The sequence below is a fragment of the Tasmannia lanceolata genome, unplaced genomic scaffold (genome assembly GCF_043159265.1).
Source record: "Tasmannia lanceolata isolate RefF3 unplaced genomic scaffold, GAP_Taslan_0.1 ptg000012l, whole genome shotgun sequence".
NCBI lineage: Eukaryota > Viridiplantae > Streptophyta > Magnoliopsida > Canellales > Winteraceae > Tasmannia > Tasmannia lanceolata.
Genome location: NW_027518689.1, coordinates 10259715 through 10320662, shown reverse-complemented (window position 1 = coordinate 10320662; position 60948 = coordinate 10259715). Strand labels below are relative to the sequence as shown.

General features: G+C 41.0%; 1 long non-coding RNA gene across 1 annotated transcript; it reads left to right on the top strand.

The window, feature by feature from the left end:
* Positions 1-3460: 3460 nt before the first annotated feature.
* Positions 3461-37294, top strand: LOC143887611 (uncharacterized). The gene is made up of 5 exons (XR_013254303.1): positions 3461-3672; positions 21519-21613; positions 32606-32703; positions 32896-32970; positions 36776-37294. It is a non-coding gene; the product is annotated as an uncharacterized LOC143887611 (long non-coding RNA).
* Positions 37295-60948: the final 23654 nt, after the last annotated feature.

Below are 60948 nucleotides of genomic sequence, written 5' to 3'. Positions count from 1 at the left end.
GGAATTTTGGGTGGAATCTCGGGCGGATTATGATACCGCCCGAGGTAGGTGGTATTGTGATACCGGAGCACAATTTAAGCGCAAAATAATGAAGGAGAAAATTTCTCTCCCTTTTGAAGGAGAAATTATCTCTCTAGAATGTAGATAAACTAGAGAAAATTTCTCTCCCTTGATTTGAGGAAGAAAATATATCTCTCTACGAGCCGTTTTCACCAAAGAAGCCTCTTCTTTTTTGCTTTTTCCTTTTTATTTCTAAGCCTATCATATTTTTATTAATTTGAGGGTCACTATATATGCTCTTCGGTCTTATCAGAATGATCTAACCGTTGATCAAATATTCAATTAAAGGATTTTTTTGGTACTAACTATCAGAATGATCATAACTGTTGATCAAAAATTCAATTAAAGGGTTTTTTTAGTACTGTCATTCAATTTGCAATCCATGATTCACCATAAATATATTGGTCAACTAGATCAATGGCTATGATCATCTATATTCATCTCTCTCTCTCACACACCTTCCAAGTGCAAAAAAACTCAAATTGGTACTAAACTCTCGGAAGTCAAAGATGGAAATACTGATTCCTAATTCTATTGTGTACCCAAACAATAGAATAGGAATGACATTCCCTTTACCGAGGGATTTGGAATTGGAATGGAATTTGATGTCGAATCCGATTCTTGATTCCTATAATCCAAACGCACCCTCTATGTATTCCCCTCTATTTATGCCACTAAGCACAAATTCACATTTTCTGAGCTACCTCATTCTCCTTGTTAGCTGAGGTGGATTCTCTGTCAGGCGCAGTTGGCACATTCAAAATTCTGCTCCCATTTTCTTAAGGGTGTCAAGGATCCAGACGGTCCGATGGATCGTCTGAATCCGAACGTTAATGAATGGGATCTAAACATATGAATAGGATCCATGGGCATATTTCGGATCATCAAATCTGCGATCCGAAGAATTTTGGATTGTGTATGGGCACGCCACATATGCCCATTGGGTAGTCACGATCCGAAATGGTTTACAAAAATACCCTCCAACTTTTGTTAATGCTAACCGTTCTATGAAGGGTATTTTGGTCAAAACCTCTCTTATCACTTAATGAATCGGATGGAAATGCGATTTCACTCATTTCAGTCGTTTCATTTTATACTTTCACGAAGGAAAAGAGAGAGGGGTTTTGTTCTTTATGCATCATATTCTTTGATAATAGTTATACATTATACTTGTGTATGTAATTTTGATTAGTTTTATTGTTTATAAGCATTATTATATACATAGATTAAACATACATAAAATTTTAATTTAGTTGAAGAATATGCATAGAGACACACTAATAGTGGACTGCCATTCTATCTCTTTTTAAAAAAATTAATCATTTACTTAGCTTAGTGGGACATAATAGGACACTCCGATTGACGGTCCGAATTAAAATGGATTGTGATCATGACGTGGAAAGTAGGATCCGAAGAACAATCCAACTCCAACCCGACCGATAAAGAATTTGAATGGATCGTGACTGTGACATAGGTGGATCCGACCCGAAGTGGATCTGTTGACACCCCTGCATTTTCTACCCAAATGAAGAGGAAAATGGGATTCCAAATGAGAAAGACTAAGGCCATGTTTGGCAGATATGAAAGTTTTTTCCATGGAATAATGGTTTAACAGGTGGGGACTGGAGAGAGAGAGAGAGAGAGAGAGAGAGAGAGAGAGAGAGAGGAGCGGGTGAGAAGCGTTTGAAAATAGGGAAAAGAAAAACTCTATTCAAAATAGAGTAATCCGATTCTCGACACTTTTGCATAAAAGGCATTTTACTGCTGGCTGTTTGATGCGGAGCTAGATGAAGAAAGTGTCTTGGACAACCATTTAGAGGCCGAATACCTGCTCTGTTTGGTTGCCGGGTTTTTTTTGTTCCTGGGAGTTATGTGGGAGAAAAAAAATACCCTGGGAGATAGGTGGGAAAAAAAGTCCTAGAAGTATCTTGGTAAAATAAAAATCTCATGTTTGGTTGACTGGATTATGGTGGGAAAAAAAAAACCGTTGTTTGGTTGCTTGAACTGTTGGGTAGAAAAAATTTCTTCTCAAGCTTATTTTTGGCTCCTGAGTTTATTTTTGTTCCTCGGGTTATTTTGGGATGGGATGAAAAGGCAATCATTACAAAAGTGGGATTAAAAAATTCACCACACAAGCAATCAGTACAAGAGTGGGATTAAAAAAACCTAGTGCTAAAAGGCAACCAAACATGGGATGGGACCAAAATTTAACTAACTCTTCCTGGGACAAAAATTTAACCGGCAACCAAACGGAGCTAAGAGAACAGACTCACCTGAAGCAATTAAGGAGATCCGAGAGGATTAAGGCACAAAAACAGCAAAATGGAGTCGTCTCAACAATTAACACGGTTCCATATAAGGGTGGACATGGTTCGGTTCGGTTCGATTATGGGCTAAACCCAGAACCGAACCATATATAATCGGTTCCCTGAAATTGGAACCAGAACCGAACCATATATGTATGGAACCGAACCGAACCAGAACCATATATAATCGGTTCAGTTTAGTTCGGTTCGGTTCTGGGTTTACCCAACCTTCACCAATGGCCCTGTAACCCCTGTTTAGTGTTTATATATGAATAATGAATTACACTTGGTTATTCTGTTCAACATGGAACCGAACCCAACACTTGGTTATTCTATTCAACATGAATTACACTCGGTTCGGTTCCAATTACACTTGGTAATTGGAAGATCCTAACTGTCAATCAATAGAATCTCACTTGAAGCTTTAGATCGGATAGCAAGGATCATTTGGTTAGCAGTCCTAGGAAAATCATTTCCATAGAATGATCCTAAACCTCCGATCTATAGAGGTGATACAAGAGTTAGGTTCATTCTATGGAAATGATTTCCGGGGCACAATCAATTTATGTTGTGTCCCAACAAATGAACGGTTTGGATATTCCTATGAAGTGTGCTGTACATTACTTTTTTGAAAATACTAGATTTTAGGGCCACACCCCACACCCTATAAAATCTCGTGGAAATGATATTTCCATCCCCTGCATGAATTAAAACTTATAAGGGGGTGAATTAAAATGGGCGTGGGGTGATTTTATCAAATGAGGAGGTATGGAACTTAAGGACTTAAGGTGAGGGTCGGTTATCGGTTCGGTTTTCGGTTCCGGAATCTCAAACCCAGAACCGAACCGAATTTGCACCGGTTCCCGGATTTCGGAACCGGAACCGAACGATATAGAAATGGAACCGAACCGAACCATATATGCCGGTTCGGTTCGGTTCCTCGGTTCGAACCGGAAACATGTCCACCCCTAGTTCCAGAATAACTAATTTCTGCTCAGGAATGAAGTTTAAGAAAGTAGGACAGAATTGCATTAAAAGAATCACTAGAAAGGTTAGTTCCGTAATTTTCAGTTTCCACCACATAGAATAAGAATCGGGAAAATGGGCAGAAGCGACACTTTTTGAGAACATAAGATTTGAGTCTTTAGGAATTAGAAATTGGGGATCTGAGCTCCAGTTTTCTCCACACAAGGAAGACACAGAGACTAGGAAGATTAGATTATCATTTCTCTTCCAATTGTCTGGTGATTTTCTCTTGTCAACTCTTGCTACCAGCAAGAAGCATTTGCTCATTCACGGAATTTCAGTGAGTTTCCTTTTGTCCTACGATTGGAAAATTTGAAGCTGAATTTCCATCTGTGTTTGTTTTCTTTTATGAATGCAAAGGATTTTTTCCTATTGTGTAGATTGATCTAATTGCATTAGTGGAAGATCAGATGTTTTGCCATTTTCTTTTCTTGTTTCATCAGTAACCAGCTTCTACAGATTCCTCTGATAATAAATGTGCTGGAGTGAAACTTTTGTATGGAAAGTGGTTGTCTAAAAGCCTCAATCAATGCATACGTGTAATCCATACATGTAGTATTGGGGAAGTAGAGTGTGATCCAAAGACACTGTAGCTGTATTCCTTGTAAACTGGATGAGCATTCCGAAGCCTTGAAATACCTATGAATGCTTGGCTTAATTAAAAGAGAAAGTGTAGTTGGGAAATGCCATTGGGCAGCCACATGTCATATTCATTTTGGTGCTAGGTTGATGAATGTAGAATCAGACAAATTCAAAATTGGACCTCTTTCAGTGAATGGAGTTTGATAGAGTCCAGTTGGTTTTGGTGAAATCCAATCTGGTTTTCTGTCCAAAAAAGAGGAGTCTAGAGGAAGAAGAAGAAGAAAATCAGAGGCGGGAAAAGAAAAGAGCAGAGATATGGGAGAATATTTTCTTGTTACCCTTTTCTGATAGAGTGGTCTCTTTATAAGAGAACGTCATCATCAGTTTGTTACATCTATCTGATTAGTTACACACTTCATTAAGGAAGTAATTAACTCTATCCTAACTCTCATTATTGACAATCTAATTCTCCACATAATCCTTCATCCAATGCGGCTTGCTTTTGGCTCGTGCTGCTCTGTTATACCCCTGCTCTGAATCAGTTGAATTACGTGGCTGCTCTGTAAGTGTATCATTGCCTACCCCTTGAAAATCAACCTTGTCCTCAAGGTGTAAATGGGGAAAATCAGTTTGGAGTGACTTAATATCTTCCCACGAAGTATCCTCGGGTAGTAACCCTGTCCACTGAACTGGCACCTGTTGAACAGCCTTATTATCTCGTAAGATAGTTCGTGTGCTGAGAATTCCCAAAGGTGAAATGAGGGGCTGATTGGCGACACTTTGGGATGGTAAGTCACAAACAACATTTGGAGTAGGACCATAATACTGCTTGAGCAGGGAAATTTGAAAAACAGGGTGAATGCCATTACCATCTGGAAGTTTCAATTTGTATGCAACATTACTCACCTTGGACTCAATTTCGTATGGTCCGTAAAACCGTTTACTCAATTTCTGGGAAGATCTTGTAGCAACAGAAAGTTGTCTATATGGTTGAAGCTTTAAGAGGACCCAACTACCAACCTCCAATTGTTTATCAGTGCGTTTCTGATCAGCCAAAGACTTCATTCGTGATTGAGCGCGAATAAGATTAGTTTTGAGCCAAGTCAGAATAGTATCTCTTTGTGTCAGTTCTTCATCGGCGGCTTCTACTCGAGAGGATCCTTGCATATATGAAGGAATTGTCGGAGGCTGTCAGCCATAAACTGCTTCATATGGTGTCATTTTAATGGCACTGTGAAATGAAGTGTTATATGAATATTCGGCCCATAGCAAGGACGCCTGCCAATGTTTAGGATTGTCTTGAGAGAATGCATGCAGATATTGCTCAAGGCAGCGATTTAACACCACAGATTGACCATCCGTTTGTGGTTGATATGCAGATGACATGGTAAGAGTGGTGCCGCTTAATTTCCATATCTCTGACCAAAACTTTCTAGTGAAGATTGGGTCCCTGCCTGATACAATTGTTTTTGGTATGCCATGGAGCTTGACAGCGATGTCAGTGAAGAGCCTTGCTACTTTAACAGCAGTATAAGAGGAAGGAAGTGCTCCAAAATGGGCATATTTTGAAAGCCGATCAATGACCACCAAGATGACAGTGACTCCATTTGAAGGGGGTAAGCCATTGATGAAGTCCATCGCAATGTCTTCCCAAATTTGTTGTGGAACTGGCAGTGGTTGTAGCAATCCCATCGGCGGAGAGGTGGAGTACTTAGTCTATTGACAAATAAGGCATTGCCTGACGAATTGTTTGACATCATTTCTCATGGTGAGCCAAAAAAAACTTGCCGAGATTCGAATGATGGTTCTTAAAACACCCATGTGACCACCCTGAGGTGAATTATGAAATTCCTTCAGAAGCTGGAACTGTAGTGGTGAGTTTGAGCCGATGAACAATCTATGATTATGAAGGATGAAACCGTTTCGAAGTGAAAATGCCGAAGAAGCTTTTCCTTGTTCAATTTCAGCTTGTTTTGCTCGCAGTTCAGAATCAATATTGTTTTCCAACTGAAGTTGGCTGGTGATGTCAAAAATTGGGCTGGACAATGCCATTAATTGGGACAAACTTGAATGTGGCTTTGAATCTGGTAAACTTTCCTCGATTCTGGAGAGAGCATCTGCCGCGATATTGTCCTTTCCCGATTTGTACACGATTGCATAATTGTAACCCAGTAACTTACAAAGGTATTGTTGTTGTGCAGGAGTCTGAATTACCTGAGCCATCAGATTTTTTAAACTGCGATGGTCGGTATAAATGGTGAATTTTCGGCCCAACAGATATTGACGCCATTTTTTAACACTGCTTCAGTGATGGCAAATAATTCTTTGACATAGGCAGAGGCAAGGGACATCGTAGGTGACATCTTTTTGCTAAAGTAACAAATAGGATGTTTCTCCTGCATCAACACGGCTCCGATGGCGATACTTGAAGCGTCTGTTTCTAAAACAAATTCCTTGGAAAAATCTGGTAAGGCCAATACAGGGACCTGGGTCAACAATGATTTCAGAGAATCGAAAGCAGATTGGGCCTCTGGGTTCCAGGAAAAAGTATTCTTTTAAAGTAGATTAGTTAAGGGAGAAGTCACCGTAGCATAATGCTTCACAAACCTGCGATAATACCCTGTGAGCCCCAAGAACCCACGCAATTGTTTCAGAGTTACGGGTGGTGGCCACTCGAGCATAACTTGGACTTTATTTGGATCGGGTTGGACTCCATTGCCTGATACCAAATGGCCCAAATAGTCTATTTGGGCTTGACAGAACTGACATTTAGTCAATTTAGCAAAAAACTTATTTGTGGCCAGACAGTCCATAACAACGAGAGACTCTCCAGTCCCGATTAAAACTTTGAAAGGAGAGATTGGAATTATTGGCCAATTCAATGAGTTTACTACTCTTTCCCTTACAAAAGTATGAGTGGAGCCACTATCAATTAGCACATGGAGGGAACGATTAGAGCTTACCCCTGTAACGTGAATAGTACTCGGAGTTTGTTGTCCAACGAGGGCGTTAAAGCTAATTTCGGCAGATTTTTCCCATGGTGTGTCATCTTGAACCTCCGGTACTGGATCGTCGATGTTGATATCAGCCACATGATCGAATTCATCATCAATGGCAGCCATATGATATAATCTTTTACGACAATCATGTCCGGGACTATACTTCTCATCACAGAAGTAACAAATCCCTTTGTCTCGTTTGGACCGCATTTCCTCCTTTGTTAATTGTCGCGTGCGAACTGGAAGTTGACGCAATGGCGAGTTCGTAAGGGGTTTTAGTGGTGGAATTGCAGGTGTGGGTAATAAACCTAAACCACTACCCACTGGTTTAGTCCACGGTGGTTTCCATGATTTCTTCATGTCGTCATACTTTTGTTCATATATCCTTGCTAAGGACATAGCTTGGATAAGGGAACTTGGTTGTAAAACCATTAGTTCACGTTTGAGATTTGGTTTTAGACCCGAAATAAAGAAACTGGTAAGGAATGATTCGGGTAAGCCAGTAACCTTGGTGGAGAGCTCCTCGAATCGTAATTGATAGTCCTCGACGGAGGTGATCTGATGGATTTTCGCGAGTTTGCCTTTGTGATCCACATACAACGAAGGACCAAATCGCAATTGGATAGCATCAAGAAATCCTTTCCAGGAATTGAGGAGGTTATTAGATTTCGCCCATTGGAACCAAGAAAGGGCAGGGCCTTCAAGGTGGAAAGAACTGATAAGCAGTCGTTGATCCTCAGGGGTAGAATAATAGTTGAAAAACTGTTCTACCTTGACTGACCAACTGATTGGATCGGAACCATCAAACTGAGGAACATCCATAAGAATAAATTTGCTAAAATTTGGGGAAATTGGAACAATACCATCATCCGAATTACTGGCAGAGTGATCGTCTCCCGTAGGGCGAAGAGAGGCAGAAGACGGTGGTCGAACTTGTAATTGCTTGATCATGTTGACGAGTTCGTCATGCTGTTGAGTCTGAGTTAATCGTAACTCATTGAGCTGTTGTTGATGGAGCTTGAGCTGCTCATCGATCATTGCTTGTGCTCGAGTATTCTCCGCCATGATCGTGGAAGTGAATCAATGAAAGCACCAATGATAGAGTCCAGTTGGTTTTGGTGAAATCCAATCTGGTTTTCTGTCCAAAACAGAGGAGTCTAGAGGAAGAAGAAGAAGAAAATCAGAGGCGGGAAAAGAAAAGAGCAGAGATATGAGAGAATATTTTCTTGTTACCCTTTTCTGATAGAGTGGTCTCTTTATAAGAGAACGTCATCATCAGTTTGTTACATCTATCTGATTAGTTACACACTTCATTAAGGAAGTAATTAACTCTATCCTAACTCTCATTATTGACAATCTAATTCTCCACATAATCCTTCATCCAATGCGGCTTGCTTTTGGCTCGTGCTGCTCTGTTATACCCCTGCTCTGAATCAGTTGAATTACGTGGCTGCTCTGTAAGTGTATCAGAGTTAATGCTATACCCGAGTATATTTTGTTTAGAATCCATCGGGCCAGTTCAATGGTTGTTGATTTCTTGAATTAATTTTCAAGAGTACTCTGTTTGGAGCCTGATATAAGCTCAAGATATATTGTTGGTCTTCTTAGTGTACAGGGATAAGAAGATCTCCTTGAAATTGATAAAATAAAGGGCTTGGATATTTTAGTGATACAACAATTGAATGTCCTTTGAGTTCAGAATATTGATCAACTACAGACACCTTGAATTTTCAATTCTAAACTAGAGGACTCCATCAGCCTATTTCTATAACAGTTGACAAGGACGGCTATACAAATTGTGATTCTTAAATTCTCCAATAATTGGTTGTTGCTTCATCATACTACTGAGTTTTGTTGCTGATCTCTTCTTTACATTACCAACTACAGCTTGTAATCAGATTATTTTCCAATATTTCAACACAAATTACTTGAATCCCAATTTGCAGGAGCCTATTGTGAAGAGATTCACGACCACCACCAGACTAGGCTGCGTCAAACTTGGTATCAGAGCCAAGATCCAGGAGGTGCGAGTAAGCGAAGGATCCACTGGAGGAGGAGGGGGGGGGGGGGGGGGTTGTTGGTGAACGACCGTTGATCAGCCAGGTTGCTTCCCCGCATGAATTCTACCAGGCGATGAACCATCTCCTCAATCTTCTGATGTATCCAGGAAGCCTTGTGGTTTGGCCCCATGGCTCGACCGGGGCGCATATGTCTGTATGGGACTTGACGCAGTGTCAGATTGACTTCACCAATCTCTTCTGGAGCGGTGACGACGACAAGGTCAGCGAGAAGGAGATCTCTCCGGTGACGAGGATGACGATATGAGGATGCTGAACGATCCCTCCAACGACGGGGATGAGGATCTGAAGACATCGACCGGACTCTCTTACGACGAGGGTGATGGTCAGAAGAGATCGAGAGGTACTCCTATTCTGGAGGCCTTTCCTCTTGCCGTGCTGTTTCTCTCCCTCGTTGTGCGGACCAGTCGTCCAGTCATGCCTTGGCTGTTGATTGTTCAGTCAAAATCCTGAACTGATCAACCAGCGCTGTGATTTGTTGAGTGAGCATGTTAAATTGCTCTACTGTGGGAATGGCGGCTTAAGGTGGGCGGTCTTGCTAAACCATGGGTTGGCACTCCGGCGGTGGAGGAACAACTATTTTTTATGCTATATGTTGCCTGGATGACTGTTCAAGACTTCAAGGGGCTGATCTTGTCTCCTGAGTGGAGTTCGTGTGAGCGCTTTTTTGGGTAGCCATGCTCAGATTTCCAGAGACCTTTTGTATCGTGGTCCCACGGATGATGCTAATCTGTTCCAGCCCAAATTTGGAAACTGCTGAGATGGCTCTGAAGGTGATAAAGAGCTACTTGCGTACGAGCAAACAATCAGAAGACCACCCGGAGTTTGTTCCCCGAGAAGGTCCTCCGATGCTTAAGTCAATGACCGACAACAAATATGTAAGGAGGGAAGCAAGAGAGAACGAATTTTGGAGTATTCCACACTCAAAATTTCGTTTAGCCCTCTATCATTTATAGAAAATAGAGTTTTGGTTTCATAAATCCTTGTTTCTCTCTCCCAATTCCAATCAAATTGAGAAACCAGCTTGAATTGAGACTCCTCGAGTGAATGGGATTCTCCCAAACTTCCAAGGTTGTGTGGGGACACTCAAGATACATGGGAGAATGTGTATGGATGCCTCTCTCCAGCCCTTGTGGCCTTATCTCATAAGAGTTGGTGTTGGAAACAAATTACTTGCTTTGTAGATCCTGCAATTTAGCAATTCTTATCCAACAAGGAGTTTGAGTGCAACTCAAAGTCCTTGAGCAATTTCTCTTTTCCCCAGCTCTCCAACTGATTTAGGAGTGTCGTGGGCCCCACAAACCGTATCCAAATGTGTAGTCCTATCCCAATTCCGTTCTAATTCAGCAACTTTTGCAAAAACGGTTTCAGAATAATTATCCTCATTTGGATTACACATTATTATGCTTATTATTAATCAAATTAATAATACATAATAATATATAAGAATTAAATAATTAATTAACAATTTAATTAATTAATAACTCACATCCAATGTGAGTCATTTTGGCTCCAATTTGTCTTCAAAAAATTCTCTTATTTTTTCTTATTACTTACTTTACAAAGACATGTATATACACATATATCAACATATATATATATATATATATATATATATATATAAATATATAAATACATAATTAACATCCGCATTAATCTAACAGATGATATCCGTCCGTACAATTACATAAATGTGGAATCCTGATCCGTTTGGATATTATCGGGTCATTCGAGTTATGAGTGGGATCGTCGCAGGGATCCGACGGTCGATCCTGCAAAACCCTATGGTGGGCCCCACTGCGATCTCACTCTGTAGTTAAACTACACTCGCATTAGGTTAGTAGCCTTCATCGAGATGTGTGACCGTCAGATCATCTTACCCCTAATCACATCATGTATGTGCAAGTCCTTTCTTCGTAACTACATCTACTGAGTCGAGTCATACGGGAGGTGGACACTATTTACCCCCTTGGGGCCCACTCTTGGTATACCATTTTGGTCAAGCGTTGTTCGGCCTCTAAATGCATTTGTAAAATCCTTTGAAAACAATTCAATGTTTCATAAAACTTTCCGATAAATACTTTATCAAATCCGCCTGGCCAGGCTATTTAATAGGCCTACCACTCTGACAACATTGTAGATGCCAATCCCTAAATTTTAGGACGAAGAATCCTTTGTTGAGTATCACTATTGGCCTTGAAGGTTTGCTCTAGGATATAGCTCTATCTGAATGTGACTCTAAAATAGAATCACAATAAGATAGACTAAAACCCTAGAACGGGCCGACAAACCAATAAGATCCCTCAGGTCTAAGGACTTGTGAAGGGTCCTGTCTGGAGGAACAACTTTATACTTTCTTGTCCACAAGTTGTTCTTTATTTGATCCTGTGGACCCCGATCTGAGGAGGCGACGAGGAACGAGTCCCCCGTCGGTCCTTTAGATCTCCACATAAAGGAGAGCTCTACCAAGGAACTCTCGAAACAAAACACCCTATGACGATATGTGAGATATGATTGTGATATTATAAATAACAGCAAGTGCACGGATCGTGTGTAGATACGGGTCAAACTCAGGGAAGAGCTTATTGTGATTTCTACCCTTATACTACTTAGAAATAACCTTATGATATATTGTTGCCTCGAATGGACTAAGGATTTCCGTGGACTACAACCTCGGATCCAACAATATATTTAAGTTTATAAACTAAATAGGCATTGGTCGAAAACAATGAAAAAACGATTACCAACATAATCCTTATATTTAGGCAAAGTGAACCGATAAAGGATTTCTTTTAATTATCTAACCTAATTAGAAAATCAAAATCTAAAGCCTAAATTGATTAAAGTTTTGGTTGGAAAAACTACTCTAAAGTGAATTGAAATTCTATTAAAAAAGTAATTGAAAATCTAATTGAAACCTTAATTCAAATTAAAAGATTACTTAGGGTTAGAATCCACCATGGTTTTGGATTGGATTATTAAACAAACCAATTTTTGATTGTATTGAATCGCATAATTGATAGTTTTGTCTATGTGAGATAAGATCAAAGGATGTTATTTTTCATGAGTAATCTATCAACTATACTATCCAATTTTATTGAATATATAAGTATTTATAGTGTTTATCCGTAATTACTCATCCGAAAGGGAAAAGCCAATGGCATGAGGGATCCAACAATTACAAATCTTTATATATGTTATTTTTTTACTCCATGGAATTTAATCGAAAACCTTTCTCCTTCCCCATGGTTTCATCTAAACCCTAAGTAGGTTGGATTTAGTTACGCATAGCGAAGGGGAAAGAAGCAAAAATAGAGAAGATAGAGAAGAGAATTGCCATTAAAGAACTTAGAAAGGAAAGAAACAAAGAGAACTATTCTTTAATTGAACTTGAAAACAAAAATACATCAAATTGAAATTGAAATAAAAGACAAAAATGAAGAAAACTTATTTTTTTTCTCCTTCAATGGTTGAATCCTTGTCCTTCTTCAACCCTTGATCTCTCCTTGGATTGAATCTTGGATGGTTGGATCAAAGAGAGAAAGGGATTCCTCTCGTCGATTCGAGTCCAACGGATCCGACAACTCGCGAATCGGAGCTAAAACGAAGAAGTTATGGTCCGTTGAAGTTTTAAAAAATAAAAAAACTGCGAAGACGCGACGAGACGAGACAAGACTAAAAATTCAAGAAGATGGGAGAGAGTTCAAGAGAGATAGATATATAGGATTTTGGGTGAGAAGGGTTGCTAAATTAAGGGATTGAAAAAGATGTAAGGTGGAGATTAAAAAGCTAATCTTAGTAAGCAAATGAAAGGACAAGATTAAGGCTTGAATGGGCTTTCTATATCTCTTCTAAAAAACACATGGGTTACTTTCCTATTTTTCCTCTTTCCAAAGTTGCGTACAAAACTTTCCTATTTTTTCTCTTTCCAAAGTTGTGTACAAAACCTTCCAAGTATATCCTCAAGCAACTTTCTAAATGTTAGAAAGAAAATAATTGAAAGTTTCCAAGTTGAGGGATATGTGCATGAAACGACCAAGTTGTCCCTATCTTTCGAATAAATTGCAGAAATGCCACTATTATTTGCAAATGACAAATCTACCACTCCTTTGTAATACACATAAACAATTAATAATTTCCTTCTCCCCTCTTTATTTCTAAGGAACGATCCAAGCCATCCATTTGACGGTCCACTTGTAAATTAATTGCACCCACAAACCATTCCAATGAGATGATCCAAACCGTTGAATTTATGGCTCTCAATGTAAATTTCGGATTTACTAAAGGTCGCACCCTTTGAACCATCTTTATGGGCTAATCTAGACCATTCAATCGACGGTCAACAAATGTGAATTAATTGCACTTCCAAAGCGTTTCCAAGGGCCAATCCTAACCAACCAATTGATGAGCTATAAAATAATCTGAACCCTTCAAATGATGGGCCACAATGGTGGCAATCCCATGGTTGTTCTCACACTTGAATTTTTTCTTGGAATTTCATCTTTTTAGCTCCATTTTCTGTGAAAATCCATAAATAACCCTGAAACACCAAAAACAAAGAAAATACCTTAGTAGTACCACTCTAAACATAGAATATGCATGATTTTCCCACTTACAATTCACACATAAATGTGCTCATCAGATTCCCCCATACTTTTAGCTTTACTTGTCCTTCAGCAAACAAAAAGAAAATAAACAAAACAAAAAACTACCTAACTCACTTTCGTAGGAATCACGATTACATGTAGCACGTTCAACAAGCCTTTAAACCCCTAGGTTACCCTAGTGGACGAGTTTTGTCTTGTGAGTGTTTGTAGTGAATTTACACACAAAATTCTAAAAATAAATTTTTCTAAAAATAAAACTTTCTTTTACAAATCCTCAATATAGAATAAAGCCAAATATTTTCAATCCATTTGCTTTGATAATTTAACTCAAAATAGAACAACTAGGATACCCCCATACTTGAATTTTGTCATCTCATCCTAAATTGGGAAATTCGACTCATATCTTAATTAAAGAATCCTCTTTCTTATGTTTCACACTTTAGTCCCTATAGATTGGATTCTTGTTTCATCTATGCCATAAACTTGATAAAAAAGTACACTTATATGGTTCCACCATTCTTTCCACTTTTCCCTATACATACTAAGAATTGAAACTCAATTTTTATCCTCTACTGCCTTTGGCGTGAATGACATACAGGGCATGCACATAACACCTAGGTTACTAAGCAGTGTCAGACTAATCTTTCGAATTTTGCATATATCAAAGACATTGATGCATATGAGTTCAATCTTACTTTTGATCATGTGCAATGCTTTGAATTATTAAGCTTTCTAATTGACTCATGAAACGAGTTTTCAGCCAATTGCTCTCAAGCCAGTTGGCTTTAAGGAATTAGGTGTAAACACCCATCGAATTTACTTGCTCAAGTAAAAAAGGCTGCAAGTTAAAACTATGATCAAAAAGTACTTTTCAAAAGAAAAAATTCTATAATTTTCACCTTTCTTTTTTCACTTTACGATATAAAATCCAACTTTCTATTTTCCTTTCCTAATCAAATCTTTTATAAACAAGATTCCAAAAGAAAACAAATATATAAATAGAAAGTATTCTTTCTAATGTTTCAAATTTCAAAATTAAAATATAGACTAATTTCCTTTCTTAAAACAAGAAAATAAATTTCTTTCTAGAAATAGCTAGTTATTTCTATCTTAAGAAAATACCAAAAACAAAGAAAAGAGAAATATCATACTTTAAACTATAGAAAAGACTTACAAAAAGAAAAGTTTTCAAAAGACTAACTTGAATTATGCACTGTCCTCAATGCATTGAAAAAGAAAAAGAAAAATAAGGACAATGAAAAAGAGAGAGGGGCATACCTTACCTATTTAAGAAGAATTCTTCCAAATAAGATTTTGGTAACTCAACAAAGGACTTCAATCTTAGTAAATGAAACTTGTCATTCCAAGTAGAGTCCTTATTTTCTTTAAAAAAATTAATTAACTCTTCCTCTTGGGTCGAGTTTAAGTCCATTTTGATTTTCACAGGAGATGTGCAATTCTTTTCCAAATATGCTTTTCTTAAATTTGAATGCCAAGGCTTCAAATTTAACTGTGGGGCCTTTTTGGGTGGTGGCTTGGGAAGGGGCGGAGATAGGGATCCTCCAAATTTTATTTGTTGGATGCTAAAGTCATCAGAAAAGGAGTCCCCTATATCTCTTGCATCCTCCAAGCATTCTTCATCTAGACCTTTAAATCCTGCATCCAAAATATTTTCACAGTTAGTCTCAGAAGAAGAGTGCAACATATTAATTTCTTCTTGAAAATTAGGTTGCTTACCTAATCTAAAAACATTAAAGTCCATGGAAGCATTTCCAAAAGTTAATTTCATTAAGCCATTTCTGCAATTAATTAAGGTGTTGTTAGTAGCAAGGAAAGGCCTACCAAGAATGATAGGAATGTGATCCTTGATATTAGCAACGGGCTCAGTTTCTAGCACAATGAAATCTACAGGAAATAACAACTCTCATACTTTAACTAGGACATCTTCAACCATCCCTTTGGGTTTCTTGACTGATCTATCTGCCAACTGAAGAGTGACGGTGGTGGGTTTGAGGTCTCCTAATCCTAATTGTTTAAAAACAGAAAAAGGTAATAAATTCACGCTGGCCCCTAAATCTAGAAGAGCATGATTAATATGAGTATTTCTAATAGTGCATGCAATGGTAGGACATCCGGGTCCTTATACTTAGTCACCATCTGTTGAAACAAGATGGAACTAATGTTTGCAGCCAAGAATGCCTTCTTGGGTACATTAGACTGGCGCTTTTGAGTGCACAAGTCTTTTAAAACTTTGGCATAAGTCGGGACTTGGGAAATCGTATCTAACAATGGAATATTAAGGTGCACTTGTTTAAACATATTTAAAATTTTCTCAGTAATAGACTCCTTATTATTAGCAAGTCTCATTGGAAAAGGAGCCTTGGGCACATATTCTTTCTCAAGTGGAGAATCTATCTGCTCTTCACTTACCTTTTCGGGTTCCGCAGTTGAACCAGTGTGAGTGTAATCTTTACTTACCTCTTCGGTTGTCTCTTGATGATCCTTAGAGGGTTCGGATCTGACCTCTTCCTTGTGATAATCTCTACCACTCTTTAAAGCATATACGGTATTGCATTGGTTGGAGGGCTCTTGAGGCGGCGAAATTGGTTGAATGGCATTCAACAAATTTGGCGGTACCTGTTGATTCACATTCACATTCAAGTTCCTTGGATTAGGAACGGGTTGACTTGGCATCTTCCCCTTTTTCCTCTCATGCAAAGCCATGGCAAGTTGGGAGATTTGCTTCTCCATGTTATGTTGGCTTGTCATGAAGGTACTTGTGAGAGGTTTTATGCTCTTCTCCAAAGAAGCTATTTGGGTTAATTCCCCTTCTTTTTGAAAACCCGGTGGTTGTTGATTTGAAACAAATATTTAAAATTGAATTTTGAAAGGATGGGGTGTGGCTAGGGGTGGCCGAACATAAGTGGGAGGGAAGGTGGGCCTAGGTTGGCCGAATTGGCCTTAGTCTTGGAAATTGGTTGGCCCACCTTGGTAGCCCCCTTGGCTCCAAGAGAAATTGGGATGATTTCTTCATCCTGGATTGTAAGTACTACTATATGGATCATTGGAAAATATAGCACCCACATTTTCATTAGAATTACCAAACTTTGAAACATTTGGGCATTCATCCATGACATGGTCCGTGGCTTGGCACAAATTGCACATAGGGACTTTGTGTGATTTGATTTACTTGTGCGGGTCCCTTTATAACTATAGCTTCTAGTCTTTTGATTAAACTGTTTAATTGGGCCTTCTTAGCCACGGTATCCTCAATAAAGAATCCCTTAGTTGATGTGGCTCTTTCACTTTCTTGAGTGGATTCCCACTCATGTGTCTTTTCTGCCAATTCAAACAAGAACTTCCAAGCTTTGTCTTCATCCGTATAGGATGTGAATCCCGTAGGGCACATGGACTCTAAAAGTTGTTTAGTTTGAAAATCAATGCTATCATATATAATTTGGCACAAGTGCTACGTATCTAATCCGTGGTGAAGGCATTCTTGAAGTAGATATTTGAATCTCTTCATAAACTTTGAAAAAGACAATAAATCACAAGAATAAGAAATCGTAGTCCTACGATAGCAAAATAGAGAGAAAAGAAGAAAACTCCAAGAGTGGATCTCTTCTCTCTTAATTCATTAATTGATAATCAAAACAGAAGTGCCATTACATGTCTCATCCACTCTCTTTTATAGATTAAGAGGGATTCTAAAAATGGTATCTCATACAAGCAAAAAGAAACATTTAAAGCTGGCACCTTATTAAAGGCAACATAAATATAAAAAGTAAACTCAATCCTAAATGACCTTATTTAGCTATGCATGGAATGAACATATTCCTTATTTGGCCATACACAAAATAGAAATAAATCTATCCTAATTAGCATGCAGGAAAATAGAAAGAAATCTGTCCTAATTGATACGCAGGGGAATGGAAATAAATATGATTCCATTGGCAGGCATGGAAATGGAAAGTCTCAAGGTTGTTTGCCTTTGCGCCTAAGCTTGCTCCTTAGCACTTTGTGGTGGGCCCACATCTGGTCCATGTCATCGATGATGGCATGGGCCCTATCACATGGTCTGATCGATACTTGGCTTTGACAATCATGTCTTCGACGTATACCTCTACTTCCTTGTGAATCAAGTCATGAAAGAGGGTAGTTGCAGCCCTTTGATACGTTGCACCAGCATTTTTGAGACCGAATGGCATCACCCTGTAGCAATAGGTTCCCCACTACGTAGTGAACGCTGTCTTGGTCTTGTCTTCTGGAGCCATCTTTATTTGGTTGTACGCCGAGAAACCATCCATAAAGGAGAAAGGCATGACCTGCCGTGGTATTGACGAGAACGTCAATGTGGGGCAAGGGAAAGTCATCATTTGGACTAGCTTTATTTAGATCTCTGAAATCGACTCAGGAACGTACTCTTCCATCCTTCTTAGGTACTGGGACAATGTTTGCTAACCACTCGGGATATGTGACAACCTCTAGAAATCCTTCTTTCAACTGGTTTTCTACTTCGTCTTTGATTTTGAGGAGCCATTTAGGTCTCATTTTTCTGAGCTTTTATTTCTTCGGCTTAGCTTCCGGGTAGAGAGGGATATGATGTTGGACAATGTCCTCACTTAATCCTTGCATATCCTTGTATGACCAGGCAAAGACTTCTTTGAATTCTTTTAACAATTTGATTAATTCTGCACACTCTTCAGGGGATAAGGTTTTGCCAATCTTAATCTCCTGGGGGAGGGATTCAACGCTTATGTTAATAGTTTCAAACTCATCTTCTAATGGTTTTGCTCGACGTTGCTCCCTTCATTCGATTAGTTTTTTAATCTCGAGGGAAGTTTCGTCAGCATCCTCGTATGAGGAGGTTTGTTCGATATTATTTAAAGCATTAGTTTCAATATTATCAAGAGACAAAGGCGAGTACAGAGAAAGTTCTTTGATTGATTCAAAAGATACATCGGAAGAACTGACTGACGCGCCTTCTTCAGGCTCAATTACATTTGAAACATTTTCAGAAGATGAGTGAGAATCAGAAACAGAGTCTGACTCAGAGGATGAGAAATCTGTATCCGAAGGGATAACTGTAGTGAGGAGTGGGATGAAGGTGTCTGTCCAGTTGGAGAGCTCTGAACTGCCAGCATTAGTAATCATACTTTGAGGAGAGAACAGCTGAACAGATTCCCTAATCATGCAGACTGTCAGAGGGTCTCCTTGGAACATTGATCGCATCAGTACCGGTTCAAGGTAATCTGCCCAATCAAACCCCAAAGTCTCTGCATGCCTGTACTGTTTTCATCACCAAATGTCATCTTCTTCACCTGGCCAACCTGTAGCAAAGAAAATCTGAAACCCAGGAACTCGTTCGCCCGTGATGGGATGTGTAGACCACTCTGGGAAACCATAGTAAAGGAAATCTTCGCCTTCTCCGCAAAATTGACCATTCAGGGTTTGCTTGATTTCTGGCATAAGCATGACCTCACCAGTTTTTGTGTATGACCTTCTTCGGGCTAGACTGCGGTACATATCGTGTTCCTCCTGATATGTGTTGTGATAACCCAAACCAGTTGTGCCGATGTTGGAGGGAAACTGCAGATCATTGAACCGGACTACTCCTTGCTGATATCGTCCTAATCCCATTCCAGGAATGTATACATTAATTTGAGCATAGTGGACACAATTGGATTGATATCGTGAGGGAGTGAAACCAATTCTTTCTTGGCTTGTTCCCAGCTGATATGGGTGACGTCGAGGTGGAACCCATTGAGGTAAACACTACCTTCGGCTGACTTGCCATGGGGATCAGATAAGATAGCACCAACTTCTAAGTCTTCGTCACCTCGAACTGTGATAACTCTACTACCTTTCATGAATTTGAGCTTTTGATGCAGAGAAGGAGGGATGACTTGATGTCAAGTACTTGGAATTCGACATCGAAGGTTTCACCGGCCATAAAGATAGCAGTAGACAGAGTTCCAACTATATCTCGTCCGGAGTTATCATAAGCCATGATGCCTTGATTAGATGGGGTGAAGTCACTGGGACTGAAACCAATAGCTGTGGCCATGCTCAGTGGACAGATGTTCAAGGCCGAACCATTGTCCACGAGTACTGTAGGTACCTTCTTCTGATTACATAGCACAGTAACAAGGAGAGGCTTGGAATGGTTTTTTCCTTCGAGGGTCAGATCTTGGTCTGAAAATGAAAGAGCCGTAGAGGCTCTGACTGCTGCAACCAAATTGGTGAGCTGCTCGGGTGTAGTGTCTTTTGACACTTGAGAAGTCTGCAAGCTTTTGAGGAGGACCCCTCTGTGCTTAAGGGAAACCATTAATAGCCCCCATAATGAGATATCTACCTGGGTTTTACTGAGCTGCCTGATGATGTTCAGATCTTCCTGATCAACTTATGTGCCAACGACCTTTCATTTGACAATGTCGACCTGATCGTCCGTCCTGAGCTCTAGGGATTTGTAATTCTACCACCCCTGGTGAGATGTCCTACTTCTGAGGTCTCAAGATTACTGACTTCGAGATCTTCTAATGACAGCACGAAGGGAGTTTCATCTATTCTAGCTTCAACTAGATCTAGGACATAAGGTTCTTCATCGTAGTCTGCGCAAATGGCAAGAGGGCATGGTTCCTCTTCCCCAATTTCTCGTATGTAATTATTATTATCAGTTCCCCATGGATAGGGTTCGATAGTGCAAATTAGGGACGAGAAATCGATTTATGGAGATTTGGTGAAGATAGCAATGGTAGTGGGAGACAAAGGATTATGATTTGGAAGATGATTGGTGTTGACATTTGGCCCAAACGGGAGGATGAACTGTTTTTCGTCTAGAAGGTCTTAGAAGGCATGTTTCAGAGCGAGACATCTATCAGTTTGGTGTCCCTTACCTTGATGGTACTCGCAGTATTCTCTGTTGTTCCAGGTTCTGGGTAGAGGATTGGGGGGTAAACAGGGTGCAAGTAGAAATATTTTTTGGCTTGAAGAAGTAATTTCATGTTGGTGGTGGGGGTAGCTAGTCAGGGAGTGAATTCCCAAAGTTTCCTATTGACAATAGGAGGTCCTGAAGGAGCATTGCTTTGATGCCAGAGAAAGGGAACTTTAGAAATTTCTAGAGTCGTCTTGGCTTCATTGACTTCTTTGGATATAGGAGGCTTCTTAGGTTCAGTGGTTCTAGGCTCAGGGAAAATTTTGCCGATCCAACCACGAGCTAGAGAGTCCTCAATTTTGTTGCATGTATTAATGAACTGTTTGAGACTGGTGAAACTCTGAATGGCCATGGGACGCTGGAAAGACAATTTCAGATTCTGCTGCATCATATCGATCTGCTCTTCCTCAGTGGGCTTGTTGAGTATCTGAGCTGTCTTATGACGCCAACGTTTCACAAAATCAGAGAAGGATTCCATGGGTTCTTGACTGGTGGTCTGAAGATCCCTACGAGAGATTTCAGTGCCATCTTCGTAGGAGAACTGCTTAATGAACTCATTCATGATTCGTTCCCAACCCATAGTCGTTAGTTCAGGTAAACTTAGGAGTCTTTTTTCATTTTGTACGAGAATAGGAAGCGATTGAAACATGAACGCCTAAAAATGATGTAGTTGAATCTCTCATGTTTATCATTTTCATGTCTGAATTTTTTCTAATTACAATATTTCTTTATTCAATATGTGCTTATTATTTGTTTATCTAAGGGTCTTCATTTTACAGGAAGTGAAAGTAGAATTGAAGAAATAGTTATGAAATGTTTTTATAAATCCTTACACGGCCATGTTTGCATTGCAAGATAAACATTTCAGGGAGAATTTTTTGTTCATTTAATTTTTTCTCTCCTCATAATGTTTATGGCTTATCTAGATTGATAATCGTCATCCATTGAAGGTTCATCTGATTCAAATTGAACAAGGCTGAAGGCTTGGATATATTTGGATGGATATCATTCGTACTGAAAGGTTGGTTCATGTTGAAGGTTCAACTCTCCCTTATTTTGAAGATTGTCCTCTTTATTTTTCGTCATTCTATTTCCTTTCGATCAATAGTAGATATATCAAAATTTTTGTTCAGCTGGGTTTATTGGTTGTAGGTTCAATATATAACTTTTTTCTACATAATCTTGATAAATTGTAGTACTAATTGGATGGTAGAAAACTGTTTTTTTATATCTTTTTCTTTTTTGATCCTACCCAAATATATGACTCGTACAATTACCCCACCCATTTATTTGTTCTTTAATCAACTTCCCCAAAAAACCATTTCTACTTATAAATCTTCCATTTCCACCAAAAAGCAGTTTTAAAGCATATTTTTTCCTTGCCTCGTGCATCGCACGGGTCTGCAACTAGTTCCCATATATAAAGCAGAATCCTCTAAGCTGTGGTGGTGCCACGTGGCACCTTCCTAAACAACCAACTTCTGCGTGATGGGGTATAAAAAGTCACCCCAATCAGGTATCGACACGTGGCTCAGGAGATGGCCCATTAACGAGTTGACACCTGCCCCAGGGGCAGGTGAGGTAATCATTTGAGGGCAGGTGAGGTAATCATTTGAGGGCAGGTGAAGTTTGACCCACTCATGGGCTGACACCTGTCTAAGGGTAAAAGGGTAATCCAATACCCAAGACCCTCACTATAAATAGCCTTCACAAATGCCAAGGTAAGGGACCAAATCCCTAAAAAAGTTACAATCCCTAGTTTTGGCTTTACTCTGTGTTCATGACTGACTTGAGTGTCGACGAGCCCATCTGGAGCTACGACTCCGGGTTGGTCTACTGACCTCGTGCGCTTCTGTGCAGGACACAATCAATTAAATCAGTAACCTTAACCCCCCAAATTAGCTCTTCTGTCACTGCCTCATATGTTACCATTTTTGGGCCTAACAGATTGGCGCCATCCGTGGGACTCGAACTAAAAGCCGTTCTAAAATCCCATTATAAATGGCAGGTCGGAGGAGTGTGCAAGTCCCTGCTACACGGGCGACTAGACCTGCCTCACGTCGCACGGCTCGGAATTGGCGTATCGCTTCGGAGGTGGTTGTTCCCCCAGTGACAGCAGAGCACAACCCAACTCGCTCCGAACATCCGATCCCCATCTCAGCTCCTACACCTGAGTAAATCCAGACACTTTTCCAACAGATGACCACCCTTGTTGATCAGTACAAGAACCTGATCCAACAAGCGCCTCAGCAACACCTCCTAGAGGTTTCCCGACCTGCGCAAGAAAGGTTGAGCCCTCCTAGAGAAGAACCAATACCTCTCCACCGTGATCTGATCCATCACTTTGTTTCAAGACGAGTCCATCACTCCCTGATGAGGCATGCTCAAACAGAGCCTCACCACCGACGCCGATCTCGATCTCGTTCAGTGCATAGACACCGAGCTCGAGATAATCGTGCTGAGCAGGTGAGATCACGGCATCAGCGGAAGAGCTCAGAAAGTCATTCAGACTCGGCGGCAAGTCCCCCTGTGGAAAGGAGAAACAAACTGGTTGTCCGTGTAGGAAGAGAAGCCGATCCAATGCTACGAAGGTTCGAAGAAATAGACCATCGAATCGAGGAACTAGCCAAAGATCATAACCGGCCCATCACAAAATCATTCTCGAGTAGGCCTCACTTTACGGATAAAGTGCTGCGCACACCTGCTCCCAAAGGGTTCAAAATGCCATCAGTCCCGCAATATGATGGAACCACCGACACCGTAGATCACCTGGAGACGTTCAGAACCATGATGCTCCTCCATGGCGCTTCAGACGGGTTCCTTTGCAAGGCCTTTCCCACTACCTTGACGGGGGCCGCAAGATACTGGTATTCGCGGCTTAAGCCAAACTCTATTGATAATTTTGAAGATTTCGGAGATGACCTAGTCCGGCACTTCATGAGTAGTTGGAGGCCCAGAAAAACAGCAGCATCACTAATGGCCCTGAGAAAAGGAGACAACGAATCTCTTAAAGCGTTTGTGAGCCGGTTTAATATAGAAGCTCTTCAGGTACTAAACCTAGATCCCTTCGCTGCCACGAACGCGCTCCTCACGGGTGCCAAATCCAATGAATTTCGGCGGTCAGTAGCCCGCCGAAATCCGCACTCCCTGGCTAACCTCATGGCGGGAGCTGAAGAGTACATATCCGTGGAGGAGACCCTAGCTGCCCTGGATTCAAGCAGGAAGAGAACGTCAGAAGGAAAAAACCCTACCAAACAACGTAGGGATGATAAGCCTCCAATAAGAGAAAGAAGCCCTCAGAGAAAAGAGAATTACACACCTCTTAACACGTCCAGGATTCGTATCTTAGCCGCAATCCGGGAAGAAGACTTCGTTAGATGGCCGGCCAAGATGGTTTCGAAGGAGAACAAGAGGGACAAGTCCAAGTACTGCTGATTCCACAGGGATCACGGCCACGATACTGATGAATGCAGGCATCTGAAAGAAGAAATCAAATTACTGATTAACAGAGGATATCTCAAGAAGTATGTTAAAAATGATGGCAACAGAAGGGAGCGCAGGGAAAGAAGCCCCAGAACAAGAGTCCTCAGAGGTCCCAGCTGTCACCCATGCGGCATGAATCTCCTGCCCTGATGAGCCTGCATCCAGAAATGCATTGATCCCAGCCTAATAGGATCATAAACACGATCTTTGGAGGGCCAGCGGCAGGAGGGACTTCGTCGGCGGCTCGTAAAGCTTATGCTCGCGGAATCAATGCCGTCCATACTTGCAACAAGAAGATGAAAATGGAAAATGAAATCTCATTCTCAGACGCAGATCTCGATAACCTGATGCTCCCTCACGATGATGCTCTGGTCATAACTATGCTCGTTACCAACTGGGAGTTAAAGAAAATCTTGGTTGATAATGGAAGTTCTGCAGACATCCTCTATTATCACGCCTTCAAACAGATGATGATAGGGGATGACCGCTTGAGGCCTGCAAATTCAGACTTGTTTAGATTCTCAGGAGAGGTGGTTAAGGTCAAACGACAGATCGAGCTCCCAGTCCTTGTAGGGGAACCCCCTCGTCAAGCTTTAGTGATGGTCAACTTCCTGGTAGTGAGGGCCACGTCGGCCTATAACGCTATCTTAGGAAGGCCTAGACAAAACCTCATCCGTGCTGTTGCATCTGCGTACCATCAAAACATGAAGTTTATAACACCGAATGGCGTGGGCGAAGTCAAGGGAGACCAGCCAAAATCAAGACAGTGCTATGCCATGGCACTCAAAGGCAAAAATGCACCAGAAGCACTACCAATTGAGCTACTCGATTTGAGAGATGAAGCTCAAATCATCGTGAGCGAATCGGCCGAAGAACTTGTCTCTGTTCTGCTGAACAGAGACAACAAAGAAAAGTTGGTTCAAGTCGGCTCGTCCTTAGGCAACGACACTCTGAAGGAACTCATCCAGTTTCTAAGGGAGAATGCAGATGTCTTTGCATGGGCCCTTGCAGACATGCCCGGGATAGATCCTGAGGTCAGCACGCACAAACTCAGTGTCGATCCTACCTGCAAGCCGGCAAAACAAAAGAGAAGGCATTTCGCCCCAGAGAGGCGATAAGCAATAAGAGAAGAAGTGGAGAGGCTGTTGAGGGCTGACTTCATTCAGAAAATCCAATACCCTGACTGGCTAGCAAACGTTGTGATATTGAAGAAGGCCAACGAGAAGTGGAGAACCTACATATACTTCACCGATTTGAACAAGGCCTGTTCGAAGGATAGCTACCCACTCCCAAAGATCGACTGATTAATAGATGCCACCTCGGGTCATGAGCCGCTAAGCTTTATGGACGCCTTTTCAGGGTACAATCAGATCTGGATGTATGAATCAGACATACCAAAAACATCTTTTGTAATAGATTAGGGAACCTACTGTTACCGAGTAATGCCCTTCGGCCTGAAAAACGCCGGAGCAACATATCAGAGGCTCGTGAGTAAACTCTTCAGGAAGCAAATCGGATGAAACATGGAGGTCTATGTAGACGACATGTTAGTCAAAAGCAAGAAACTTTCGGATCACATATCCGACCTGAAGGAGATGTTCTAGGTTCTGAGGGAACACAACATGAAGCTCAACCCAACCACGTGCACCTTCGAAGTAGCCGCCGGGAAGTTCCTAGGCTTCATGGTGAGCCAAAGGGGAATATAAGCAAACCCAGAAAAAATCCGAGTAGTGCTGGAATTAGGACCACCCACCACCATCAAGGAAATACAGTGACTCAATGGAATGGTGGCCGTGTTTGGACGCTTCTTCTCGAAATCTGCGGAGGTGCCTGCCCTTCTTCAACGCAATCAAGGGGATCAAAACTGCCCCCTGGACGCCAGAATTCAGGAAGCGTTCGAAGAACTGAAGCGATACCTAGCATCCCCAGCGTTGTTAACCAAACCAGAACCTGGGGAAGAATTGATACTGTATCTGTCCGTGAGCTCAGTAGAATTAGCGGCACTTCTAGTTTGAGAAGAGCATAACCGGCAGAAGCCGATCTACTACGTCAGCATGGTACTACATGACGCCGAGGTCAAGTACCAGAAAGTAGAAAAATTAGCACGCCCTCGTGACGGCGGCCAGAAAGCTGAGGCCGTATTTTGAAGCACACATCGTCAAGGTCCTGACAGACCAACCGCTCAGGCAGATCCTTCACAAGTTGGACACCTCAGGATGGCTCATAAAATGGGCTATAGAACTCAGCGAGTTCGACATCCGGTACTTACCAAGACTGGCGATAAAAGCTCAAGTGCTGGTGAACTTCATTGTTGAATGTACCATACCCACGGAAAGTACCGCACCTGACACAGAAGCAGTTCAACCTCCGGGTGGAGAGGAGCTAACTACACCCGGGGGACAAATCCAAGCAGAGACGGTCCGATTTCCAGATGGAGAGATTACGACTGCACCCGAAGGATAGAACCAAGAAAGAATAAATCAACCCTTGGATGGGGAAGTCTGGACCTCACCCAGGGGGCAAAGTTGAGGGGAAACGGATCAACCCCTAGGCGTGGAACTTACTGGTGCACCAGGGGGAATCGGGCGAGGAGGTACGTGCCCAAACCAAGGCGAATCGAATAAAGCTGGAGAGCAGGATCCAACAGATGAGGAGCCGCTCTGGGAATTGTATGTGGACGGATCTTCGAATTCGCTAGGCAGCGGCGCGGGGCTGATCCTCACCGGACCCGAAAACTTTATTATGGATTACACAGTGAGGTTCGGACTCCGTGCATCTAACAACGAAGCAGAGTACGAAGCTGTCATAGCTGGGATGATCCTGGCAATCCAAACACGCGCCCAAAGATTGATAGCCTACAACGATTCCCAACTGGTCGTCAATCAGATACAAGGAACTTATGAAGCCTGCAATGACCGCATGAGCAAATACCTAGCGAAGGCGGGCCTAGCAGGCAGGTTCAAAAGCTTTGAAATTGTTCGGATCCTCAGGACGGAGAATGGAAAGGCAGATGTGCTCTCCTGACTAGCGGCCTCCGGATATATCGCTCTCGGGAGCATCTACATGGAATTTCTGAAAAAGCTCAGCATTGAGAACGAGATCATCGAGGTAATGCAGGTTGACCATGAACCCTGCTGGATGGATGAGATCATCAACTACTTACGTGATGGAAGGCTTCCCGAAATAAAGAAAGAGGCCTGCAAAGTAGTTCGTAGAGCAGCCAGGTTTTTCCTTGACGGTGAGAATTTGTACAAAAGGTCGTACACCCTCCCTTATCTGAAATGCCTCCGGTCGGACGATGCAGCATACGTCTTGCAGGAGACCCACGAGGGAATATGTGGGGAACACTTGAGAGGAAAGGCCCTGGCCATCAGGGTGCTGCTAAGAGGATTGTACTGGCTGACCTTGAGGCAAGACGGGCTGAATCTTGAGAAGAACTGCGAGAAGTGGCAGAAATTCTCCCGTTCCAGTCACCAACCGCCTATGCCGATGGCTCCGATTATCAGTCTGCTCCCTTTTGCAGTATGGGGAATGGATATCTTGGGACCTTTCCCACCACCCTCCGGAGGGCGTGAGTTCGTTGTAGTCTCCATAGACTACTTCACCAAATGGGTGGAGGCGGAACTCCTGGAAGTCAGTGGTCTACCGATTCGGGATCCCTCGTGTCTTGATAACAGACAACGGCAGGCAGTTCGACAACAAAACTTCCGAAAGTTCTGTTCGGATCTAAAAATCGAACAAAGGTTTACGTCTGTGGCACATCCTCAGACGAATGGGCAGACTGAGGTCACGAATAGAATCCTCCTCCAGCGGATCAAGAAGAGGTTGGATGAGAAAGCAGGACGATGGGCAGATGAACTCTACCACGTCCTGTGAGCGTATCGCACTACCCCGCGCACCGCAACAGGAGAATCCCCCTTTAATTTAACCTTCGAAATCGAGGCAGTAATTCCCATTGATATCGGTGTCCCGTCCCCCCGAGTGGCCGATTTCAATGACCAGTTCAATTGCGAAGGACTTCGTGCAAACTTAGATTTGTTAGAAGAAATTCGAGAAGAGTCCTGTATTAGGGCGGTCGCCTACAAACAGAAGGTTGCCAGCTGCCACGACGCCAAAATCCTCCCAAAAGAATACCGAGTGGGCGATCCGGTCTTAAGAAAGGCAGCCGTATCCCAACCAAGGAAAGTGGGTAAACTCTCCCCGACCTGGGGGGGCTATCGCATGAAAGAAATCATACGGCCAGGGAGCTACAAGCTGGAGACCCTGAACGAGCTGCAGCTCCCCCATGCATGGAATGCAAAAAACTTGAGGAGATTCTACCAATGAGAGAGATGTTGTACTCCTTCCCCCATGCTCGAGAGTTGGAAAAAATCCAGCCAAAATTTTACACCATGTTGGAAATCAATGAAATGTTTTGTCGCCTCAACGCAGCACGAAAGCCTTAGCAATCAGCTCGGGCATATCAAAACCGATTAGAAAGGTTAAAGTCCTAGCCCACAGGACCCAGCTTCGATGGGTGGATTAAAACCGAGCTGATTGGTTCAGAAAAAAAAAAAGCCAAAGCAAGCAGCTTCGGCATATCAAAACCGATCAGAAAGGTTCAAGTCCTAGCCCGCTGGACACAGCTTTGGTGGGCGGATTAAAACCAAGCTGATCGAGCGTATAAAAAATGACCAGGACGGTTAGGTCGTATTCCACCCAGCATAGCTTGGGTGGAAGGATTAAGACCGGACTGATTGGTTTCAATAACCGAAAAAACCAGGGAATTAAGTTCGGCCAAGTTGAAACTGATATGAACACAAGTGGAAGCAATGAACTCAAACACTTAGAAAATATTCATAAAGTTTCTATTCATAGAAGCCCAGAAGGGCAGATGTACAAAAAATAAGCCCCGAAGGGAAGATCCAAAAAGTTACAAAACTGCTCACAAAAAGGGAAAAGAGAAGATCAGGACTCCTCGCAGCTACCATCCTGGCGGCCGGTCGTTCTTGAGGTGTCTGCAACAGGAGGGGCGTTCTGCTCACCCACTTCTTCCACCTCCGGCTCGGGCAAGGTAATATCTTCCAGAACGACATTCGGATGAGCCGCCTTGACCCGCTCAAGGCAGTCTGCAAAGCCCAGTCTATAAGAGTCCTCAGAAAGGGTGACGAGCTCATTTTCTTTTTCCTGCACGGCCTCCTTCAGCTTCTTTTGGGATCACTCTCTTAGCCTGTTGTAAGAGTCGAGGGCCTTCTCCCCTTGAGCCGCTAACTCTGTGGTCAGCCTGTCAATCTCTTTATCCTTGTCCTGAAGGGACTCGTTCAGCTTCTTCGCCTCCTTCTCAAGTTTACCGACCTTAACTTGAGATTCGGTGATTGCCCTGGAGAAGCCCAGCTCTTCTCGCACAGATCGGTCCAGTAACATCCGATCTAAAAATGAAGTCAATTAGTAAACAGAAGCAATAGGCTGGATAATGGAAGAGCAGAAGCTAAACTAAGATTTCGAGAGCACACCTGATAAATCGAGGTGAACATGGCCTCCTCGGCTGTGCCCGGGGGCTCGTTCATAACCTTGAGCCTATCCTCTTGCAACCGGCCCTTGGTGATAATCTCCCGAGCTACCCGGCCATCCCCTAGACCGGAGTCATTCTTCTGAACAGCCCAATTCGGGCGGAAAACATTGTCCCCGGGTTGCAAGGGGGAGGGGGCAACAACTTGGACTACATCCTGTCCGGACCCTCCAGCCCGGCCACCGAGTTTCCCTCCTACGATCTTCACTGTAGGCCTACCCCCCTTGTCGGGCCGTACACCCCTTTGTCCTGAGCGGCTGGAGGGGTGGATGATTCTGGTGCCCTCCTCTTCTGGCCCTGGCCGAGGACGTTCTGTCTCACCTTCTCAAGCACGGACTGCTTTTGCATTTCTGAAAAATAAGCCAAGAAAAAACCAAGTGTCAGAAACCGGACAGGGAGATGAAAAGAAGAGTAAAGGGCGCAAAGATACGGCCAGCCTAGAGACACCTACTCGCTCAGGTCGCAATACTAATGCCGAGCCTGACCAGAATTTCCTCCCTAGAAAATTCAGAGCAATGAATCAAGCCATCGCGCTGTATCTCCTCACAGATCCGGGCGAACGTCACCTCATCCTCCGCCTCAAGGTTGGGCTTACAGTGTGTGTTAGGGGTGGACCATTTAAGGGGAACCAGCCAGACCCCAGATGGATCCGTGTCCTCGACATACAGAAACTTATTTTTCCACCCATGGATGGAGGTCGGGATGCCAGTGATCATCTTCACCTCAGTCCGTTGGCTGATATAGATCCAACCTCCATCCTGATGCCTTTTCAGATGCTCGCACATATGGAACAGCGGTATGGACAAGTTCCTCTGAAGGCGACCTTGCACCATGTACATGAAGCCGACCAGTGTTATCCATGAGTTCGGTACCACTTGAGCCGGGACCAGACAGTAATATCGGAGAACCTCAGCGAAAAAGGGATTTAGGGGAAACCTGAGCCCATCCTTAAGGGCCTCCTCGTACACGCAGACATTGGAGCCCATCCTCAATTGCCGCCCTCAGTCTAAACCGTCAAGGAATGCAGTATCTATCCCTAACCTCCCCTAATCGAGACTCATCGAGGAGGTTCTCCTCGTAAACAACTTGAATGTTGTACTGTGGATTGGCCTCCATCCGGGCCTCGGCTATGACCTCAGTCGCCCGCCTTGGAACAAAGGAGGTAGAGTGTGTGTAGCCGACCAGAGCATTTCACTTGGAGACTCGGTTCATCCGACCGTTCGTACCACCGCCAGTCGAACTGAAAAGCAATCCACCAATTCCACCCATCTAGTCCCCTAAGCACAACCTTTCATACTTCCCCAAGTCATTAAAATGACCTGAGGAATTGGGGGGCAAATGATGGGGTATAAAAAGTCACCCTAATCAGGTATCGACATGTGGCTCAGGAGATGGACCGCTAACGAGTTGACACCTGCCCCAGGGGCAGGTGAAGTTTGTTCCACTCATGGGCTGACACCTCTGTTAGGGTAAAAGGCTAATCCAATACCCAAGACCCTCACTATAAATAGCCTTCACAAATGCCAAGCTAAGGGACCAAATCCCTAAAAAAGTTACAATCCCAAGTTTTGGCTTTTCTCTCTGTTTATTACTGACTTGAGTGTCGAAGAGCCCATCCGGAGCTACGACTCCGGGTTGGTCTACTGACCTCATGCGCTTCTGTGCAGGACTCAATCAATTAAATCAGTAACCTTAACCCCCCAAATTAGCTCTTCTATCACTGCCTCATCTGTTACTAGTTTTGGGCCTAACACTGCGTATAGATCTTTTTAAGCTATTAAATCTCATGTAATATCTCTTTCCCTCTCCTAAATCTCTCTCAACAAATAAATCTCCAATAACAAATCTATTAAATCTCCTATTAAATCTTCAAGATAAATACACTTTCTTATTCCTAAAACCTCATTAAATCACCTTCCAAAACGTGTTTTGTATCCTTTAAAAATGTCTTTTAAAATCCTATATAACGTGGTGGTTCCAATGTTAATTCTACTTTCGTTTTTTCACGTTTCTTTTACTAATTTTTCTCCATAAATTACGATATAAAACTCAATAAATAAATCCTATCCGTTTTCCTACATTCTAAGTTACCAACGCTATTTCTACTTTCCTTTCCCATTGTTTCTTTAGTTATTTTTCTCCATAACATACGTTATAAGTCACCTAAATTCACGTGTAACTTTTCTACTCTTTAAAGAAAAAAAGACAATGCGCACTCTCTCTCTCTCTCTCTCCTCTATGCGTTAAAGGGCTTTAGTTTTTCTTCTCTTAGGGTTTCTTCTCACAAGTTATCTCATATGTCGATTCTTCTTCCGGTTTCTATTTTTCCGTTCTTCCAGGGTTTGTTTAAAATGGAAGTAAATGCGGCTTCTGATCTCCCAAACGCCCAAACCCTATTTTCGTTTCACATGTTTTTCTCCACCATTAAAAACGGCAGAAGGTTTGGAAGAGAATCACAATGTTTTCTCCTTCCCCGAAGTGTTTTCTCAGATCATTGTTTTTCCAACACAGTAATATATTTCTTACAAAGGTATCTTCTTTCTATCCGAATTATTTCTTTCCTGCACGATTTGCTTTGAAATTCTTTGATATGTTTTCATAAAAAATAATGCATGGATGACAATTCTTGGATGGTTTTTTGTTCTTTTTAGTGTTTGGTAGTTGTCTAAGATCTAAGCATGAATTGGGTTCTATTGTTTGTACTTGGTTTTTATGGGCTTTGTTTTCCTGTTTTTTTATTGGTTTTTTGTTTGCTTTATTATTATTATTTTTTTTTTTGGTTTTTCATTTTTAGGGTTTGGTGTTATATGAGATTTAAGGAAGGATTGGTTCTATTGTGAGTGATTGATTTTTATGGGCTTGATGTGAGCTTCATGAGCTCTATTATTTCTATTGGTAATGATTTATATTTCATATGTTACTTTGTTTTTCAATTTTTTGAATTTTCTCTCTCTTTTTGTTGTTTTCTTTTTTTCTTTTTAGGGTTTGGTAATTGTTTGAGATTTGGTAATTTTTTTGGGCGTGATCTTGACGCTTGGATTTCTTGATAACCTCCCCCCATCAGAAGGATAAGATCAAAGGTTTGTTTTCTTCTCTTAATTTTTTTATCTGCCTTCTCTTTGCTTTTCTTTGTGTATATTTTTTCAGTCGATTCCTAACTATTTCTTACCTTCATGGAATTTTCCATGTCATACAACAATTCGTAGTCGGCAGAAAGAGATTTGGATCTTTTTATTTATTTTTTTATTTGAGTTTTTTTGTCTCTTTCACAGATTCTATTTCCCCCCTTGTATGCATCCATTCCTTAAATTGCCTCCCCTGCCTTTGATACATAAATTATATCCCAGGTTTGTTCCATACTCAAAATTTGTTTCTTTTTATTTTGTGATAATAGTAATCCATTATCTTAATGCAAATTTCCATTTAAGCCCTTGGATTTATATTTGCAAATGAAAAATTGTTGATGATTTGAAATATTAGATGTGTTGGGAAAGTTGCCTTGTTTCCCAGTTGGCGACGGTGGGAAGGTAGAGATGAAATAGGAAAGTGCCTATTTAGTCTTATTTAGAAAACCTATGTATGTAAGGAGAGTTTCTCTTTGGGAAACGGTGGGTGAGAGAGAGTAAGAGAGAATGGAAGAGAAAGAAAGAGAGGAGAGAGAGAGAAGGGAAAGAAGTAGTGGGCTACCTCTTAGGTTATTCTCTTGGGGTTTTCTCTTGGTTTCTCTTATGGGTTTCTCTCGGGTTACTCTTGTACGATCATGGGTTGGGAAGCAAGGAAAGGGTTGCAGATTTTGGGTTTTGGTTTAAATCCATTGTAATTCTTGTCTATTGTTTTCTCATAGTGGAAGATCGTGTTTCTCGCCCGTGGAGTAGGCTTGACCGAACCACGTAAAATCTTGGTGTTCATCTTGTGACTTGTTTTTTTTTTTTATCTTTCCCGTTTAATTTGTGCACGATCGGATTGGATTGCATGACGGATTTTCTCAACAAGTTGTATCAAAGCTCAGGTGGAGCGATCGTCGAGGCCGGGTGGAGTGATCGTGGGTGTTGTGGTTGGATTGCGGTTAAAGCGATCTTTGGGAGTAGAAAGATTGTCCACGAAAGATTTTCGTTCGAGGTGGAGCGCTACACCGTGGAGTTCAGAGTAATCTGAGATGGCAGTAAAATCAAGTTCTACTCAGTTCAACATCGACAGATTTGACGGAAAGGGCAGTTTCACCCTATGGCAGATGAGGGTGAAGGACATCCTAGTTCAACAGGGCTTGGTTAAGGCGTTAAAGGGAAAAAGGATGGGAAGCCGGAGAAGATGACGGGTGCCGAGTGGGAAGACATAGAATCGAAAGCGGTCAGCATGATTCCACTATGTCTGGCAGATAACGTCATTTTAACGCTATGGAAGAAGAAGATGCGCCTAATTAGGGGAGAAATTGGAAAATCTTTATATGTCAAAAAGCTTTGCCAACTGGTTGTATCTGAAGCGGCAATTGTACGGGCTGAAGATGCAGGAAGACGGGGATCTTCTGGAACACATTACAGTGTTCAACGGGCTTGTGGATCAACTCCACAAGGTTGACGAAAAGTTGAAGGAAGAAGACAAGGCCCTTTTGCTTCTTACTTCGCTTCCTGATTCGTATGACAACCTAGTGACGACTTTGTTGTATGGTAAGGATACAATAAAGTTAGAGGAAGACAGGAAGTCATGACGTCGCTCTTGTCGAATGAGATGCAAAAGAAACCTGTTCTTGGTAGAGATGAAGAGCATGGGTTGGTTGTTCATGGCGGGAATCAAAGAGGAAGGTCATCTGACAGGGGATCTAGTAAAGGCAGGTCAAGATCCAGGGTTGGCGGAAAGGGCGTGCAATGTTACCATTGCAAGGACTATGGCCACATCAAGCGGGATTGTCTAAAGCGAGCTGACCGAGTGGACAATGGTACTACGAATGCTGTGGTGGCGGTAACGGGTGAACAAAGCGAAGTGTTTGGAGACGTTCTCACAGTCTCCTCAAGTAATCACACTTCCCGTGATGAGTGGATTCTATATTCAGGTTGCTCTGTTCATGTATGCTCCAGGAGGGAATATTTTGATACGTTCCAGGAGATAAGGGCGGGTGTAGTGTCATTGGGTGATAGGTCTACTTGTGACATCACGGGAGTTGGAACGGTGAAGATCAAAATGTTTGATGGAGTGGTTCGTACTTTGGGTGGTGTGATCCCAAAGATACGGAGGAATCTAATATCTCTTGGCCAGTTGGACTCTAAGGGCTGCAAGTAGATCCATGAAAATCACACGCGGCTGTATGGTTCTGATGAAAGGAGAGGAGTGTGGTGGATTATATCGTATGGTCGGGGATACGGTGACTAGTGTTCCTAAGATCTCGATGGCTAGTTAGAAACGGGGTAATTGTGTGCGTACACGTAGGGTCTCTTTTGCAGTTGGTGCAGAGACGGGTTTCCAGGTTGCAGATGATGGTGGGAAGGTGACAGTACCTGCGTTGGGGAGGATGGATTGAGATCCCTCTCCAAGGTTGACTGGGTGAGTCAATGGGTTGGCAGCTACACATGTGCATTGGCCGTGCTGATCGAATCGGAACGAGTCAGAACCAGTTGATTCGAGGGTGTGTAGCTGGTACTTCGGAAGGCCAATGGTGGTTTGCTGTGAAAGTGGACCGGTGGCAACGTCAACGGAAAATCTTCAGGTTGCTGGGAAATAAGCCAAGGTGGAGATTGTTGGGAAAATTACCTTGTTTCCCAGCTTGCTACGGTGGGAAGGTAGAGACGAAATAGGAAAGTGCCTATTTAGTCTTGTTTAGAAAACCTATCTATGTAAGGAGAGTTTCTCTTTGGGAAACGGTGGGTGAGAGAGAGAAAGAGAGAAGGGAAAAGAAAGAAAGAGAGGAGAGAGAGAAGGGAAAGAAGTAGTGGGCTACCTCTTAGGTTATTCTCTTGGGGCTTTTTCTTGGTTTCTCTTATGGGTTTCTCTCGGGTTACTCTTGTACGATCTTGGGTTGGGAAGCAAGGAAAGGGTTGCGAATTTTGGGTTTTGGTTTAAATCCATTGTAATCCTTGTATATTGTTTTCTCATAGTGGAAGATCATGTTTCTCGCCCGTGGAGTAGGCTTGGCCGAACCACGTAAAATCTTGGTGTTCATCTTGTGGCTTGTTTGTTTATTTTATCTTTCCTGTTTAATTTGTGCACGATCGGATTGATTGCCCGGCGGATTTTCTCAACAAGATGCATGTAACTCTGTCTCATTGTTTCCAATCTATTTTCCTAAAACCACTTGCCTGATTGGGAGGTTGGTTTAGTAATATTTCACATTTTTACCTGGTGACTTGATAGTGAGAACCACTTACCCCAGTTGTTCGTCCAAAAGCTTCAATGAAGGGACCTTAACTATGTATGCTAGCCAATTCAAAAATGGAACACTTTGCTCCTTTACCGGTGCATTCAACATTTGATAGTAAATGATCGCTTTCAGTTTCACATATTTCTCTGAAAATCTGAAAAAGACGTCTAACAATGATGAATGTAAGAAATTTTGCAATCCCCCATCAACAGCAGTGAGAAAAACAATCTCTAATGCAAGTGATAATGCATACTGAAGAATGACATTTTTTTTAAGCAATGTTTTTTTTAATGTTAATGATCCATTTATTTGCTATAGATTGGTTTTAGTTTCACAATTAGCGTGTGATCAAAGAAGAGAAGGTAATTATCTGTTGGAATAGAGGCATTGCCTCTTTGATTAAATGGTTACATGCATGCCCAGAAGTCATGGCAGACCAATCAGCCATATTTATCTTAGCTAAATATACTCTCTCTCGAAGAAGCCTAAGAGAGTATACTCCTTTGACATTGAAACCAAGTCTATAGATGATTCTCATACCCACCATTCCAAGATAGCTACGATTGCTACTTTTTTGTCATCTTCTTGGACTTTTGGATGCTTTTATCTTGAATTCTTTATTGAAATTTCATTTGGTTCTCAATTTAATACATTGGCGGTGTTCTATATGAACAAAGTGAACAAATTGAACACATAAGTGAAATTGTATATCAAATGTAAAAAAAAAAATACTATTTTTTAAGTGTCTGTATTATTGGCACAAATGTATTCCTTTACTGTAACTATTCATGTTATTCTTGCAGTACATTTTCTGTACACGATGGCATTTCAAGTGTTGGTACAGGGGAGAACACAAATGTCCGTGGTTTGCCCAAAGAAATCTTATCCAAGTGTTGTGGTATACTGTTATTTCACTGTTCAAGCTGTTCCATACTATTCGGAGACTGCTAATTGATCACTGTTCAAGCTGTTCCATACTATTTGGAGACTGCTAATTGCGCATTATATTCGCTGGCAAACCAGATTACTAATATTAAATGTAAGTTTGGAGCATTATATTACAAACGCAACATGACTACTAGGCGCAAAGAAGTGGGTGAATTTAGCCTCAATCAGTGAACAGTGCTCACACAGAAACCTGGGGGATTTTATCCATTTAGGAGTAATATCATTTCACTATATTTATTATTTTGGTAAATATTAGTGTGGGATTTGATAATAATCTTATGAATTCCATTGTTTTTTGGTTAAAATTGGTATTGTATTACAACTAAAAATTGTTTTTTGTTCAACATAAATGCCCTCTCGCTTGTTTGGATGGATTTCTTATGGCCTCTTCTGTTAAAATTTTATATAACTTACTTACTAATATTTCTTCGTTCTTTTCTTTACTATATTTTAAATATTTATAAATCTTCATTTTTTGGGCCGCACCGTGCATCGCACGGGTCCGCAACTAGTTAGTATTAAAGTAGAACCCTAAGAATGTGCTGCTTATGTCATCCCACGTGCACTTATTATGTATATTTTATGCAGCCCATCTTTCTACAACCGTTGGCAATTACAGTGGGCCTTCTCTTGCTATGGCCGAAATCTCTGTGAAGCAAAAATTCGGATTTAAAATATTCAGTGGGTCCGCTTGGATTAATCCAAATACACGGAAATAAAATTTGACCTTCACAAATTTGGGTAGCCGGCATTCCTAAAATAAATTTTAATTTTCCAAAATATGGCGGATCCCACCTGTTGGGCTAGACACACACACACATGGGAGGATAATCCAAATTGTCCACTTAATGAGTCCACATAAGTCGCATCCCAAAATATCATTTCTATTGGCTGATCTAAACCGTTTGCTTGACAAGCCACAACGTAATTCCTCTATGCTTAATCCAAGCTGTCCATTTAATGGGCTAAAATGCATTTTGGTTGTACCTCTACTGCCGTTTCTAAGGGCATGGTGGACCTCTAAACTCCTTCCCATTAAATGGATGATTCGGATCACTCTATAGTGTGAGCTGCCATGTAAATTGGCCGAGCCCCTTGAATCTTTTTCATGGGCTGATCTCAATCGTCCAAAAAGTGAGTCATGACTCAACTAATTGTGCCAAAAAATTATTCCCAAGTGATGATCCCAACCATTCAACTTTTGGTTCTCGGCCTAGATGAGTTAAAATTTCAAAATCTATGTATAGGAAGATTCGAGCCACCCAATTGAATGATTGCAATGTAAATGATGGGAAATTCTTTATTTTTATATCTTTTTAGCTCCATTCTCCGTAGGACTTCGGGAATAACCCTGAAATACCAAAAACAGAGAAACTACCTTAATAGTACCTCTCTAAATATAAAAAATGCATGATTTATACACGTACAATTCACAAATAAATGTGCTCATCAAAGGGGTTTCTCGATATAGGATTGGGAGAGAGGGAGCCCCAAAAGGGGTTTGGAGAAAGGAGAGGGAGAGGGATGAAAGGACTTGCTGCAAGGGTTTTTGGATAAGCATGGAGAGAGAGAGAGAGAAAGAGAGAGAGAGAGAGAGAGAGAGAGAGAGAGAGAGAGAGAGAGAGGCGTGTCGAATCTTTGGGAAGAAATCTTGGCAACAGATGGATGGAGTGGATGGAACTACGTGAGATGGGACACGTGGAACAGGAACGGTACATAGCCTAAGGTCATTAAAAACTATAGAGATACGAATTATTTAGGGACTGAATGTTAAAAGTGTATGAGAGAGAGTGCAAGAGAAAAATCGGCAGCTAAAAAAAAGAATTCTCTTTTTCCTCTTGCTATAGTGTAGTAGATTGTAGAAGAGTGTGATAGCAAATTTATTGCAACTTTTCCATGGGAAGTGATATATTCATCCCCCTTTCTTCCCCAGCCCACCTCACATTTGTTTCGTGTATTTATGACTACTTTATACGCTAGAAGAGGGTGGCTTGGTGATTTGCTAGGCAACATGGTAGCCATTTACCGGCTCAGTTTTGCAAGAGAGAACCGATTGTGAGTCGAAAACTGGATTATTGGACTCAAAATTAAGGCCCTATTTGTTTTGGATTTTGAGAATTGATTTTCAATCTAAAACTGATTATTTGACTCAAATTAGCTTTGGACCCAAAACCGATTCTCTAAATCCAAAACAAACAAAGCCTAAACCTTTTTTGAGTCCAATAATTAGTTGGACTCAAAATCAGTTTACAAAATCCAAAACAAATAGTGCCTAAATCTTGGAAACAAAAGAAATTCCTAAACAATTTCTTCACGAGAAATGTTTTTCCTGTAATCCAAACAGGGCAGAGCCATCTTTATTTTTTTTGAAAGTTGACATTTTATTGAATAGTGGTTGGCACAAGTTGTCCCCGCCATTATACAAAAGTGGAACAAAGTCCATTTACATTCCTTACAGGAAATTACAGAGATGTAAAGACCGTGATTTCCTCCTTTAGCACTCCTGCTTTGGCTAAAACAACCGCCTCTTCGTTCGCCGATCTTCTCCGGTGCTCAATTCTAGGCAAGGATTTAAATTTCGGTTTCGGTACCTATTTCGGACCCCACCGAAATCCGAAATTTCGGCGAAATCCGAAGCTTCGAAATTTGGGACTGAAATTCTGAAATTTCAGCCTAAATTTTGTAACATTTATTTATTTTAAAAAAAAATGCCATTTTCTTGAAATTTCGGTTAATTACAGAAATTTAGGACCACAATTCTGAAATTTCGGCCAAAATTTGGTATTTCGCGAAATATCAAATTTCGGTTTCGGTCCCCACCGAAATCCGAAATTTTTGTCCAAAATTTTGGATTTCGGTCTGAAATTTAAAACCATGATTCTAGGTTGCAGCACCCCTATGAGGTCAAGGATTTCTGCTATGACATTCTGGAGGCACCAATGCCCTGTTGAAGTACCCGAAGCCCAGCCCACTGCATTTGTGGAGTCCCCTTCCACTATTAGAGATCGCAAATTGTGTTCATAAGCCCATCGTAGTCTAAAGAGTAAGGCTTTGATTTCGGCCTCGTTAGCATCACAAATTGTAAGAACCGGTAAAATATATATATATATAAATATAAAAATGGCCTCATAGGTGGGTAATCATCGGCCATTACTCATTTTCCCCAAGTTAATCGGGCATGAGGACATCTGGCATAATGGGGCGTACACGATTCGAACCCAAGTCTAAGCTAAGATTGAACGGCTTCCTACCACTAAGCCACCGCCCCAGATGTCAACAAAAACGGAATAGATATATATATATATGTTAAAAATTTCCAATAGTCACTATTCACAATTACTATTCACAATAGTCACTATGCGAGATTACTATGCAGAAATACTATGCAAGTTCACTATTGAGATACACTATTTAAAAGTATTATTCACAGTAGGACCCACCGAGTACTATTCATAAGCGGGTCCCACATCAGCGGGCCCCATACAAGCAGGCCCCACATAAGCGGATCCAACACCAGTGGGTCCCACATCAGCGGGTCCCACACGAGCGGGCCCCACGACCAGCGGGTCCTACCACCAGCGGGACCCATCCCTAGTGGAAACGAAAATATCATCGCACCGACGAAAATAATAATAAAAAAATGCAAAAATACTATTGACCGACAAAATTAATAATAAAAAAATATTATTAACTATGCAAAATACTGTTAACCGACGAAAATAATAATTTAAAATAGTAAATAGTTTTTACTATGCAAAAGTACTATGCAAAAATACTATTGACCGACAGAAATAATAATTTAAAATAGTAAATAGTCTTTACTATGCAAAAAGTACTATGCAAAAAAAATGTCTATAAATAGAGGAGGAGGAGGAGAAGAAAAGGAGAAGAGAAGAGAAGAGAAGAGAAGAGAGAGAGAGAGAGGAAGAGAAGAGAAGAAAGAGAAAGAGGAAGAGAGAGAGAGAAGAAGGAAAAAGAAAATCCACTACCAAGTAAGTCTTTTATAATAGTCTCTCTTTCATGGTTGGTTCTACCACCTAAATTATTTAATGATCTCTTTCAATGGTTGGTTCTACCACCTAAATTATTTAATGATCTCTTTCATGGTTGGTTCTACCACCTACCTATATTTTATTTGAAGTAATGGTTGGTTTTACCACCTATATGGATAAAGTAATGGTTGGTTCTACCACCTATATACTTAACGGTGAAATACTAGCATAGTAACCGTAAAGTAAACTTTATCAACTTATGGTGAAATGAATAGTGACATGATGGGGCCCACATAAATAGTGACATGATGGGGCCCACATAAATAGTGACATGATGGGGCCCACATGAATAGTAGCATGTGGGGCCCACATGAATAGTGAACACAGGGAACCTTATTTTAGGACATAAATGGACACAGAAAGGACAAGTGTTGTCTGTGTGATATTAAAAGGACCTAGACTAAAATAAGTTGACCTATTTCACTTATTTGCCTACAGGAGCCATCTCGTCCTACTGCGACTATAAGAAAAGGCAGGTGACAGCTAGACCTTGTCTTGTAATGGTGTTCAATATAATTGTCTATGCAATGTAGCTCTGCTTATAAATTGCCTGATAAATACCTGCTTAGTGAATTTATACTCGCTTGCCTGGAATCAAATGAATTGAAATGAATGCTGGAATCAAATGAATTGAAATGAATGCAGGAAGAAAGGCAAAGGTAAGTAATTGCATACATGTTGCATACATGGGGGAGAGTGAAGGGGAACATAAGGGTGTGGTGGAATCATCCTGGGACCTAAGGTCCAAAGGCCAACGCGAGAAGCGTGTACTGCCTTTCGTTGGCAAACCAACCAAAAAGGGAAAGTATCCCCGAGGGATAGTATCCCCGGCTCGGCAAATGCGAGACCGTAATCCAAGTCCATAACGTCACTACCTTCAGACAGGGGTAGTGGTTAGCCGTGCGGCAAGGACACCGGCAGAAAAAAATAAAAGAAAATGAAAAAGTCAGAAAAGAACTGACAGAAAAATAAATGGGGGAAAAGCCGGATGTACCTGGGGAATGTGCTGTCTCATTTTATAAAATTGTTGCATACATGCATACATAGCATACATTGAAATTATTGTCACTCCTTTGATTTATATTGCCATGGGCATTGTAATCTTTATTCTAGACATTATTGAAATGTGGATTTTATTGTATGCACTGTTATTATTGTCTCTTTTACTTTGCTCGGTCTTTGGATGACCCTGCTTTGACGTTGATTCCTCCACCACAGGGGTTGAGGCATTAGATGGCGGAGCATTTGCAAATGAAGGAACCATGGGATAAGGGACTGTGTGATCAGAGAGTTCGTTCCTGGAGTCCTTGCATTTTGACGTCTTACGTCATGTATCATTTTTAAGTTGTAATAAGATTCTATCGGGATCGTCGTTGATGCTTGTATAAAAAAAAAAAATATTTCCATGATTTTTACTTTCTTTTGCTCGTAGCGACACGACGGAAATCGGGTCGTTACAGTTGTGGTATCAGAGCCCGGGTTTAGGGAAACCCTGGTGCTTGTGGGTTGTGTCGTTAAGTAGGGTTAGATAGCTAATAGGTGACATATGATGTGTCACATTTCAAGGGTAAACTGGAAAAATAAAATAAAATTGATAGTGGTCCACCATCAAAGAACTTGTGCCCCCACTGTGGAAGGATTCACGTTGGGCAATGCTGGAGAAGAAGGGATTGCCCTAAGGCACCAGCCTTCATCCAAAACCGCCCACCTCCGCCACAATATCAACCGGTGCAAACAATCAGCAGAACCAGGGAAGAAGAAATCAGTACCGCCCTCTGACCCAAGATAAGAACGCACAGTCAGGAACTGAAAAGCGTTTCTTCGCCCTAATCAACGAGGTACAGGATGGGGCCTAATCAACGATGACAACGAGGTACAGGATGGGGCAACAGAAGGTCAGAAAACTTATTTATAAATTATGGATTATGGGAAACAAGGGAATTCATAGGAGTAAAATGTCTGCCTAGAATAGAAGATTAGTAGTATTTAAGAGGCAGTGCAGATTATGATGGATTTCACAAGACGTTAATTTCTAATCAAAATTAAGATTTACAAAGTAAAGGAGATGATCTTAAATTATCATGTGTCGAGATTCTGATTATCAAGATATCTAGGTTATGGGCGTAGGAATTTCGGGGACGAAATTTTTTTTAAGGGGGGTAGAATGTAAGAACCGGTAAAATATATATATATATAAATATAAAAATGGCCTCATAGGTGGGTAATCATCGGCCATTACTCATTTTCCCCAAGTTAATCGGGCATGAGGACATCTGGCATAATGGGGCGTACACGATTCGAACCCAAGTCTAAGCTAAGATTGAACGGCTTCCTACCACTAAGCCACCGCCCCAGATGTCAACAAAAACGGAATAGATATATATATATGTTAAAAATTTCCAATAGTCACTATTCACAATTACTATTCACAATAGTCACTATGCGAGATTACTATGCAGAAATACTATGCAAGTTCACTATTGAGATACACTATTTAAAAGTATTATTCACAGTAGGACCCACCGAGTACTATTCATAAGCGGGTCCCACATCAGCGGGCCCCATACAAGCAGGCCCCACATAAGCGGATCCAACACCAGTGGGTCCCACATCAGTGGGTCCCACACGAGCGGGCCCCACGACCAGCGGGTCCTACCACCAGCGGGACCCATCCCTAGTGGAAACGAAAATATCATCGCACCGACGAAAATAATAATAAAAAAATGCAAAAATACTATTGACCGACAAAATTAATAATAAAAAAATATTATTAACTATGCAAAATACTGTTAACCGACGAAAATAATAATTTAAAATAGTAAATAGTTTTTACTATGCAAAAGTACTATGCAAAAATACTATTGACCGACAGAAATAATAATTTAAAATAGTAAATAGTCTTTACTATGCAAAAAGTACTATGCAAAAAAAATGTCTATAAATAGAGGAGGAGGAGGAGAAGAAAAGGAGAAGAGAAGAGAAGAGAAGAGAAGAGAGAGAGAGAGAGGAAGAGAAGAGAAGAAAGAGAAAGAGGAAGAGAGAGAGAGAAGAAGGAAAAAGAAAATCCACTACCAAGTAAGTCTTTTATAATAGTCTCTCTTTCATGGTTGGTTCTACCACCTAAATTATTTAATGATCTCTTTCAATGGTTGGTTCTACCACCTAAATTATTTAATGATCTCTTTCATGGTTGGTTCTACCACCTACCTATATTTTATTTGAAGTAATGGTTGGTTTTACCACCTATATGGATAAAGTAATGGTTGGTTCTACCACCTATATACTTAACGGTGAAATACTAGCATAGTAACCGTAAAGTAAACTTTATCAACTTATGGTGAAATGAATAGTGACATGATGGGGCCCACATAAATAGTGACATGATGGGGCCCACATAAATAGTGACATGATGGGGCCCACATGAATAGTAGCATGTGGGGCCCACATGAATAGTGAACACAGGGAACCTTATTTTAGGACATAAATGGACACAGAAAGGACAAGTGTTGTCTGTGTGATATTAAAAGGACCTAGACTAAAATAAGTTGACCTATTTCACTTATTTGCCTACAGGAGCCATCTCGTCCTACTGCGACTATAAGAAAAGGCAGGTGACAGCTAGACCTTGTCTTGTAATGGTGTTCAATATAATTGTCTATGCAATGTAGCTCTGCTTATAAATTGCCTGATAAATACCTGCTTAGTGAATTTATACTCGCTTGCCTGGAATCAAATGAATTGAAATGAATGCTGGAATCAAATGAATTGAAATGAATGCAGGAAGAAAGGCAAAGGTAAGTAATTGCATACATGTTGCATACATGGGGGAGAGTGAAGGGGAACATAAGGGTGTGGTGGAATCATCCTGGGACCTAAGGTCCAAAGGCCAACGCGAGAAGCGTGTACTGCCTTTCGTTGGCAAACCAACCAAAAAGGGAAAGTATCCCCGAGGGATAGTATCCCCGGCTCGGCAAATGCGAGACCGTAATCCAAGTCCATAACGTCACTACCTTCAGACAGGGGTAGTGGTTAGCCGTGCGGCAAGGACACCGGCAGAAAAAAATAAAAGAAAATGAAAAAGTCAGAAAAGAACTGACAGAAAAATAAATGGGGGAAAAGCCGGATGTACCTGGGGAATGTGCTGTCTCATTTTATAAAATTGTTGCATACATGCATACATAGCATACATTGAAATTATTGTCACTCCTTTGATTTATATTGCCATGGGCATTGTAATCTTTATTCTAGACATTATTGAAATGTGGATTTTATTGTATGCACTGTTATTATTGTCTCTTTTACTTTGCTCGGTCTTTGGATGACCCTGCTTTGACGTTGATTCCTCCACCACAGGGGTTGAGGCATTAGATGGCGGAGCATTTGCAAATGAAGGAACCATGGGATAAGGGACTGTGTGATCAGAGAGTTCGTTCCTGGAGTCCTTGCATTTTGACGTCTTACGTCATGTATCATTTTTAAGTTGTAATAAGATTCTATCGGGATCGTCGTTGATGCTTGTATAAAAAAAAAAAATATTTCCATGATTTTTACTTTCTTTTGCTCGTAGCGACACGACGGAAATCGGGTCGTTACACAAATTCCTACTAGACCCGAGAAGGACATGATGATCAATTTTTGGTCATCCCTAATTAGGCCTCCAATCCCTGCCCTACCAGGGTTTCCTACCGAGCTTCCATCAAAATTGAACTTACGCCACCCAATTGGCGGGGCCAACCATTTGGGTTTGGGTTTGATTCGGATTGCGCTATCCTAGATGATTGCCCACCAATTCCTGATCAGATCCCCCACTCCGTACGGTAATTTCTTTTTATCCTTAGCCCATGTAATCAATTCGACTTTAATATCAGTCGCCACATGCCCCAAAGTTCTACTTTGATCTCGAAAGATACTCCTATTCCATTCCTTCCAGATATTCAATACAATGGCGTAGGGGAAGATGTCCTAGAGAAGTTTTCCTATTTCTCCAAAAGGACCTCCCCTCGAATAAATGAGAAGCGAGCTAATGGATTCTGGACAAACCCAGCATATTCCAAATGCTCCAATTGCTCGTATCCAAAGTTGATAGGAGAAAGGACAATGCAACATCAGGTGGTCTAGTGTTTCCTCATTTTGGTAACATAGAACACAGATGCTTGCAAGGCAGAAATGTCTTTTTTTTCAGTCGGTCACTAGTGTTTATCTTTCTATGTACCAGAGTCCATCCAAAGGCAACCACTCTTGGTGGAGCCAAAGACCGCCAGATACGCCTCTTATCCAACTTTTGTCCCAAGCTCAGTTCTGTGGAGAATGATCTGACTGTAAATACACCATTTGATTCCGGAGGCCATAGGATCTCGTCCTCTGCAGTTCTGGAGCAATACACCGAGTGTAACTGTAGTAGAAGCCGCTCGAGATCCTGAATCTCCTCATCTTTAAGGTCCCTTCTTAAACGTATGTCCCAAAAACCTCTCCCAAAGTCTCCCTCTCGCTTGAGATAATCCACCACCGAAGCTTCTTGGTTAACTGCAATCCGATATAATCTTGGATAATCAACCGAGAGTAGCATTTTGTCACACCGAGATCCTTCCAGAATCTGGCCTCTTTCCCTTGTCCCACTTTGTATCTAATTCTCTGAAGGAAATCATCCCTGACCAAGCAAATCGACTTCGAAGAGCCCAATCCCTTTCCAACAGCCAAATTGTTAAATGTCCAATCTTCATTTTTCATACCATATTTAGTGTCAACCACAGTACGCCAAAGAGCCTTCTTTTCTTTACCATATCGCCATAGCCATTTCCCTAACAATGATTTGTTGCGTAGTCGTAACTTTCCTATCCCCAGTCCTCCATCTCTTTTCGATTTGGTTACTATGTCCGAATTCATCAGATGACTTAATTTTTTAGACTCCCCATTGCCATCCCAAAGGAAATCTCTTTGTAATTTTTCTATGCGCAGTGCTACCTTCACTGGGATTTTAAAGAGTGACATGAAGTATATTGGCATGTTGGCTAGAGCTGCTTTTATTAATGTTATTCTGCTCCCTAGAGAGATGTATCTTTTCTTCCAGGTAGCGAGTTTTCGTTCCACCATTTCAATTACCGGATCCCACTGCGACGCCGATGGTATACCAAAACCCAGTGGCAATCCTAAGTATGATACCAGGAAGACCCTTGCAATACATCTGTTAGTCCAAGGGTTCAACAAGTACTCCTGGTTATATGTTTTGATGATTAAAAAATAATTTGTCATATAATGATTTTGTGTACTACTGATCTTCAATGTCTAAGTGAATATATTCCAAGCTCTAGTACTCTCAAGATTGCACATCAATGGACAATTCAATCAAGCACAAAGTGAACTCAAAGGCACGAAGAAGGCAACAACAACACAAAGGCATATCAAAGCAACAACAAGACAAGACAAGGACATTCAAAGGCAAGATCAAATACAAGCCCAAAAGGATGGAAATCAACTCAAAGGCCAAAGCTATGCTCAAGCATCAATGGAGTTGATAGAAGACAAGTCAAAGCATCATTAAAGTGCCATCAAGATTGAAGATCAAGCTCTATTTAGATTGTATTAGGGCAATCATGTAATATCTAGGTCAAAGGCACAAAAGAGAGCTTAAAACAAACCTAAAACGAACCTAATTGGACAAGTGAATGATCATGGTGGTGTCCTCACATATTTGGACCCATATGACATTCCATTCAATAAGTTAAAAGTGAATTCCGAAGGCCCAAATCATTCAGCAACATAAAAGTTAAAAATCTGCTAAAAATGGCCTTCACGGAATTTCGAGGAAATTCTCAGAATTCCGTGCTCGAAATTCCGAGAATTTTCTCCGAATTCCGTGAAATGTTCTGTTTGAAAAAAAACAAGTGGCAACGGCCACTATGGAATTCCGTGCGACAATTCCGTAATGACTGTCGGTCTTCCCTGTTTGAGGTTAGAATAACCCAATCTAGCCGACACATTACTAATCGCTCCTGATTGTTTGACCAAGTATAGCACAACCCTTCTAATGGAAGATCAATTAACTCCATTTCTTGTATAAAATTCGAAAATCTCCTCATACTTGTGGTTATCCTGGTTTGGGAATTCTTTTCCGAGGGGAATCGAATTGTATTGAAGTCTCCTCCTATGATCCATTCACTCTGGTATGTGTTACGAATCAAGCGTAATTCCTTCCACAGATCCTGCCTCTCTCTAGCTCTTACTAGGCCATATACCGCCGTAAATATCTACTTCTCATCTCAATTTGCCGAGGTGAAGAGAACTGTGACCGAGTACCTCCCAACCTTGGTTCCTTCATTAGCAAATTTCCCTTCCTTCCATATTACAATAATTCCCCCAGCCGTCCCCACTGACGACAAAGCGACCCATTCCCGATGGTTTCTACTCCACAATTTGTTAATAAGTTGATCTGTGACTCCCATTATTTTTTATTCAGTGATGACCACCAGATCTAGGTTACGCTGGAAAACAAAGTCTTTGATTAATCGTATCTTTTTATCGTCCCCCAATCCTCTTATGTTCCAAAATCCCATCATCATTGGGAGCAAAGATTAAACTCCCAACAAGTGAAGGTTTTTGATTAAGAGAAAACCACTACCTTTGAAGGAGGGTTCTGAGAACCAACCTCTCCAAAGGACTAGGGCGAGGGTTTGTCAGTAAAAAATTGAGGATGAGAAACCCTTTTCCCATGATTCTTAGTACCCAGCTGTCCGCTTTTGTAATTTTGATATTCAGAAGTAAAGGACTTACCTTTTCGCTTCCATTCACGCCTGATATTCTTTCTTTCTTTCGGGACCCCTTTTTTGAAAATAGGCCCACCCGTACTGCTTTTAAGAATACCTAGGGCCCGCTTGACTTTAGCTTCCAATCCAGGAGAAATTGTAGTCACTTTATTATTCTGGTTTTTACGCCAATTTTTCCTCTCTCCAACTGTCATTTGATCTGCATTCTTAATTGGATTGGAATTTTGAATTTGAAATTTGAAATTAGAAAGCTCCACGCCATGATCCGTACGAGGCCCCATGTCCCTGACATTATGTCAATTTCTACTTTCACACATTCCAACACAGTGTCCGTCACTGACAGCTGCAGAGGCAAAATTGACCGTTGGACCTTCCTTTGGGCACTCCTGAGTCTCCCCCCGGCAGGAATCTGTCATCGTCGCCGAGAGAGCCCCTGGCTCCCCTTGAAACCCTCCCAATGGCAATGGAAATGGATTATGAACCTCCAATCCAACCATAAAGTCAGAGTTTTGAACTTGGAGACGTAAAAATGGGATTGATAACCTCCATTTTGGGGTGAGGATTCTCGCCGATGCATAACTCATGCATTGTCCGTCATTTTGCTCCATTATTATTTCCAGCACCGATCCGACGCATCTTCCTAGGGCTTCAATGGTGGAAGTTGCCCAGACATGAAGGGGGATGCCATAGAATTTAACCTAGAACTCCTCTGCTCCTTCTTGATAATCCGGGTCCCATTTTTTAAGAGAGAGAAGGTGATCACCACAAGCTTCATCTCCCATTTTAAGAACCTTCAAAGCTAGATCCTCACAGTCAAACATAAAATGGAATTCATTTTTAGCCAAGATACTGGGTCTAGGTAGAGACGGAATGCCCCAATGCTTCCTAGCCCAGATCCAAAGCTGCACGACACTCCATTCCTTCTCCATTGTTCGTCCTATCAAACAGGCATTCAAGAGATGTCGCATGTCGTCTATTTCCTTCCCCGAAATATACAGAAGAGGTAGTCCGTTCTCCAAGATAGTTGAAATTTCGCCCGAGTCCGGCCACCCATCTCCTTCGAGATCCCGACTGTCGTTGGTTATTGGTACCATCAATGTAGGTTTCTTCTTCGGATGGGAATTCGTACACCATTGACATTTTCCCCTCCTACTGAAATTAAGATACCCACAGTTCTCACAGCTCCAATCCTTCCGACCGATCCACCCCAATTCATCTTTTTTTTTAATTTTTTATATACAACTGGCAGAGCCATCTTTATTCTACCATCTTTTCAATGACGGTACTTGTTATAATTACAACAAAAATTCCCTCTTATTTGACAAATGACAAACATAACCCTTCTTTGATGCGTTCGGTAATATCAGCGAGCTGTCTGGTACAATAATAACACTGAGGTGCCTTTATTTCGTTTAACAAAAAGATGAGACATTTTTTGTTGAGAAACAAAAAGGCCTTATTTGGATGGTAAGAAAAACATTTCTGACAGAAAATTTTCTCAGAAAACTTTTTCTTCCTACGGTCCAGACAGAAATGATATGATTACGGTTGATTTAGAGATACTATCATAAACTGAAGGTCCACACAAGTAAAAATTGAATAAGATTGGTTCAGGTTATTTTAAAGTACGAAGGTATACAAATATTTTTCCTTTCCAAAAATTTTCAGAAAATTTCTGCAGTCCAAACAGCGTCTAGAGGAATGCTAGCCGCAGACGCACCCCCAAAGACACTTCCATTTCCATGTCTGTAATGTACCCACTCTTAGATTTTTGGGTTCAATTCATTCAAAACCACTCAGGGGTGTGTTTGGCAAGGCTTCTCACTCTCGCCCAATTATTAAACGGGCAGAAATGGATTAAACAGAATCTTAGGAACAAACAACTCAGTCAAACGGGTCTTCTTGCTTTTCTCATTCCCAGCACCTAAAAAAAGTCTCCACTAGTCTGCATGTGCTGAGTTTATCTCAAGATTTTCTAGTTGCAAGCCAGCTATATGTGCCAGCAAGTGGGTGTTATCAGGACCATAGAGGGCCAAAACAAGAATGCACAGAGATATCCAACACCGTGACTAGACAATTCCAGCATTAAAATAGAGGCTTCTGAAACACTTCCCCAAAAGAAATTTAGAATTGATATCTTGCACCCAACTGAAGCGATGTTCATTATAAATGTTATTAAACGTCCTATTCCTTTCATTTCGCATTTGTAAGACACCAACAAAGACTAAACACCATCATCTTGATCAACAATTTTTACTACAGGGACTATTGGGACAACTCTCCCAACAAAATGAATTTATAATACATATTGCTTCAACACATGAGAAATGGCCCCTCAATATATTAAATTGAATTGCATTACTTACAAATAAGTACTAGACAAACTGCAAGAACGTGTGTATAATTGACTGAACACACTGATTAACTAGACCTTTGTGCAAATCTCTTAAAAAAGTTGCACAGAATCCATGTCGGATTTATCGTATTCTGGGTCGGAGCAATGAACCTATTTGAAGTGGCTCATTTCGTACCAGAGAGACCAACTGAGGGGCATCTGACTAAAACACTCAACGAATGAAAAAAAATAATCAATCCAAATACAGAATGAAGGAACAAAGCAAAGTGTCTAGGTAGGTTGAACTCTAGACTGCTAATTTTGTGTGGAACTGAATGATATAATACAAATATTGACAAGGAAGGAGAATGAGATCATATGCACAGAACTGTGAAGCTGAAACAAAGAGGTGTGGAAAATGGTCTAGGTAGGCCTAGGAAGGGAGTTTTGGTTCATGCCATGGATGATATAGGGAGATCATTCAGTACGTTGTAACAAGAAAACAAAGCCTGAATTTTCACGAATCAGAGGTGGAGGATCAACATCAGATGTTTCTATTTGTTGCATCGATTTGGAGATGTCATCCACAGGAAATGGTATGCTGCAGGGGAGAAAGAACACGCGTTATGAAAGTTCATGTCACAAATATCTCCGATATTTTCAAAATATCACATTTTATTGCGATATTTTGATAAAATGACAGAATCCCGAAATAATCCCGGGATTTTAAAAATATAATGATATTTCTTTTTTCTCATAAAATATCACGATTTATCCCAATATTTTTACGATATTTTTATTTTAGACTTTTTTTTCTTAAATTTTATATGTTTATATTCTTTAAATAATTTTATTTTTATCGTTTTTTCCTGAGAACGATATTTGTGACATAGATGTGGACGATCCATGGAACTGAACAATATGGAATACTTGTAATAGTTCACGTGGGCATGTCACAAACTTTACCTGGAATCATCATCTAACAAGAACGAACTGCTGACAGCATTGTTCGAGTCCTCGGTCATCAGAACTCTCATATTCGAAATAACCTAACAGAAATAAGAGCTCAATGATTTATCTAATGGTATCAAGAGCTCTGGCAAATATAATCGTGCAAATGCCATTGCACATTCAATTACAAAAACCTCATGAAATGAGGATTGGGAAGTGGGGAAATGCTAGCCTAGATTAGTAACAAATTGGAGATTAATAACCGAAACAGTATCAATCTTGAAAAATCAACGATCTAACATTAACAATCAAATGATTTGAACTTACTTCTGAAGACACACTGTGTGTGCCATATTTGTCATCCCAGTACATTGTACTGATCCTGTATAATTGCTGTATGCTGAGCACCTGCAAGCATTGGCAAAGAGTAAAGTAAGTCAAATATGGAAGAAATGGAAACCGAAACAAATTATGAGATGGGAGTTGAAGTTAAAATGAAAGATCCACTCACCGGGCAAAGATCATTTGTTATTTCATTCAAAGTCTTCTTTGGCTTTTGATGGATGACCTGAATGTCAGGAAAAACAGGGCAAGCAATTATATATTTATATCTATATCGCGGGGGGGGGTGTGGTGCACCAAGCACCCGCCATCATATATCAATATCTATAATGATATTGATAAATAATGATATATATAGACACAGACATACAAACGTGCATACATGAACACATATAATTAAATAGAGTACGTAGACCAAAGAAATGGAAAATACCAGGAATCCTACTGCCTGTCTGATATGCTTGAGTTCGTCCCAAGCTGAGCCCGCATACTGTATTAATCGAATTTTAATTTTAAGGCAACCCTTCAAAAAATCCGAGGAAGATACTGACAAAAATGCTGCTTACCTCTTCAGTTGCTTCATAGCACCAGTATTCTAACTCTGCCAGCCCTGCCTTTACACACTCCCCATTGGGGAATGAGCAACACTCCCGCCGCAAAAGAAGGCTGCAGAAATGAAACTAATGCCAATATGAAAATTTTCCATTGGGTAAGAGATAGTAATAACTAATAACAATGGATTTAAATTTCGGTTTCAGTTTCAGTTTCGGCCTTGGCCGAAACCGAAATTTCGGCTGAAATCTGGTACAAGAAAAAATCAATATTTTATTATTTACCAAATTTCAGCTGAAAATGGGAAAAATACTAATTTTTTTTTATAAAAACAATGAATTTCTTGATCGGAAATTTCGGTTGGCCAAAATTTGGGAAATCCGAAACTTTGGTTTCAGTCCCAACCAAAATCCAAAATTTCGGATTTCGGACGAAATTTAAAACCATGGTAATAACATATGAGAGTAAAACATATATTTTACCTATTGAATAATTGCACGTTGATAAAAGAAAATATCTGGGTGAACACCTTGCGAACTAAGAACGGAGGAACCTGCATAGTCAGCATTTAGAATGATGATATTCTAAGAAGACAGCAAAGTCTGGCCAAAGTTACCAGTACTGTGACTCACATAGTTGGCTCTCAATGTTTTCAAATAATTGTTCAGACTTTTCACAATACTTTGCCAGTGAGCAATTAAAGCCTTTTGAGCCACAGCATTTGTTTGTGCCCGCGATCCTCTTACCAAACTTGCCCGGGATGTCCTAGGAGCCTGCAGCATAATTAAAAGTAGATTAAATGCCAGAAGACTTTCATATCCAAGGTTTTAAATTTTGATTTCGGTTTTGGCCTTGGTCGAAACTGAAATTTCGGCCGAAATTCAGGACAAGAAAAATGAATTAAATATTTATTTCAAAATTTCGGCCGACATTTCGGAAAATTATTAAAATTTTGACTAAAAAATTCATTTCTCTCGAAATTTCTGAAATATGCCAAAATTTCGGCCCAAATTTTGGGATATTTCTGAAATTTCGGTTTTGGTCCCAACCGAAATTTTGGTATTTTGGCCGAAATTTAAAACCATGCTCACATCTAATCTAGCAAATATGTGAAGCACACAATGATGAAATACCAGCAAAAAAGTCAATAGATGTTATGAAATAAGAAACTTATCACTGACCCGGTCCTAATTACATAACAAAATGCATGTACGGGTTGCAACTTGATAATTACCTGGATACCCAAGCAGTGGAGAGATCTCTTTCTTGAGATTATCTCTTATCATACCATATATCTTCTCAAGAAAAGCTGTAAGTTGCTGTTTAAACAGCAAAGCTGGATATTTGGCTTTGACTTGCCGTAAGTCATCCAGTCCACCAATCAAACGACCATTTAGAAATGAAAGCCCAACACTTTGGGGTGATGCTCGGATTCCCTAAGTATAGGAAAGGGGAAAAAAATTAACAGAAGTTACATATAAGGAACTTAAGCATTGTGCATGAAAATCTTTCCATGAAAGGACAAATGGTTGCAACCTGAGACATCCTCCCAAACAAAGAAGCCGATGATGATCTCCGCCTTTGTGGGGTCATGCTAGCTGCCCCACTCGCTTTCAGTGTGCGTTGCAAGAGCAACAATAAAGTGGATGAGTTGGATAACCAGTAAGACAATAGATCATTGTTATCCTGGGCCTTTTGCAAATAAAAAGAGCAAGTATCATTAAAATTTGAAGATACTATAACAGTACAAACATAACGTAGTGTCTGACCAATTTATTTAAGGAAATGATATCAGCACAACCATATTTTGATATTTTCACAAACCATCTTGTCTTTTAGTATTTAAAGAGCTGTCAAAAGGTTATTAAAGTATTTTCACAAACCATCCAGGGTCTCCTCAGCATTATGGCATAGGACGCACCAAGTAGCCATCCGAAAACATCTCCTTTTGAGACGATCACATGTATTTACACATCGATAAGAAACCGTTCAAGCGAAACCCGTGATACGAGGGGGAATACCGGGCATCCATAAACGTGATCGACCAGAGGTAGGTCTACTTCCAGCGTCCAGCTTTAGAAAAAAAGATTTCACAGTAAAACCACCTTCCGAGTCCGGGGTCCATATCATGCGATCATTTACGTGAGGGGATAAGTAGCACGATGATAATAGAGCAAGAAGAGAGGATAGGCTATCGATTTCCTCATCCTTCAGATTCCGACGAAGTCGTATATCCCAAAATATTTCGGCCGGATCTCTCCCCCTGATCAAGTATTCGGATATGCAGGCATTTGTATTAACAGCAAGGCGATATAAATTGGGGAATGAGGAGTATAATCGTGCCTCCCCAACCCATAAGTCAGACAGAAACGTATTTCATCTCCACGACCAGCACAAAATCTGACTAGAGGTGTAAACAATTCCCGGACAGAGCATATAGATCGCCACACACGCGATCCCTTGCCGACAGGCAGATTTCTACATTCCCAGTCACCCCATTCTCTCCCATATTTGTCTCCGATTATATTGTGCCAGAGCGCCTGTTTCTCCACCCCAGATCTCCATAGCCACTTCCCGAGTAATGCCTTGTTCCGTAGCCGGATTTTCAATGCCTAGTCCGCCCCATTTCTTTGATTGACATACTTTGCTCCATTTTAATAGGTGGCTGAGTCCCCCCCCCCCCCCCCCCACATACCATCCCACAAAAAATTTCTTTGTAGGTTTTCAATATACACGGCAACCTTTACCGGTATCTTGAACATGGACATATAGTAGACAGGCATGTTTGCAAGTGCGGCTTTTATGAGGGTGATACGTCCTCCAAATGACAGATACTTCTTCTTCCGCGTTGCTAGTTTTCGCTCGATGCGCTCAACAACCGGATCCCATAGTGCCTTTTTAGGAATGCCATGGCCTAGTGGTAGTCCGAGATATGTAATGGGGAATCTTTCAACCGAGCAGCCCAAAATGTCAGCGTAGTCTTGACCAATTTCAGGTTCCAGATTGATACCAGCCAAAGAACTCTTTGTGAGGTTTATCTTCATTCCCGAGCACATCTCAAACCACCAAAATAAGCGTTTCAGATTTGTTATTTGATCACGCCCATGTTCCATCAATACTAAGATATCATCGGCAAATTGTAGATGGGAGACTGTGGGAGCATTGGCCGATGATCTGAGACCAGCAACGTAGCCTTTATCCTCGGCTTTTGATAGTAGGAGACTGAGAGCTTCTACCACAATAATGAATAAATATGGTGATAATAGGTCCCCCTGCCTAAGATCACACATGCTGCTAAAATACCCCTCTGACGATCCGTTGATAATAACCGAGAAGGAAGCTGAAGATATGCATGATCGCATCCAACTCTGCCAAATTTCCCCAAATCCCATCCGCATAAGCAAGAAATCAAGCATATCCCAATCCACGTGGTCATAAGCTTTTTCAAAATCAATTCTTGCAATGATACCACAGTTCCCATTTCTTTTAAGCGTATCAAGTACCTCATTCGCAATGAGTATGCCATCAAGTATTTGACGTTCGGATACAAATTCTCCCTGAAATTTTGATATAACATCGCCCAGGACCGAGCTTAGTCGACGGGCCAGCACCTTGGCAAGCAACTTATACAAGCTGTGTACCAAACTGATCTGTCGGAAGTCCCTGACTTCAACTGCACCTTCATTTTTCGGGATCAAAGTAAAAAATGGTGTGTTTGCTGCTCTATTTATAATGCTTCTATCATGAAATTCCATGAAAAAAGCAAGAACATCATCCTTTAGAAGCTCCCAGTAATGATGGTAAAATGCCATGGGGAAGCCATCAGGCCCTGGGGCTTTGTCTTTTTCCATAGAATTCAGAGCAACCTCCACTTCCTCCATTGTGAAATTTCTCTCCAGCCATTCCTTCTTGCATGAGGTGATCTTTTTGAACTCCAATCGCCCAAATTTAGGTCGTCAGTGATGTTCAGCCTTGTACAATTTAGCGTAGTAATTAACAATAGTATTCTTGATGCGCGCAGTCTCCCTCAAGACGATCATTAATCAATAAGCAATTTATAGCATTCCTTCAGCGACGTGCATTATCCATCCTGTGAAAGAAACGGGTATTCTTGTCCCCAACCTTTAACCAAGTTGCTCGTTATTTCTGCCGCCAACTAATCTCTCCTCTCTACGTGTGATGTCTTCGAACTCCACTTTGAGTTCCAATCTCTTTTGTTTATCCTCCATATCCAGCGATTGATTTTCTTCTTTTTTCTCCAAGAGGCCCAATTCAGACATTATCTGAAGCTTCCGATTATCCTTCACAAAGTTTTCCAACCTTGCCCATTCTTTGATACTCTGTTTCAGATTCTTTAGCTTGCAACAGAAAGTGTATCCCCTCCTCATATTGAGCATCCTTTCACCATCTTTCAATCATACAGTCAAATTGCAGAAGCTCACATAAGCCACATTAAATTTAAATGGACGAGGTCCTTCCGATCGCTCCGCCAGGTCCAAGAGTATAGGGTTATGATCGGATAACGGTTTCGGCAATGCTCACTGAATAATATTCTGATAGCAATCTTCCCACTCCTGGGATATAAGGATCCGGTCCAACTTGCTCTGAACAAGCTGGTCCTGATTGTTCGACCATGTATATTTGGCACCCTTTAATGGTAGATCAATCAATTCGCCTTCCATAATCAGATTTGATAAGCAGCGCATGCTTGTAGTAATTCGTCCCATGCGATTTTTCTCATGTGGGTAACGTATCGTGTTAAAGTCCCCACCAAGAATCCATGGTCCATCTCAAGCCTCCATATAGATTTCAACTCGGTCCAAAGAGCAGACCTATCATGGGCTGGCGCCGGGCCATAGACCGCAGTTAGAAGCCATCTACAATAAAAAAAAAATTAGTTTGACTATTCATTACGTGTTTCTGACTACAAGAAACATAGCCCACCGCTCTAACAAAAAAGTTTCAATTGTCTGAGATTGATTTCTAAAGGAATGTATTCATGATGGTGCCAAACTTTTCTACTCTTCAAAACTTAAAATGACATTTTCTTCATTGGATACCATTTCTTCAACCATCATTCTCGAATTAGCAACAGAAAGCAAACCTAGTTTCATCCCCTCTGTTAAAGTATAAAATATTAAATAATGCCTTCTCCAAAAAGCTTAAGTTGTTGGAGGAACTGGTTGTTTCACATTGTATCAGAGCAAAGGTCCTGAGATCAAACCTCCTTGATGTCAAAAATCCATATGCAATGGTCAACCCAAAAGAGGGGCCACATGTGCCACGTGTAATCCAACCCTAAAAAGAGGGGCCACACATGAGGGGGAGTGTTAAAGTATAAAATATAAAATAAAGCTTTCTCCAAAAAGCTTAAGCTGTTGGAGTAATTGGTTATTTCACACCTTCATTTGTATCCGTTTGATTGTAAGTACAATCATACAACCATCTTCGGTCTCAAGGATTTGATCTTCATCCTCTTCAGAGCATGTGTCGACATATACTGAATCAATTGGAGCTTGATGCGTTGCTTGATGCCTGCGATCTATCTCCCCTTCGATTCCTCTGATCGTGATCTTGGCGTATCTTGGTGCAGTTGACACCCTTTGATTGCGTAGAAATTGAGAAAGCATGAAGTTCATATGGACAATTATCTCTTTCATATCTTGAAGACGCTTCTCCCCTTGTTGTTAGATCAACTCTCCTTGATATCAATTCAATTCTCTTTGTATTCGAATTAAATAACTAATTTCATCAAGTGTTTCATTTTCTGGCTCTTTCTCACAACACTCGAGACCCATGGCCCTTCTAGAATCCATAGCTCTGATATCAAATGATGCAAATATGAGTCTAGTATTAATATTTTGATACCAATTTGATAAAGTATTTGATTCTACTGTGGGACTGGTTATAATAATCCCATTTAAAATACTAGTATCATCGGCACACTGAAAATGAGAAGCCATGCCCACTTCCCTAATAAGCACCCATTCGATAAGGCCAAGTTGAGCCTCTAAAACTACCGTGAGCAAAAAAGGAGGATAGCAGATCCCCTTGCCTCAAAACCCTAAACTCTTGAAAAACCATTCGGACTTGAACTTTCCAATCAAGTTTCTGTTCGATCTTACCCTCAGATATGTCCATGAATCTAAAGAACCTCTACACTCAGGTACCCTTGAGGAAACAAGGTCATTGAATAAGATTCCAACATCCCATCTTTCACAGTCTCAACAAATGACACTTTATCAGGGTCCTAACTGGAAGGTGTCAGACGAGAAGATTTTCAACTAGTACTCCCACTTGGTTGTGAGACATCAATGTTCGTTCTTCCATCAAATAAGCCATTCATAAAACTAAAACATAACAACTCAACTCGACTCAACTAAGCCTTAGTCCCAAACTAGTTGCCTTTTTCCTTAGCCTCATTCCACATTTTGCAACCGCATTCCGTGTTTTGCCCTACAGAGTGAATAGAAACTTCTATCACTCTTCCAAGTTTTGACCGCATCAACTGAGTACTTGACTGCGTCATGCCGAGTTGACTCGGATTTTCTTCGACCGCGTTTTGACCCGCATCTGCATTTTGAAATACTGATATTATCATAATCCCCTAGCACAAAAAACGATGAAAGGGGGAACAAACTTACCCACTTATGACCTCTTAGCTTATTTCCTTCCCCTACGAAGAGCACTAAACCAAAAATCCAAGAAAATTACTCATGATAGAATTCAAATACGGATAGCTCCGAATCCAACCTCCGCAACAGAAACTTACATCATGAATATCAGCCTAGTCAAATACTGAAACAAAAAGACACGCTCATACCCGTAACAAGAACAACTTGTTGATTGACCTAATTTTTTTCTTAAACACAATCGGCATGGAATTGACCTATGTTTCTTCTTCGACACAATAGATCGACAGGAAGTTTATTGCATGAGAATAGAAGCTGATAAATCCAATCGGCAGTATATAGTTCTGACCAAATTGAGGGCTGCGCATTTTGGCATTTTGCATATTGATAGAAGTCTGTTGGATCAGACCATTGTTGAAGGGGATTCACTAAATGTGATTCGTTGGCTGAAAGGTGGGTCGGCTCCCTCGTGGAGATTTCTTTTCATGTTTGATGAGATTGGTGATATAACTTCGGGGTCTTCTATTAGATATCAACATGTCAGAAGATCGGCAAATGATAAGGCGGATGCACTTGCCAAGCGCGTTGTATCTGGTGGTCCTATTAGGTGGTTTGACCATCTTCCTCCTTGAGGAGTGGTGAGCCGTTGATTGTATATTTCGTCTCTTTTGTCTTCTTGGTTTCTATTGTAAATATGGGAGTTCCATCTCCGTCTCCTGTTTTTTCCATCATTTATAACAGGAAAAATTGTTAGAAAAATGAAAAGTTTTGGTTAAATTGTCAAGTAAGGGTACGTTCTTTTTATTTGTGAAATAGGGGCTGTCAGTGAGAGAAGATGGCTTTTAGGACAAATATACCCCTCCTACCTCTTTTTTCTTTCCACCTTTTTGCACCTATCCCTATGCACTTATTACCTTCTCACCTACCACCTTCTTCTTCTTCAAGACTTTTCTAACGTGGAAAACTCCATGGAAGGGTTTTGAAGGTTGCCATTTACAACAGGGTTTGGTAATCATGAGAGAGAGAGAGAGAGAGAGAGAGAGAGAGAGAGAGAGAGAGAGAGAGAGAGAGAGAGAGAGAGAGAGACTCTTGGAACAGCGTTTGGTAATCATGAAGGTTGCCATTTACAACAGGGTTTGGTAATCAATTTTCTTTGCATTTTTTAATTCTAAAACATCAAAATCAAGCTTCAATTTATAGTTGCCTGCATGACACTAAGATCACAATGTATATCCCTATTATCCTTCGAATTTTTACTCAATTTGAAAATAAAAATCTTTGGAATTATCCCTATTCTACTAGCTTCCGTCGGAAGTCCGAACAAAACTTCGGACTTCCGAATGGAAGCCAGTATACATAACCAAAATATTGGTTCTCCGAACAAACCTTCGGACTTCCGATGGA